The sequence below is a fragment of the Coffea arabica genome, chromosome 2e (assembly GCF_036785885.1).
Source record: "Coffea arabica cultivar ET-39 chromosome 2e, Coffea Arabica ET-39 HiFi, whole genome shotgun sequence".
Classification (NCBI taxonomy): Eukaryota; Viridiplantae; Streptophyta; class Magnoliopsida; order Gentianales; family Rubiaceae; genus Coffea; species Coffea arabica.
The window spans coordinates 56364246-56436334 of record NC_092313.1 but is presented as its reverse complement, the minus strand read 5'-3'; the positions used below and the strand labels follow the sequence as shown (position 1 = coordinate 56436334).

Below are 72089 nucleotides of genomic sequence, written 5' to 3'. Positions count from 1 at the left end.
TTTTACCTCCGAAATTTCAAGGAGGGCCTGATCCGGATATAGCTGAACAATGGTTGGAGGCAATGATTAATATCTTCGGAGCTTTGAATTACACGGAGCAAAGACAAGTAAATTTTGCTGTATTTCAATTCGAAGGACCAGGCCGAGCGTGGTGGAATGTAATTAAGGCCAAGTGGGAAAGAGAACAGACGGTATGGACATGGGCGAACTTTGTAAGGGAATTTAACGAAAAGTATCTCCCACCTTTGGTCCAAGAAAGGAGAGAGGACGAATTTATTGGGTTGCGTCAGGGAACCCTGAGTGTGGCCGAATATGAGACCAAATTTACTAGACTGTCTAAATTCGCTTCTGAATTGGTGGTTAAGGAGCGAAGGAGAATAAGATGATTTATCCAAGGACTAAATTTGGAAATCCAGGAGGCATTAGCGGCGGTTCAAGTTAATACTTTTACAGAGGCTCTTGAGAAGGCTCAAAGAATTGAGGATGCGAAAGCCCAAGTAAAAGCCTTTCAAACACGGAAAAAAGATACATCTAGCAGCATACCTGAGGAATCCGGAGAAAAGATAATGCTCTCCAAAGTGCAAAAAGTGAACCATTCACTTCGCCCACCTTCGACATTAAGAGCATTAGATGAAAGGTCTACGAAAGGAAGTCAGATCGGATCAAATGACATTTCTCGAGAAGGTCAAACAGTAGCTCCTCAATTGGCCTGTGGATACTGTGAAAAGGCAAATCACACTGAGAATGATTGCTGGCGGAAAGGGGGAAAATGTTTGATTTGTGGGAGTAACAATCATCAACATAGCAATTGCCCGAAGAAACAGTCACGAGAGGGTAGTACTCAACATGTGGAAGGAACAAAACCGAAACAAACTAATGAAAGAGGAAACTGAACAAAAGTATCATCACAAGTTTATGCCGTAGACCAGCAACAAGTTCCGGGGTCATCTGAGGCAACGGAAGGTAAAAATTTAGAGGATGAAATTTCTTAAGGGGGAGAGAGTGTGAGAACCCAAAAATTTTCACATTTTCTCAGCATTATTTTATTTCTTTGCCTACATTTTATACTTTCCTTGGAAATATTAATATTTTTATGCATTTTTACAAGCAAGTACAGTTTTAAATTCATTTTCCTAGTATGAGTTAGTGTACGTTAAATTTGAAACGCATTATCGATGTGGGACCCGCTAGTGCGATAAATATGGTGAGTAAAAGTGAGTTTTAGATGATATTAAGTGTGGGATTAGAGGTGATAATAATAAGTTAGTGAATTCTAAGTTCAAACCTTAGTATACGCGATTTAAGAAAAATCGGCTCGAACCGGCGGGTATCGCTCACTACCACTTGAACACACCACTTGACTACCACTTCCCTACCACCACATATCCTTGATATTGTTGCAAAATATCTCCCTCATCCTCAGCCCTTATAGCCGAAATATTTGACCCAAAATGCAAGGAAAAGAAAACAAAATTTTAGTTGGTTTTGGTGGTGACAAGTGTTGGCCACCTATGGTTCCTTGACCAAGCCAATGTCTTACCTTCTTATCTTTCATTTGAGTTCATTCTTCACCATTTTTTTTCTGTTTTGGCCGAGAGCAAGGAGAGGCAAAAGAGTGAAGAGAGTTTTCAATTTTCAACCTTGAATCCAACCTTTTGAGTGCAAACAAGAAAAACTAAACCGATTAATCACTAGTTTAGAAGTTTGGGAAGCTTGAGGAACCAAAAAATTTCAAGGAGAAGTGGAGGATCCTTCTTGCAAGCTCTTGTTGTGACAGCCCCACCTCACCCTAAGGCGAACCAAAGGGTTTGGCGGACCGCCTGCCCAGTTCTCGCCGGGACTACGGATCCGGAACAAACATAAACCCTTCCAAACGCTCAAAAGAACTTCAAAAGGTTACATTCAGAACCAAATGAGCCAAAGTAAAAGATACAATCAATCTTTGGTACAACATTCCCACGAAAATCAAAATGAAATGGAAGAGCCGCTGCTACGTCACAGTCCATCCCCGTACCAGTACACTTTGTTTAACATGAGAGAATGTACATGCCCAAATATATGTCACATAAACATGAGGAAACACTTCAAAATATACATAGTAGTAGGTTTACAAACCAAAAGGAAACATTGTATTAAGATACATTTAGGGTTTCCAACTTCCATGGAGCTATACAAAAGGGTGTTTATACAGGCTCAATTCATTCTTCAAAATGATCATTGGTCCAAAAGATGGTTCCCTGTAAGGAAAACAAGGATAACGGGACGGGGTGAGCTAAAAGCTCAATGAGGTACCAAAAGTATAAACGGTAGGAACAGTAGAACTCATGAAAAATCACTTTTAAGGCACATATTCACATCAAATACAAGAGATGAAAGAACACCACAATGTAAAGGATACAGGGGGCTCTCAGGAGCCAAATCCCCGTTGCAATACTTGATCCAGCCTCGTTGACCCTCTGTCAACGTTCAAATGAAGGAACCAGTCCCGTAGAACACCACTTTAACGCTAAAATCCCGTTCACCAAACATACCCCTTACCGGGTCCGAACGCTAAACAGGAACAGGAATGGTAATACTCGAGTATACCGGAATCAAGAGTCTCAATACTCAAGGATTCCATAAGAACAGGCACCCATGGATTGTCAATTTCCTCGACCAAGCCCTTGCATGGCTCGATTTAATTAACTCCCCATGAGATTGAGCTCAGGTTTAACCAGAAAGTCGCAGGACTCACTTCCAAACGACATCATAACAAGTGCAAGTACCAGGTTCAAGTTCATAACAGGTACAAGTAATTGATTTCAGTTTATACAGGACAGGCAAGAGAATGAGTGTGATAAAGTACACCCTCGTTCATTCAAAATAACAGAGTTCACAGTTATCCATGTCACAAATTTCAAGTATAGAGAAACCAATTAAACAACAATCCAGGGGAGTGGTACACTCACCTATTAAGGTGAAATAACGTCCAGAATATCTTTTCGAGTAACCCTCTCAATCACCGATAAACCCTAAGGTTAATCAAGAGAACATATTACAGTTCCTCCAGCAAAAGTTAGGTGAATCGAAGACAATTCAAATACTACTAGTACAAAGTATAAATATGATTTTGAAAGTGAAAAGAGTATATTTAAACCAAAGGATATGAGTAAAATATTTGGAAAACTCATGCTCGCTCGTAAAACTTTGAAATATCCATTTGAGTCGAAGAAATGAAGAAAACGTATTTCTATTAGTCGTAAATTTCATTTTTTCCAAGTGTACAAGTTTCGGCCAGATTCAACCTTATATACCTCGATAAAAGAGGACGTAAATATCCTAGATGGTTCATATGGTATTTGCCCTCAAATCGTTACCTAATCCTCGAGTGTAAAGTTGGGCAGCACGCCCTTTGTATTTACCTATTTTCCAGCCACTTATGCCTTCATTATTTTCCTCAATCAATTCCAAAGTCATACACAATATAAATTCATCACAACAGCCATTCAATAGGCTCAAAGTCATCCAAGTACAAGATTTAGCTAGGAAAATGACCGGAAATAAGCTTTAAGCTAAGGAACCAAAAAGGCAGATTCACCGCTACTTAGCGTATCGGACATAACCGAAACTATGCTTATTGGATTGAAGTGAAAGTTATACCGTTTCGAAACTAAGACATAGGGCTATAACTTTGATGAAGACTACTTAGTCCATTTCTCATCCTAACTAGGTCAAAGTTACCAAAACAACCCCAGATTTTCCAGTTCGAAGCTCACTGTGAAATTCAACTAGCAGTCCTGATTCATTCAATCATATTTCAGCACACACAACTCTGATTCAGGTAATTCCAAAGCCATTTGAAATCTAAGATACAAGGTTATAATTCTTAAGAAGACATCGACAACCAAATCAGTAGTATTCCCGGCCAAACTAACCAATTACAGAAGCTGATTATCAGTTTCGGACAGAAACAGGGAAGCAGGGGTATTTTGATCTTTTCATAGGCTACGTTACTCCGATTGGGCTGAAATTTTTCAGTCAACTATAAAACATCATTCTCTAAAACTTTCATGTTTTATGCTAAGGCCAATTCGGCCTCTAACTAGGGGTAATAGTACCGGGCAGAATAGGGAAAAATTGAAACCCTAATCTGGAATTTTCCGCACAACATGGAAATTTTCCGCAATTAACTACAATTTACGCACTATGGCTTCATTCTAGACTATCCCAAGCCATCATCCATAGCCACACCATACTAAACATATAAAAATACAAAAAAATCAAGAATAAATATAAAATTCACCAATCTCTACCAAAAGTCAAGAATTCTTCCACAAAATCACTTATTCAACTACTATCAATCACTAATTGAACATTATCAAGATCAAAGGAAAGATTCCTTAACCACTCACCTTGTAAACTCAAGAAAGGAAGCAACTTAGCACCTTTGCTCCTCAAACCACTTCACCACTCACCTTAATCCTACCAAGGGAAAGGTTTTTATGGAGCAAATCAAAGTTTTAACGGTTGGTTTGTGAGATCAAGGCAAGAAATTGAAGAAAGAAATTGGAAGTTTTCTCTTCTTTTTCCTCCAAGAAAGTCGGCCAAGAGAGGGAGAAATAAGATGAGTTTTTGGTCAATTTTTGGTTAATTAGTAAAGGTAAGTAAGATGTCAAAGTCAAGAATTAATCACAAGGTGACACTTGTCACCCTTATTTAATGCAACTCTATCCTTTTGTCTCTCCAATGATAATCCATCTAGGTAACTTCTAATTATCTCTTAACACGTGATAAATTAAACTCGGTATACACAACTTAACCTAATTGGCCGAATTTTATCGAACTTACCGCACTAGCGAGTCCCACATCCGGTATACGCTCTGAATTTCTCAAAAACTAACCGATACTAGAAAAATCATTTAAAATCTATATTTACTCATAAAACTTATCTAGAAATTTTTTCTAATAAAGAAAATGCAGAAAAGCATGCAATTAAATAGAATAAAACCTAAAAAATAAGAAAATTTACGGGGTCTAACACTTGTCTTGAGGTATAATGGCTGATCAACCTTTCTTTCTCCATGAATCATGATTAAGTTGGGTATTAATGTTAGAATTGTTCTTGTGATGCTTGTTTCAAATGGTTTTGATGATTGGAGTGATGAATTTTGAGTTAGGGTTTCGATTGATTCACTTATATTTCTTGTGGGTTAGGTATTATATGTTGTATATATTTGGTATATCATCTTGTAAAGGATAAAGTAGTGGTAGTTTTAAGGTAAAAATATGAATTATAGCTTGAATATAACAAAATTCCAGATTTCTGGAAATTGTAGCTTCAATTCTGTCCGATTCCAGTTCATTATGTTAGAGGATGAATTAGGCTTACCATAAAACATGAAAGTTATAGAGAATGATGTTTTATAGTTTTCTGAAAAATTTCATCTCAACCGGAGCAACGTAACCTATGAAAAGACAAAAATACCCCTGACTCTCATAGGTTTAGTCCAATGGACAATTTTGATATTTCACAACACTAACCGTGTCTGTTCACCCTGATGTGTACTGAATTAGCATTTAGCCAAAATAGAAAGTTGCAGTGCTATGTCTTAGATTTCCAACGCCCCTGGAATCACCTCGTTTGGACTTCGGTAGCCTGAGTTATGGTTGTTCACGCATAGTGCGGTTAACTAGCCCGAATGTGAGATTCCGGTTCTGTAAATGGCAATTTTGACTTAGATACACTACAAACTGGACTGAGTGGTCTTCATCAAAGTTGTAGGCCTTTATCTTAGCTTCTAAATGGTATAAATTTCACCCCAATCCGATAAGCGTAACCCCAGTTGTGTCCGTTACGCAAAACAACGTCAAATCTGTTTTTTGTTTCTTAACTCAACCTTCACTTCCGCACATGCTCCTAACTTAATTTTGTACTTGTATGACTTGGAGCCTATGGAATGGCTATTGAAATGAGATGATGTTGTGTATGACTTTGGGATTAATTGAGGAAAAGAATGAAGCCATAAATGGCTGGAAAATGGGTAAATACAAAGGGCGTGCTGCCCAAATTTACGCTCAAGAACTAGGTAGATATACTTGTGACTTGAGTGAGGCTTGAGAGCGAATACCACGTGAACCATCTAGGGTATTTGCGTCTTCTTTTATCGAGGTACATAAGTTAGAATTCGGCCGAAACTTGTACCCTTGGAAAAATGAAATTTTCGACTAATAGAAATGCGTTTTCTTTGTCACTTCGACTCAAATGGAGATTTTAAAGTTTTATGAGTGAGCATAAGTTTTACAAATATTTTACTTATGTCCTTTGGTTTAAATGTACTCTTTTCACTACCAAAATCATATTTATACCTTGTACTAGTACGTATTCAAATTTTCTTTGAATCACTTACATCTTTGATGGTTGAAACATAATGTGTTCTTTTGATTATATTAGGGTTCCTTGGTGATTGAGGGTGTTATCCGAAAGGATACTTTGGACGTTATTTTGCGTAAATAGGTGAGTGTTCCTTGTTTGTTATATTTTCATTGACTATGTGGCTTGTTCTTGATTATATGACTTGTTATGAACGAATGATAACATGTTAAATATTTTCAATGATTGCTTAAAATGAGTTTTCTAGGCGAGTGTGTACTTAATCGCACTCGACCTAAATGATGTGAAATTTTCAATGATTAAATAATTAAATGCTAGTTGCGCATGAATGTAAGCCGTTTGGCTGAACTGGGCTCTTGCCCTTCGTTACTGATCGACTCGAGCTAGAAGTGGACTCGGTCGGGCGATTTAGTGACCCTGGGTGAATGTTTGGTATACTCGAGTATTACCTTGTAGTCTGGTGGAGCCTGGCCAACGTCCAGGAGAGGGGTGAATGAAATGAATGAACGAATGTCAATGCAAATGAGGGATTTTACTTATCGAAATGCATTTTCAAATGATTGGAGGAATAAGGGAATGAAAGGAGAATGAACGAATGGCTCCCTGTGAGCCCGTATCCTTTTAATGAATGTTATTATCGCTTTATATTGTCATGTTTCTTGAATTACTTGCTATCTATGGTTATTGTATTGAACTGTTTGTTTGTTTGTGTGTTTGGAACCTCACTGAGCTTCTAACTCATTCCGTTAGTTTTGTTTTCCTTAACAGGGGATGCGAGCAAGGACGAGAGTTCTGTATAGACTAGCCTAGTCTAGTTCTTTTGATCCTTTTGTAATGGTTCTCGCCCTAGCATTTGGCAAGGGTTGGATGTATGAAGAATTGAGAACTTTTGTACATTTGATTTTGTAATTCCTTTTGAGATAGAAATGTCTAAGTATATGTTCTAAGCTTGGAATCATTATTATACTTTGCCTTGTGGTTTTGTTTCAATTTTATCTGAGGTGAATGACTGAGTCCTGGCGAAAGTTGGCAGGCGGTCCGCCGAACCCTTTGGTTCGCCTTAGGGGAAGGTGACGCTGTCACACCTCATATGAGTCTAGTATTAATTTCTCAAATCTCCAATTAATTTGTACCAGCGCGTCTTTTGGAAAACTTTCGACGCGCGCACAGTATATGCTTAATTTTAACTTACTTACATCTAATTTCTTAATCTATTATTGATTATTCTTAATTCTCCAAGACTAATGTACTCTCGGATCGAACATAGTCTCGAAAAACGTGTACTCCTTATTTCTCGCTAAACGAGCCCTTGAAAAATTAATTTTACTAACGAGACGTGTTAAAAATATAATTGAGACATTATTCCATGTAAATAAATTATTCAGAGAAAACGGATGAGTGAATAATTAATTAAACCAGAAAAATAAAATAAAAATAAGAAAATACGGGTCTTTACAGTTCCCTTTGTGTCTGCATAACTATAAAAATCATTTAAAAGAGGCAGTACAACATTTAACTCTTCTGAAATTTGCTTCAGATTAACAAAGTATTCAGTTACTGCCTTGCTATCTTGTTGCAACTAAAAATACTTCAAAGAAATATTATACATCCATGAAAGATTACTACAATATAGATCTTGATATAATCCCAAACTTCTTTTGTTGTCTCACAGTGAGAACACAGGTAAACAATTCGTGGGTCCATAGAATTCCATTGTGCTCCAAGAGTTTGAGCATTCTTTTGAGTCCACACCATTCTCTTGTTATCCTTAGTAGGAGAGTCAGCTGTGAGATGTCTTTGCTTATCAAATCAATCTTAATAACTTTTTATCACTGTTGATAATTAAAGTCATTCAACTTCCAATTTATAATTTGCAGCTTCATCATTGTCATGATATTAGTGGACAACACGATGCTTTTTGATGAACTTTCAATCATAACACAAATAGTGTGACGACCCCATCTCCCCCTAAGGCATACCCCAGGGTTTAACGACCCGCCTGCCCAACTTTCGCCAGGACTCACTCACTCATGTCAAGAAAATAAGTTGCAACTTCAAAAGAAAAGGAAACAACAGTTCCCAAGCTTAGAAATTACATGTATATTTATTTCTATCTTAACCATTCATACATATCCAAATATAACAAGAGGTTCAAATTCTAGTTGCACTTCTAACCCTAATCGAGCACTAGCGCTAGTAGAACTACAAACGTTAAAAATCTAGACAAAACTAGTCTTTCCAGCATCACGCCTATGCTCGTATCCCTTGTAAGGAAAACAAAAGAAACTAATAGAGTGAGTCAAAGCTTAATGAGGTTCCAAAACTTCATGCAGACCCAAGTAGCAAGTTGTTCATATGAAAAAAAAACTTGGAATATTCAAGTAGCGAGCATAAGAGTTCATATAAATGAGCAATAACACTTCACATAGATATCCAACATTTTCAAGTAAAAGGATACAGTCTGCTCTCGGGAGCAGGTTCCGTGACCACTTGTTCAACATCTATTGACACTCCGTCAACCATGGAATTATAACAAGTCCAGTAGAGTATCACTTAACTCCAATCTCCGTCCACCATTCAAACCCTTTACCGGGCCGGAACTCCAAGATAAACGCTGGTGGTAATACTCGAGCATACCGATTAGTCGAGAAGATAACACTCCACTCGACAAACTAGAGACCCATGGTTCGTTATCTAATCGCCCAAGCCCTTGCCGGCTCGACTCGATTAACTAGCCAGTGGGGTTTGGGTTTCCAAGTAGTCAGTATAATCGATGACCAATCGACTTAATCAAGAGAAAAGTACGGAGACGGAATGAGAGGCACCTCCCACTCGGATTGAGTGTGGTACATGCTGCAGCTCAGCACTTATAAGTCAAGCACAAGTACAAATACAAGTACAAGTCAATCAGATTCGAACAAGTACAAGATCATTCAAGAAGGGGAGGACGAGTATGAATAAGGGCACACTCGCCTATGAAATGTCAAATCACGTGTTTAGTAAATTTCTAGCAACAATGAGCAAGTAACATGCAGTTGGAACACTTATCAATATGAGCAAAAGATATGTCAAAAGTTTCCTTCCGAATTGTACTCCGGATCACCAAAGAAACCTAGATCAGTCAAAATAAGGTATTATGGTTCAACTAATCAAAATCTAGATGAATCATCAAAAATCTAGAAATTACTAGTGCAAATATGAAAATACAGTTTTAGAGTGAATAATAACATTTGAACTTCCAAGTCATGAAAATCTTGAGTCATTTCTCAAATTCAAACATAACGAAAAAAAATTCCAAAAATCAGTAGTTGAAAGAACAACCAATCTCAAATTGAAGTGAGCAAATATAATTCAAAGTTTTCGAGATAAAACTAACACTTTTCATTTTAATTGATACCAAATCTTGGTCAAAAATAACTCATATACTACTATTGAAGTGCATTCATTGATACATATGTAACTTAAGATCCAACTAACGCAAAATCAAACCTTGTATCTCACTAATATTCATAGGAACAAGTAATAGAAATTTGGGCAACATTTCCCCTATTTCTTACTTTTCCCATCCAAGTACAACTTGGATTCACAAGCCAACAAACCTCCAATCCAACCACAAGTGATAACCAACAACATACATCTATTCAAGGTCTCAACCAACCAAACAAACCAAATAATAAACTTATCACTATGGATATCAAAGCTGGAAACCAGTTTAAAGAAGAAATTATAAGTGACAGATTTGTCATCCTTCGGTGTTTTGGTCATAACTGTAGCTAGGTATATCGGATCGAGGTAAATTTTATGGCGTTTCTAAGCTAAGACATAGACCTACATTTCCTATGTGGACATCGACACCCAGTTTTCGCATTTTCAGGGTCAAAAATGGACGGTCAGAAGCACATGAAAAACAGTTCAGGAAAATTAGAGTGTTTGCGTAGTCCGGAGTACTCTGGCCAAATCATAAGCTAAAATGATCCAATTTATCTGAAATTTTGCAGGTAGAAAGTTAACTTAAATCCCTATAACTTTAATGTTTTGTCCAAAAGCTGATTCATTCTAAAACATGGAAAAATTCGCAGCCCAAGTTGATTCCAAAAACAGGGCAGAACTGAAATTCACCACCAAATACTGAAAATTCAACTTTTAAGGTTAAAAATCACAATCAAGCCACTAATCATCTCACAAATTCCATATCCAAACTCAATACCAACATTGGCTAGTTAAACAACATAATCATGGCTAGAAAATATAAAACCCTAGCTGAAATTTTCACTACACCACCAAAAACTAGAAAATCATCCATCATATGCCAAGATTACAAGCTTCTATACCATATTTAGTAAGATTAAGAAAGAGAAAGGGAGTGGATCATCTTATACCTTCCAATACTTGTTACTAAGTGAAGAACCAACCACTTTCTCCCAAGAGTTCCACCACTCCTAGCTTCCTCAGCACCAAGATGAAACTTTAATCGGTTTATTTTTGTTGATTTCACTCAAACAAGGCTTGATTCAAGGTTGGAAATGGAAAGTTTTCTTCACTCTTTTTTTTCTCTCTTGTTCTCGGCCAACCAAGAAGAAATGGAGAAGAAAGTGAGCCAAATTGAAGATAAGAAGGAAAGAAAATTTGCTTGGTCAAAACTAGTTGATTTCCGCCAAGTGTCACACTATGGTTCCATCTCTTTTTTTTTCTTTTCTCTCTTTTCTTGGGTCAATAATTTCGGCTGCTAGGGGGATATTTTGAGGCTGATTTTTCTGAAATAAAACTAAGGAAATCAGGGTAATAAAGTAGTGTTCAAGTGGTGCTCTCAATCGGTAACAAACGATGCACGTCGGTTCAAGCCGATTTTCCTTAACTCTCACGTACTTGTGTTTTAACTTATGATTCACTAACTTATTAATAACACTTCTAATCACACACTTCCTCTTATCTAGAACTCACTCTTAACCACCAAATTTAGTACACACACCTCACCAATTAATCACACTACCAAAATACGCAAAAACCCTATTTTACCCTAACTATAAAACTAAAGGTAAAACTTTTAATTCTATTATTTATTACAACTATGGAGGGAGTAAATGAGTAGTAAAAGGAATTTATAAATTAATTTATTCAAAATAAGAGAATTATAAGAAAAATATAGGTGAATTTCCAAGTACTTACAAATAGGACTTAAAGCCAAAAATAAACCCAAGTCAATGATGAACAATACTATTGAATAGCAGTTGGTGAATAGTGATCGCGTGAACAATAGCGTGATGTACAGTACTCTGTGAATAGGAATTGCATGAACAGTAATCGCATGAATAGCAATGAATAGTAATCACATGAATAGGACTTGTTAGATATGTAACCCTAAACCTAGGATAAACTTTCTTCTTGGTATAGCTCTGATGCCATGATAATATGTGTTTGAGAGAAAACATATCATTGGAGTGACCTACTGGTATTTATAAGAGTATCACAAATCTATAAATATATTATTTACAGGAATACGCTTACTAACCTATTATCTATAAGAATACTCTTACTCTCTTAAAAAAAAATTTTTTTTTTTCAAGAGTCAAAACGTGATTTAAATAAAGGATTTCATACACTACTGTCAGGATCAAGCACTTACCATTGCACCAAAAGCTATAGCTTTTAGCGAAGGCACAACTTTATTTCCTTAACCACAATGGCAATGCAAAACACCGTACCACGCTCAGCCAGCATGAGGGGCTACACCCTGGGTGCCAAGGGTTGGGCGGTTAGTCCTTTCGAGTCGGGATCTAAGGGATGTTGCTGATTAGGCCAACAATTCCTCCCCCAACAACAGCCAGGGAGACTCGAACCCGCGACCTCGCTCTGATACCACTTGTCAGGATCAAGCGCTTACCATTGCACCAAAAGCTATAGCTTTTAACGAAGGCGCAACTTTATTTCCTTAACCACAATGGCAGCGCAAAGCACCGTACCACGCTCGACCAGTATGAGGGGCTGCACCCCTGGGTTCCATGGGTTGGGCGATTAGTCCCTTCGAGTCGGAATCTGAGGGATGTTGCTGATTAGGCCAACAACTACAAGGCTCAATAGTTGAAGTTTCTCCAATTTCCAAAAGAGTTCACCTACAAAAAAAAAAAAAAAAACTATTGAAATTCACAACATATTTAAACAATGAATACAAACATAAAAATTTCTGAAATAAAAAAGGTGGGTCATCATTTAGTTTGCGTCTATCATAAAAGTCGTATGTCGCTTAGAATAGTATTTCCACTGTCTCTATATATAGGATTCAATACTTCTCCGAGCAAAACACCTCCTTGCTATTATTGTTAATTATTCACATGAATATCACCTACTTTAGTGTATTTGTCATATAAGTCGTATATCATATAGAATAGTATTTACAATATCTCGATACATGGAATTTGATGGTTCTCCGTATAAAACACCTCCTTGCTACTACCGTTAATTATTCACATTAATATCACCTGCTTTGGTGTACAGACTATACATTTGCTACATTACGTATTACAACCAAGAGCAATTGCAAGTACTTTTGCAACTAGATTCATATGTTTCTTCCTTGTATTGGGTTTTGCTGCGAATTGTTTCGTAACTTGAGTTTACTGGAATAGTTTGAGTGACCCTTCTATTTGGACTCTTGAGGTTAAAAAATTTAGAATTGCCACCCTCAACTTTTGGAATGTCAAAGAAACAACAAAAAATTCGTAAATTTGCTCAACTTATAGTACAATATTTGCCCCCCAATACAATTAGTGAAAACATTAAACAATTAAAAAAGGTATTGGATTTAATCAATTTAGAAGTCTATGCCACTTAGAGGAGAAATCCTCCCAATTTTTGAAGCTAAAAACGTAAAACTAAAGATAACATCAATGACCATACAAAAACCTCTGTTTTCAAACTCGGACCGGACCGGCCGGTCAAACCGGGAACCGGCCAGGTAGCCGGTCCGAGTCACATTAAAAAACCGGAAATTTCAAAACCCGGTCAAAGCCGGTCAAAAACCGGGTTTGACCGGGAAAAACCGATTTTTCCGGTTCAACAGTAATTTTTTTAAAAAAAAATTCAAACTTTTTAATATTATGTTTTGACCCCCTAAATTGTTCAAACTTATTGATATACCTCAAATATTTGATACTTTATAAATATTGTCCTAAAATTTGATGTTATTGTTCAATTAAATTCATAATTTTAATTCTAAACTTGTTAATATTTATTAAATAATATAAATTGCTACTTGATTGTTCTAATTTCTTTGTATTTTCTTGTTAAATATATTTGAAACATCAAATATATATGGATATACCTTTATTAATATCAATATATTATTAGATATTATATATATAATATTTTAATTTTTAAATAATTTTTATTTATGACGTCATCCGGTTCGACCCCTATCGACCCCCGGTCGAACCCATTGACCCCTGACCCTTGACCTCGGCCGAGTCGCTATCCGGTCCGGTTCTGAAAACATAGACAAAAATTTGCTCATGTTCATACAGCGTCCATATTGTAGGCAACAACAAAAACTCACAAAAAAAAAAACCCTTACCAAACTAAACATATGTATTCGATCGGCCACAACAGATGACCTGCTTTTTCTCCAATACACGGATTGAAAAGGGAGCAAAGAGGAGACACAAACTTGATTGGTAGCTGAAGCCTAACTGATTGGACAAAAATACTTAACATACTAACATACAGACACACATACATACATATATATTTTATTTACATATATTTACATGTGTTTTATTTTGGTAATTCATTGTTATACAAAGTTAATTACAACAAAGTGTTATATCTTCATATGCATGTCCTATATCTATATCTGACCTGTAAACTGAAACTTTGCATTTTCGAAATGCTAATGGCTTCCAAGTGATGAATGACCTTATGACAATGATTCCCCTCCCAACAACGGCAGCAATTACCTTCTCTCTACCAGTTAGTATGAGCATTCTGATTCTGGTGCCACCAGATTCAGCACCAACTACTGTGCAAAAGAATCATGCTTAATATGCGCTTTGATTCATTGCATTATGGAAGTTCAACTGAATCATGACTTTCAATTCTGCGACTCATATTGACTCCAGTCAGCTAAAAATGGTTTGAAGGTCATCAATACTCCGATTGCCTCAATTACATTCAAGATGAAGAAGACTAAGTGTACACCTGCATTGAAGACAACAAAATTGGTGAACAGAGGCTTTTATACACAAATAAAAATTGGTGAACAGAGGCTTTTATACAAATAAAATGTTCATGCATATATTACTATGTTGAAAAGTTCAAGGGATAACAGTAGCAAAGCCAATAGTAAGCAGCTGCTAAGACTTTCTAGGAAGAACAAAGGCATAGCCAAATAGAGTTTACACTGCAATAAGCAGCTGCTAAGTCAATGGTAAGCCTTCTAGAATTTACATTGCAATAATAAATATCTAGAACAATACAATTCCAAACCTTGCTTGTTGTCTGGCTTTCTTTTTTGGGTGGGAAAATACAAAAGAAACGAGTAAAATGAGGTTGAGAATGCAGCATCATTACACAGTAGACAAAGTATAATTGATACTCGCAGGCAAATAATGTGACTCCTTTTTTTATCCCATCATTATGAAGAGAGAATACTAGCACCCATAAGGCTGCTGCTTCTGATTGAGAAGATTCCTGAAATCTGCAAACAGAATGATCAGATGTCCATTGTTCCATATGAATTAGTCCTTTCAACTAGGGGTTTTCCCATAGAGATAGAGAGAACTAATGATTTCGGCCAATATCTAACTAGCCACCAGGTAAATAATCAAACTAATGACATTCAAAACTCTGGTGAACATTTCCTTCATCTGGTGCATTCAAGGTCCTGTTGCTGCAAAACACTCATGGAGAACTTCTCCTTAACATTCATCGTATCTTCTAAGGAAGCTTTATAACAGAACCAGATCTAGCAGCCATACTTTCTTTTCTTTACTTTTTTTTAATAATCTTGTTAAGATGAGAATTTCAATAGTAACAATAGTTTCAGCTTGCATCCAAGATTATGATTCCAAATGGCTTTGCCAGAAGGAGCAAACAGAGTTTGAGCCTAAATTTCAATTGGAACTAAACATTCCAAGCATACTCAAATCAAAGCATTCCAAGATTATCTGTTTTAGTGGAAAACAATGAATTGCAACATGTGAGTCCAAAGATTATGCATAGAGATGGAGATGCCCATTTGTCCTCTACAAACAAGAGGACATTGTCTCAGACAACTAGAAAACTGAATTTTCTTGTATTAGATCAAACAATACAAAACCAGCAAAATTTGCAAATGTCCTACCTGGAAAGAAGGCAGCATGCTGACGCTTTTGTGCCCAAGAAAGGCTGCATAAATTGAGAGAACAAGATTGACTCAAATGTCAAAGGATGCTGAAATTCATTACTTTGTGCAGAAAACAACTATTATCAAGGGCAGACCAAGTGCAGAGGAATATAATAGTGCTAATAACTACTAACAGTACACAGATTTATTTTCTTGAGCAGTTGTTTCTGTTTATAAAATTAATTAAGTCCAACAGAAAACAGAGTGACTTTACCACCGCACTTAGGTCTAACCCTTAGATGGTATATATTTGTATTTGAATTATTCTCTGGCACCCAATGAAAGTAAAGAATAAGTAGGTAATGGAGTATAAGTTGTCAGAGGTAATGGGTGCACCATTTGATTCCATTCTGTTTTGGGAGGACATGGTAGAGAGGGGTCTGAGATGGAAACTGAATCTTGATATGGCTTGAGTAACAACTTCATGTCATTCAGAAAGTAACTGACAGTCATGATATTCACTGACTTTGGATTCAATATGAAAACAAGGAGATTATTTGTATGGCTAAATATCTTTTATTTAGTTTTGCATGGTTCAGTAAGAAATGCTGATTATTCTACTAGAAAATATTTTATGCTCAGCTGACTGGAGCCTTTTGACATGATTGACAGTTCAGATCAGACAAACTGGCAGAAGCTGATGCACCATGAAAATGTTTTTTATATCAGATAAAACAATAACTGAAAAATTGATCTTAAATAAGAGACACTTACATTGCACCTCCACCAGCTGGACCTACAGCTTTGAACAATGACATTGCTGTCATGGCAATGCCATTAGCAGCACCTCTTTGGTGTTGTTCCTGTGATGATAGTATCAGGCATAAGTTAATAAAAGTCTGAATAAGCATGCTTCTTTCCTGATACACAATGAAGTATCAGAATAATAGAAATCTGAGACCAAGTGAAAAAGAAATTACCACAGCATTATTCTGAAGTATGAACAAACCAGTGATAATGGAGGTCTGTAACAGTGATATTTTACCAGAAAATGTTAGGACATGAATAGCAAGAACAGTGAAATTCAATATTTTGAATTTGATCAAATATTTTTGTCAAAAGAAATGAATCACACAAATACATGTGAATTTGTTGGCCATTTTCTAAATTAATGTACTATTATCTTCTGACATATTAATCAGTAAATTAGTAGGTTCGCATAAGTATCTAAATTGGTCCTGAAAGAAATTTAACATGTGAGATACTAGCAATCACATCAATCTATCCTGTTGTCCCTTCCATATCATCTCTATGATGAATGATTGGGTAATCTTGTTTCCCTGTACATGTCATCCTAGGTGTGAACTTGATGGCCATTTTCTAAATTAATGTATTATGGTCTTCTGATATATTAATCAGTAAATTAGTGGGTTCACATAAGCATCTAAATTGGTCCTGAAAGATACTTAACATGTGAGATACTAGCAATCACATCAATCTAACCCATCATCACTTCTATATCATATTTATGATGAATGATTGGATAATCCTGGTTCTCTGTACGAGTCATTGTAACACTCCCTGCTAGATCTTCATATCATCAAAAATCTACATTTGCCCATCATGGAACCTTACTTCCTTGAATGACCATTTTCATGCAGTAGCATATCAATGGATGGAAGCCTATAAATGCATCCTAAACTTAATTGTATTATTAGCTCGTATTAGTATTTGACATCATCTGTTCCACAAAGGACTTAGGTTTATGATTTACCTACAGGTAAGCATGTTCAGATATATGTATCAATCATACAGAAAGCATTTGATTAACGGATAGAATTTCGTGTCTCTTCCCTTTGAGTTGATTGCTGGAGGATTATCTATTTAAGTCTGTTTCTTAAGAAAGCTAACATCTCTTCTAGAAAAAACACAGAGTTTTCATTCTTTTACTGATTCTTGACTATGTATCCTACAATTCCCAAATTCATCTTCGCAGAAAGACTTTTCTTTCGTGGATGCTGCTGCAGCCCCCCATCCTTCTACTGGAGGAAAACAGCACACCATGCTCCAAATTAACCAACCTTCTTGCTGCTCCATCCTATGGAGCCTGGAGTACTAAATTCTTTGCTACTATAGTGTCTGATACGCATTTTAAAGCTAAAGTCTCCTGGTCATTAGCTAATGTATCTTGTCACCATCAGTCAAGCCTCTCTCCATGCACCGAGGGGAGACTCCAAACCTTTCTTTACTTCTTTTTTTTTCCCTAAAATTCTGAGATGAGTCACTCCCTTTGCCTCCAAATTTGCTTTAGTAGGGAAGTAACAATAGAAGACTAAATCTCACCAAGAAGAAGGATCCCACATTGTTTTGGTGAAAGGAGTTTATAACATGCAGGAATTTAAATGGTCACCAGGCTTCCACAACAATGTCAAGACTGCTAAAGACAACTGTCTGGGTGAATATATGTAGACTTTACCAATCCTTTCTTTGAAAATCATGTATTTTCTCTGACATGCTCTATAGTGGCCACCAAAAGTGGATGCAGCTCCCTAATTCCTAACCCTAGCCCTTGTGACAAGAGTCTGTATTGAGGTAGATTTTATCCCCTTTGCCTGAATCTACAATGGTTCATTTGGATGTCACGAAAAATTTCTTAGAGAGTGAAGATTTCAGGTAAAATGTGTCCTATGAAAGTGACATATCCTACAGTCCACAAAAAATTTGGCAACATTGAAATGCAAGCCAAGACTCAAAAAATTGCTCTACTAAACAGCCAGATTGTTGACACTCCTGATACAGCTCCAACACATGACCTGATCATGGATATGATGGAGGCCCTTCAAACCCAAAATGACCCTACAAACCACACGATTTTCTTTGACAGAAACATGCCAGGAAATTACCCAGCAGTGAGAATAATATAGAAGACCAGAAACTACAGGGATCACTTAACAAAGGAAGCTTTCAAACCTTAGTTCTTTAAGTGATACAATAGCATAAAGCTTTCTTTTCCTATAATTGAATAAAAAAATGCACTTTCAAACTCAAGGTATGGAGTTTGACTATGTAAAAGTTTGGCCCAATTCTCTAATTGTAGAGATGATGATGGTGCCTTCTAAATCATTAACAGGAAAAAAATGAGGCTGATTCTAATAATACTGCCACAATAAGATGTAATACATTATAGAAGTCTCCTCAAAATTCTCTGAAGACTTTCATATGGATTGCAAGGTGAATCATATAGTCCCCTCCGGTGGTGGTTGTCATTCATAGCTATGAGAGGTAGCACTATATATCCCTCTGACTTATAGTTATTTTGAAGTTTGTTGATGGAACAGATGGTGTATGCCAAAGGCCCCATCATGAACAAAAAATAGAACATTTAATGAGAAAGTTCTTGATCTTTTAAAATTAGCACAGAGATGTGTGCTTATTATTGCAACTCTTTCAGTACAAAACCTAACTAAGCTGTTGAAAAACTAGCAGAAATGACCTTTGCAAATCATGAGTGCTGCAATTTGTAAAGTGGACGGGAGTGTGAGATTCTTGACCATCAAAAAAGTTCTGAAATTATTATTTTCATAAGTCATCTTTGTTAGGAGAATATAAGTATTCTTGTATATAATAAATTAGTAAGGGTATTCTTGTAAACAGTTTGTTAGATTTTTACTCCTATAAATATTAGTTGGTCACTCATAATACAGTGACTAGATGTTTTCCCTCCAAGATACCTGTTCTCATGGTATCAGAGCTAAAGTCCTAGGGTTAGAGTTAAACATCTAGCAAGAGTCTTGTTCACGCGATATTGTTCATCGCGTTATTGTTCAAGCGACTGTTCAAAAAAGGTACTGTTCACAGATAATGTTCATCAAGTACTGTTCACTCATACTGTTCAAAAGTACTGTTCGCACACACTGTTCACGAGACACTGTTCATCACGACTGTTCACGGGCACTGTTCATCTCAAGTTTTGACTCTTTTTTTGGGTTTGAAGTGTTATTCGCTATGGCTGAAAGTTTTACTCATGCGGTTACCACTGACCAAGTTGAATCAAGTTCTTCAGCACATGGGTCCCAGAAGATTTTTACTATATCCGAGGAAGATTATGTTAAATTCCTACAATACCAAATTACAAATCACGCATCTTTTCCCTCTGCTTCTTTAGCACAAAAAGGTAATGACTCATGGATTATTGAATTCGGGACTACTGATCATATGTCAGGTACCTCTAAAAATTTTGATAATTTTCAAGAGTCTACTTCCTTTACTCATGTTACTTTAGCTGATGGATCTACCACTAAAGTTAAAGGACTAGGCACTGTAGAAGTTAACCCATCTCTTCCGCTGTCTTCTATTCTTTACGTACCCAATTTGCCCCTTTAATCTAATGTTTGTTAGTAATCTCACTAAATCTCTACAGTGTTCAGTTACTTTTTCTCCTGATTTTGTTGTCATTCAGGATTTGAAAACAAAGGACGATTGGTGGAGGGCATGAACATAATGGTCTTTATTTTCTCAACTTCAATGATCCGATTGCATGTCCTGCTACTGTTTCTCCTCTTGAAATTCACTGTCGTTTGGGTCATCCGTCTTTACAAAATTTGAAAAAGTTGGTTCCTACTTTGAGTCAGTTGTCTTCGTTAGAATGCGAGTCTTGTCAGTTAGGAAAGCATCATCGTATTTCTTTTGCTCCTAGAGTCAATAAACGGCTTTCTGAACCCTTTATGCTAGATCATTCTGATGTTTGGGGTCCTAGTCGAGTCGCTTCAAAGTTAGGTTTTAAATATTTTGTAATCTTTGTTGATGATTTTTCAAGAGTTACATGATTTTATTTAATGAAAGATTGTTCAGAACTATATTCCATTTTTTGTGCATTTGTTACAGAAATAAAAAATCAATTTGGTGTGCCTGTACGTATATTTCGCAGTGATAATGCGAAAGAATATTTTTTCACTCCTTTTAATACCTTTATGACTAAGTTCGGTATTATTCATCAGTTCTCTTGTCCTCACACTCCACAACAGAATGGAGTTGCTGAAAGAAAAATTGGCCATTTAATCGAGGTTGCTCGGACACTTTTGTTGCACATGAATGTGCCCAAACAATTTTGGAGTGATTCAGTTCTCACTGCATGTTATTTAATTAATCGCATGCCATCTAATATTCTTGGAGGCTAATTACCTCACTCCGTTCTTTTTTCTCATGAATCTGTGTTTAAATTACCTCCTCGTATTTTTGAATGTGTGTGTTTTGTTCATCAGCTTGCTCCCAGAGTGAATAAATTAGATCCTCGTGCTATTAAGTGTGTTTTCTTAGGATACGCACGAGCGCAAAAAGGGTACAGATGTTACAGTCCAGTTTTAAATCGATTTTTTACTTGTGCTAATGTTACTTTCTTTGAATCCACTCCATATTTTATGAAACACGGTATGCCTTGTGAGTTAGACCAGTGTCCCTCTTTTTCCTCTCCTGTTTTACCAGTCCCTTCCTCTTTATTACTTGAGTTATCTAGTCCACCAGATTCTATAGCTCGATTATCTCATCCTAATCTTCAAATTTATTCTCGTCGTTCCATGGTTGAGCAAGTTCCTGATATGCTACGCACTTCACCAATTAACTCTCAATTTTCAAATCCAGGTATGACGCCCTCCTCTGAATTAGATCTTCCTATTGTTTTACGCAAAGGTAAGAGGCATTGTACTTCTCATCCTATTTCTAATTTTGTTTCTTATTCTCGTCTCTCTATGTCTTATTCTTTTTTTGTTGCTTCCCTTGATTCTGTCTCCATTTCTAAGTCTATTACCCATGCTCTTAATCATCCTGGTTGGAGATTAGTTATGCAAGAAGAGATGTCTGCTTTGAAACAAAATGTTACTTGGGATCTTGTCCCTCTTCCTTCTGGTAAGCCTGTTGTTGGTTGTAAATGGGTGTGCACTATAAAAGTGCAGCCTAATGGTTCTATTGATAGATTGAAGGCTCGTCTGGTAGTTAGGAGATTTACTCAGATATATGGAATAGACTACTTAGAAACATTCTATCCCGTTGCAAAGATTATCTCGGTTCGTCTTCTTATCTCTTTGGCAGCAACTTATAATTGGTCATTGTATCAGTTGGATGTGAAAAATGCATTTCTACATGAAGATTTGGAAGAAGAGGTATATATGGAACAACCTCCTGGCTTTGTTGTTCAGAGGGAGAATTCGTGGTTGGTTTGTCGTTTGAAAAAATCTTTATATGGATTGAAACAGTCTCCGAGAGCTTGGTTCGGCCGGTTTAGTAGTGTTGTCATGGAATTCGATCTGACAAGATGTGGAGTAGATCACTCTGTATTTCATCGGCATTCTAATGCTGGTAAAATCTTATTAGTTTATGTGGATGATATTGTGATTACAAGTAATAATGTTGTGGGGATTCAGAAACTTAAATCCAATCTGCAGGCAAACTTTCAAACAAAAGATTTAGGTCATCTACAGTATTTTCTGGGTATTGAGCTAGCTCGGTCTAAATATGGGATTTATTTATGTCAAAGAAAATATGTACTCGATATGCTGAGTGAAGTTGGGATGTTAGGTTGCCGACCTATGGATACTCCTATGAATCCTAATGTGAAATTAGTAGGAGATCAAGATATATTACTAGATGATCCTAAGCAATATTGAAGACTTGTGGGTAAATTAAATTATCTCGCTATAACGAGACCTGATATTTCGTTTGCAGTGAGTATTGTGAGTCAATTTCTTGACATCCCTCGTACTAGTCATTGGGATGTTATACGGATTCTCAGGTATCTTAAGAGTGCTCCTGGAAAAGGATTGTTATATCAAAATCATGGACACACTGATGTTGAAGGATATAGTGATGCAGATTAGGCTGGTTCTGCTTCAGATCGAAAATCGACCACAGGATATTGTGTGTTTGTTGGTGGTAATTTAGTGTCGTGAAAGAATAAAAAACAAACAGTTGTCTCCAGATCAAGTGCAGAATCTGAATACCGTGCTATGGCTCACACTGTATGTGAGTTAGTTTAGTTGAAGAGCATGTCACTTGAAATTGGGTTTGAGCATAAACAGCCTATGAATTTAGTGTGTGATAATCAGGCGGCTATTCATATTGCGTCTAATCCAGTGTTTCATGAAAGAACAAAACATATTGAAATTGATTGTCATTTCATTCGAGAGAAATTGCTTGACGGAATTATCAAGATATCTCATGTACCGTCTGTAGATCAATTGGCTGATCTGTTTACCAAGATTTTAGGGGGTTCTAGGGTGAAATACATTTGTAACAAGTTGGGTGCTTGTGATATATATGTTTCAACTTGAGGGAGAGTGTTAGGAGAATATAAGTATTCTTGTAGATAATAAATTAGTAAGGGTATTCTTGTAAATAGTTTGTTAGATTTTTACTCCTATAAATACTAGTTGGTCACTCATAATATAGTGACTAGATGTTTTCCCTCCAAGATACCTGTTCTCAATCTTAAAAGAATGTCAAGCCATCCACTGAACAGCTAAGAAAGTTTATTAACATAAATTCAATGTGGGAGTACTTTGACATGAAGTATTCCCAATTTGCCAGGAACATAGAGTTCTCCAATTATAATGCATTTCATGAGTAAACAGGTTTGTAACCGTTTGTTTTTGGCCTTTCTATATTCCTGAGTTTTGATTTTGACTGAAAATGTTATGAAACCGAAATTCTCTGGTTTTCGTCTTTTAATTGACCTATCAAAACTTCTAGGCTTCAAGATGATATCAAAGACCAATTTTGGGGACAGAGTTTGCTGTATCTTTCCCAAACAAAACTAAGGGTACAGTCTAGGGGCTATATCTACAAATTCACCATTGCAATAGTCTCATCCAGGTTGAAAACTGTCTTTGTGGGACTGACTATTGCTCCAAATTGAACCAGAATATGATCAAGGCTTTCTTGATTCTGATCTCTCAGTTTCCAGAGTTTATCCATAATCAACTAAATATTGTTATTGAAGATATGTGATCTGATATTATAGAAATCATAGATATATGATTTGATTTGATATTGTAGATATTAAGAAAGATTAGATTTGATTAGCATTGATTATAGTATCAAATATTAAAAGATTTGATTAGGTTATAGATTGATTTAGATTAGCATGATTTTAGGATCTAAATTAGATTACACTTGTGTATATATATTTGTACATTGTGTAGTCTAAAGGAACAATGAAGAAGAATGTTCTCTCCCTTTTAGTTTTTATGGTATTAGCGCTTTAGGCTTTTTATCAGTTTGTCTTTTAACGTGACCCTATTGAGTCACTTTTAGTTCCTTCTTGTGTGAATTATAATGGCAGATATGAAAGGTAGTAGTAGAGAAATGATAACCGTAATTTCTGATATTATTCCTACAACATCAAAAATTACTAAACACAAATTGAGTGGAAAATTTTTTTTGAATTGGAGTAAAACTATTCGGATATATCTACGCAGCATCAATAGAGATGATCATCTCACTGATGACCCACCCGTTGATGGAGAAGAAAATAAGGTTTGGCTAAGAGAAGATGCAAAACTATTTTTGCAGATCTGAAACTTTATCGATAATGAGATAGTCAATCTGATCAATCACTATGAATTTGTTAAAGATCTTATGGATTATTTGGCTTTCTTGTATTCTGGTAAGGGTAATCTAAATCATATATATGATGTTTGCAAGGAATTTTAGCGTCAGGAAAAACAGCAGAGATCTCTTACAGAATATTTTATGGATTTTAAACGAGTATATGAGGAATTGAATTATCTCCTTCCTTTTAGTACTGATATAAAAACTCAGCAGTCTCAATGCGAACAAATGGCTGTAATGAATTTTCTTGTAGGATTACCAATTGAGTTTGATGCTACTTGAACACAAATTCTCTCTAACCTAGAGATTGTTTCCGTTCATGACACTTTCACACGAGTGTTGAGAACCGAGGAATCTTTGTCTACTTCCAATGTTACTAGTGCTCTCGCAAGACGAAGTGGAGCTGGTCGAGGAAATAATAGTAGAAACAGTGGCAAAAATGAAACTGGTGGGATTGCTGGTCATGGACAATTCAACTCAAATCAACGAGTCTTTTATCACTGTAAGAAATCAAACCATACCATACGTACGTGTTTGGACCTTCATCGTAGACCTCAACAGCATCTTTCATTTGCAAATTTCGCAATCCAGGAGAACAATTATGTGCCTTCTGACAAATTCATACTCATCTCTGCTGATGAGTTTGCCCGCTTAACTGAGTTCTAGGCCTCACAAAAATTTGCTAATCCTTCTTCTATTGATCACTCAGGTAAACCTACTACATGCATTGTGTCATCTTCTAACAAATGGGTCATCGATTCCGGTGCAACAGATCATATGACCGGCAATAAAGATATCTTCTCTTTTAATCCTAACAAAGATCATCCGAATGTTACTTTGGTTGATGGGTCGTGTGCTTCAGTTGTGGGTTCTGGTGTAGCAATCCCTATGTCATCTATCCCCTTATCTTCAATCTTATACTTACCTAATTTTTCTTTTAATCTACTCTCAATCAGTAAAATTACAAAAACTTTCAAGTGCTCTATCTCATTCTTTCTTAAATATTGTATTTTTCAGGATCTCATGATGGAGAAGATTATTGGTAAAGGACGTGAGTCTGGCAGCCTGTATACACCTGAAACCACTTCAATAAAAGTGTCGAAACCTGTTGCATGTTCATCCACCTTGAATCCGCTTGAAGTTCACTGTCGTTTCAGTCATCCATCTCTATCCACCTTGAAGAAGTTGTTTCCAAATTTTCAAAATTTATCCCATTTAGATTATGAGTTATGTCAATTTGCCAAGCATCATCGTTTGCCTTACTTGCCTAGAGTCAATAAACGGGTTGCATCCAACTTTGAATTAGTGCACTCTGATATATGGGGCCCTTGTCCAATAGCATCTAAGTCTGGTTTTAAATATTTTGTCACCTTTGTTGATAACTACTCTCGTGTTACTTGGTTATATTTAATGAGAAGTCATTCAGATTTATTTAATATCTTTTGTTCCCTTTGCACTGAAATTTAGTATCTTTTGTTCCTTTTGTACTGAAATCAAAACACAATTCAACGTGTCTGTCTGCATTTTGCGAACTGATAATGCAAAAGAGTACTTTTCTAAACCCTTTAATTCATTAATGTCAAAAAAATGAAATCCTTCACCAATCTTCATGTCCTGACACACCACCACAAAATGGTGTTACTGAAAGAAAAAATACACACTTATTAGAAGTTGCTAGAGCCCTCCTATTTCACATGAAGGTTCCTAAGCAATTTTGGGCAGATGCTGTTTCAACAGCCTGTTTCTTAATTAATCGCATGCCATCTTCTGTACTTGCTGGTGAGATTCCTTATTCAATTTTGTTTCCAACCCAATCTTTATTTCCCATTGAGCCACGTATATTTGGGTGTACTTGTTTTGTTCGTGATACCCGTACCCACGTGTCTAAATTAGATACCAAATCTCTCAAGTGTGTTTTTGAATTATTCACGTCTTCAGAAAGGGTATAGATGTTATTCTCCAATTTTAGATTGTTATTTAGTCTCTGCTGATGTTACATTTTTTGAGACACATCCATTTTTTCTTGAGTCTAATGTCTACAGTAGTAAGGGGGAGAAAGATGATATTCTAGTCTACACTGTTATAACAACTATTCCTACAAGACCACCAATTATTCAAGTGTATTCTCGTCGTTCTCAACACAGACTCACATCCTCCACCACCTTCTCCATCTACATATTTGAGTCTTGATCCACCGCTTCCTCAGTCTTCAGATTCCAATCTTGATTTGCCCATTGCTTTAAGAAAAGGTAAAAGACAGTGCACTTACCCAGTTTCATCATTTGCTTCATATGATCATTTGTCTCCTTCCTTGCGTTGTTTTACTGCTTCTTTCGATTCAATATCTCTTCCTCAACACTTATCTGAGGCTTTGGAACATCCTAGTTGGCGGACTGCTATGGAGGAAGAAATGATGACTCTAGACAATAATGGTACCTAGGACTTGGTTCATCTACCAACAGGTAAGAAACCTATTGGTTGTAAATGGGTGTTTGCTGTTAAAGTCAATTCTGATGGTTCTGTTGCTCGCCTCAATGCTCGTCTTGTTGCAAAAGGATATGCTCAGACATATGATGTGGATTACTCAAACACATTTTCTCCCATAGCCAAACTCACCTTTGTTCGATTATTTATTTCCCTTGCTGCTACTTATAATTGGCCTTTGTACCAGTTAGATGTTAAGAATGCATTCCTTCATGGAGATTTGCAAGAGGAGATTTATATGAAGCAACCACGGGGGTTTGTTGATCAGGGGGAGTCTGGTAAGGTTTGTAGACTCCGAAAGTCATTATATGGCTTAAAATAGAGTCCTCGTGCTTGGTTTGGGAGATTCAGTGAGGTGGTTCAAGCGTTTGGCATGAAGAAGTGTAATTCTGATCATTCTGTCTTTTATCACAATTTGAAGTTGGTCTTATCCTATTTGTTGTTTATGTTGATGATATTGTTATTATTAGTAGTAACACTGCAGGTATTGCAGCTCTTAAAAATTTTCTTCAATCGCGCTTCCAGACAAAGGATTTGGGTATGCTGAAATATTTTTTAGGCATTGAGGTTATAAGATGTAAACAAGGTATCTTCTTATGCCAAAAGAAGTATGTCCTTGATCTTTTGAAAGCAACAGGAAGGCTAGGTGCTAAGCCATGTAGTGCACCAATGATCCCCAACATGCAACTTACAACAGATGATGGGGAGTTATTCTCAGATCCTGAAATGTACCGGAGATTAGTGAGGAAGTTAAATTATCTTACTGTGACTCATCCGAACATTGCATATCCGGTTAGTATTGTGAGTCAATTTATGTTCTCAGCAAGAACCACCTATTGGGCAATTTTAGAGCAAATCTTATGTTACCTTAAAGGAGCTCCAGGACGTTGTATACTATATGGTAATCATGGCAATTCTCATGTTAAATGCATCTTAGATGCGGATTGGGCAGGTTCTAAAATTGATCGAAGATCTACAACTAGATATTGTGTCTTCGTTGGAGGTAATTTGGTATCATGAAAAGTAAGAAACAAAATGTAGTATCCTGCTCTAGTGCAGAGTTTGAATACCGGTCTATGGCACAGTCCACTTGTGAACTTATATGGATACATCAATTATTGTGTGAGGTATGGAATCAATAATTCACTTCCAATGAAGTTATGGTGTGACAATCAAGCTGCCCTTCATATAGCATCAAATCCAGTTTTTCATGACAGAACAAAGCATATCGAAGTTGATTGCCACTTTATTCGTGAAAAAAATTCAGCAAAACCTGATCTCAACCAGTCATGTGAGAACTGGAGAGCAGTTAGCTGATATTTTCACTAACCCTCTAAATGGTCCGAGAATTGATTATATTTGTGGCAAGATGGACATGTTTAACATCTATGCTCCATCTTGAGGGGAAGTGTTGAACATATGTGATCCGATATTGTAGAAATCATAAATATATGATTTGATTTGATATTGTAAATATTAGGAAAGATTAGATTTGATTTTATTTGATTTGCTTTATTATAGTATCAGCTATTAGAAGATTTGATTAGGTTATAGAGTGATTTAGATTTGCATGATTCTAGGATCTAAATTAGGTTACACTTGTGTATATATATTTGTACATTGTGTAGTCTAAAGGGACAATGAAGAAGAATGTTTTCTCCCCCTTTTTAGTTTTCAATTGTCAAGCAGATGAATACATGGTTTACCTCATAAAGGTACCAAACACGTACACACAGCTCAAAGGATGTGGAAACCTTTTCCACTCTGTCAATACTATGAATAACATTGATTAAATGTTAGCTTCTGCTAAAGGGAAACTGGACATTGAATGTATAATCTGTATAGTGTTTTTCCCAAACAAGCTCTAAAAGTTCCCACTGAGAAAGCTCAAGCCAGTGGAAGCTTAACTAAAGGCCTTATCAATCTGCTCCTATATGATCAATAAAATACTTAGGTCTGGAATCAATCTAACATCTATATTACATAAGAAATGGTGATAGAGGTTATTTATATGGGAAACTGAAGCCGAAGAAGGAAAATAAAAATGAGTTAGAGATCAAATCACCATACTTTTAATCATATTTAAGACCAATTCTAGAAAGATACTTTCAACTCCAATCTACTGTGGAGATTAACCAATAGCATGTCCCTTCATGTAAAATCCTTTAACTTTAGTTAAGGAAAAAAGAGCATCGAGTACAGGAAATCAGGTCTTTTTAACATAATAAAATTCAATGTCCATCTCAGCTATAAGCAACATGCAATCTGATGGAAACAATTGAATTTAGCGTCAGGAAATAGGACATTAAAGTAGAAGTTGTTAAGACAGTAACAACCATTTCCTAAGGTATTACTTCAAATCATAATTGTCTAAAATTTTTTCATTGTTACTGAGTCACCTAAGAAGTGGAAGAAACAAATCAAGCAAGTTGAGAAAGCTCTTCTTTGTGTTGCATATGGATTTATTTTATGTTAACACCAACATATTCTGGAATTTATTGTATAATTACTGACAGAATTCAATAGCCAAAGACCACTTATGAATTGTTGAAATAAGAAAAGAACTTACAGATAAGACGCTTTTCAACAGTATTGCACAATTGAGGACAACTGCAAGGGCAATTCCAGATAGCATCGCTATATAGGGGTAGCTTGTCAGCAGAGGTATTGACAATATCTACAAACGGAAGGTTCCATGTATTATTAGATGCCATTAGCTAAATTTTATTGAAACCTTATTTTAAATCAATGTGATTATAATCAATATGCATTTTAGTGCTTACTCCTGAAATTCGAGCAATGTTAATTGGGCCGAGCATCTTCTCCACAAATGGATACAAAAATAGTTGGAAAACTAAAAGTCCACATCCTGAAAATTTGGAATAGTTGTTTTAAGTATGACGCTGAAGTATCCCACCACAAAAAAGAAATAAAAAGAAGAAAAAGCATATGCAAAGCAAAATAAGACCATTACATTCTCATTAGTTTGAGCTTAATCAGAAATTTACCTATACCATTTGGTCTTTTTAAGCACACCTAAATGATTCTCCAAAACCACTCGCCTCATGAAAGACATGAAGAGAAAATGAAAAACCAAAAGAAAATCTAACCAAACAACCAACATTTTAAAGTATTTCTTGTGATTAAAGACACTAACAAAATGCTCAATGTGAAACGCATTTGATTAAGGTTCCAACCAGTAGTTCAGAGGATATAAAAAATGGTAACACATACATCAGTTAAAACTTCAAGAGAAGAGACAATTATGCTGCTAGAGAAAATAGTTCATGGACATGGATCATATCATTTGTACAAGAAGATCACGCCAGCACGAAAACAACTTCATGACTCGACATGATTTTACATAGAACCAAGAAACAAAAGACAAAAGAAAAAAAACAGAAAGCTAAGTGGAAGATCACATAGATAATTTGCAACACTGAGATTCACTAGCTATAATATTTGCCTTCATTAAGTAGTCAGCAATAACTGTTGAAACAGGGAAGTAAAAACAATTTCTACAGCTTCCAGTTAGAAATAAAAGCGCAACTAGAAGTAGGTTTAGAAAAGATTCAAGAAGTAGGTCTATGTAGGCCATATCTGCTTCAGAAAAAATATAATGGCAGGATCATATGTGCACAGCCATCTACTGTGCTAAAGGAGGTAATATAACAGATATTACAAGTCCAATAATGACAAATTTTTATTTCAGTATTTCCAAGAAGCATCTTATCTTAGATTACTCTCAAACTGAGAGATATACTGCAAAAAAATTGCTTCTTATAGATTTATTTAAGTATTTCCCAAAAAGATTATTGCTTTTGGAAAACAGAAGAAACCACCTTGAAAACCACATTTAATAAGCCCCAACACATGACACCAAAATATTGCCAAAAAATGATTTTTTTTTTTTTCTCAGTCAGCAAAGAGTAATGCCCTAAATTTAACAATACATCAACTCTGTTTCTAATTTACTGGATTTCACAAAACTGGCTATAATGACAAAAGGTGGAACACTGATATGACATCATATATTGAGATGCTTATTATATCTACAGTACACATTGAGTTTCCATCTCGCTTGTTGAATTGATAAATATGAGCGTCATTGATAAAACCATTTGTTTAACTTAGTTAATATCTATTTCTGACAGCAAACCACACATGGAGCTACATAGAAAGAAAAGTTCCACGATAGATGATAATTTTAATCATAGAAGAAAAACTGATAAAATACATCCTTTGTTCTACAACAATCAGCTGTACCAGAAAGGAGGAAAGAGAAAACATGTAATAACAGACATTAATAAAACAAAACCTCTTTGTGGTAGAGGTCAGAAAATATTGATAATCAAACCTACCTGTAATTGTTAGAATTTCACCAACACTTTGAGTTGAATAACTTAAACCTCCAAACTTCCTGGGGCTTTCTGCCCATAATGAACATATCTGTGGAAATAACAATTGTAATATAATGTGCATGCTTAACTGGACAAGAGCAGCAACAAAAGAAACAAAGTCCCGGAATAAAACAATGACTAAAAAATAACTTGCCAGATGATCAAAGTTTCAGCAACAAAAATATCAAATAAGAGACTGAAAGAACCTACAGAAATTCCTACCTTCATCTCTGTGTAAACTGATACTAAAATGCTGGAAGAAACAATGTTTAAATGATTAAAATGATGAGAAGACAGATATCAACTATACCTCTGAATAAGCCATATCATGAAGGGAGAAAATGCAATATACTATTATGGATGACATTAATGGCCAATTCTTCAAGAGACTTTTTGCAGAAGCAGTTTCTCTTCCATCTTTTGTTTCTGTTTTCCAGTTGAATTTTGGTAGTGCAGCCTCCAAAGCATCATATGATTCAGAAGGTGAACTATTACAAGGGTGCATATGCAACGTCTCCTGCAGTCATACGATTTACCATTAATCCCAACAATGCATCCCCTAAGTGCACGACTAAGTTAACAAATAACAACAGAATACTACAATTTTCATGACCAGGAGGGAAAGGATGCGAAAGCAAAAGAGAACTGGAGGATCTACATGTTATCGTAGGCATAGGATGCACAAGAGGAAGTTTTTGCATAGTACATCAAAAATTTAGAAAAGATTGTTACGTTAAAAATATATAAATATTAACTGTTCATCAGCATTATTTACGTGGCACTGTTCATTGCAGCATGGTCCACATTAGTGCTCATTGGCATTGCTCATCCTGTATTGGTGGTCGCATGACACTACTAGTGCATGGCACTTCTCATTGGGTGTCTCAATTACTCACCTTCTATGTAGATATCATGCTTGATATGCGCACTCAGAGTTATGCCATAATCATGATTTTCATGGTACTAAAAGTAAAATTGGTCAACGGTGGAGTTGGCTGCAGTTGTCAAATTCTCATTATATTTAAGGAATCATGTTCATCATTATTCTTTTGATATAATTGGCAGACCTCTTTTCTGTTCTTTGGCACATCTCTTCCCAGTGCTTCATTTCCTCAATTAGATAATTTGATGACATCTTTCTACATCACATGGCAGGTACTCCAACTCATTTTCGCTCTCATATGTTCTCAATATTCCTGATTTCGCTTAATCTTGTCTCTGTTAGTAAACTCACAAATCAATTAGTGTTTAGGAAATAACTCCTGTGGAAAGTTAACATCTGGGAACAAATAGGATCACTAGTAGAAGGCACAAGCTACGTCTCTACTACTCTGTTCAATTATTCAGTTGCATATCTCCCTGGTGTTTCTCCACTTGAAGTCCCCTGTCACTTGGGTCATCCATTCTTGCAAAATTTAAAGAAACTATTCCCTGATCTGTGTCTTCTTTTAAATGAGTCATCTCAAATTACACAAAGCTTTGTTGTCTTTCATTTGCTCCAAGACTGAAGAAATAAGCACCTGCAGGCTGCACCACTAATGTTAGTTTATTTCAAAGTTAGCAGTGGAACTCTGTCACTTCAAATTTGGTTCCAAATACTTTGTAATAATTGTTGATGACTTTTCTAGAGTTTCTTATTTTTATCTTATGAAATAATATTGTAATTTGCATTTTGTGTTTTGTTCATTTCTATTCTGCAATGGGAACAAATTCAACCTACTCGTCTTCATCCATCATCATGATAATGCAGAAGAATCCTTTTTCAGCCCATTCAATTCTTTCATGGCCAAGTCGAACATTCTTGTCCATCCATTGGACACCAAAATGGAGTTACTAGGAGGAAAAATGAGCAACTTGTTCTATTGCATGGAGCTCTGACACTGATTTATCAGTTGCCTTATTGACATCAAATCAGACAGTTACACCTCCATCTGATTTAGATCTTCCTGTTGCTTAACAGAAACATAGGAGGTCTTCCCTTTGTATCCCATTGCTAACTTAGTAGCTTATGTTCCTTTATTTCTTTTCAATCGTATTTTTGTTGTCTAACTTGAAACTCATTCAATTCCATTGCTGAAAATATATTCCATCCTGGTTGGACAAAAGCTATGGAAGAAGATGTTGCATTATTGGTATTCCTTAATTAAAGCTATTGTTGGTTGTGATGGGTATATACAGGAAAAGCACATCCTAATAATTCCTTTGATACGTTAGAAGTCCATCTTGTCACAAAAGTGACAAGATGAGGAGGTTTACATAAAATGATGAGGAGGTTTACATGAAGTGACCTCCTATGTTGATGCTCAGGGGGAGGATTCCAAGCTGGTGAGTTGACTAAAGCAGTCTCCCAGAGCTTGCTTTATTCATTTTATCAGCAATTCTGCATAAGTTTGGGCTCAAGAGATGCTGAGTGAACCACTCAGTATGTTTCCAACAAGTTCCAGACAAAGTTGAATAGTTGTTTTAGTAGATCATAGGATAACCACAGGTGATAATTATAAGATAATTCAACATTAAACTCTCTCTTTAGGCATTGTTAACAAACTAGGTATGTAAGAAAAGTTGGAAAGCTCAATTATCACTCTATGAGTAGACTAGATATCTCCTTTCCAGTGGGATGTAGTTCCATGTACTGATAGCTAGGTATAGTTATGTTGTATCGGAGCCATACTTATACACAAATCAAATGGTATGCAGATTGGGCTGTTCCTCAAGATCAAAAGTCAACTGCAGAGTATTAAGTTTGTATTAAATGGTACACAAAGGTTGTTTCAAATTCGAGTGCAATATCCTAGAACCTGTGAGACATTGACTTTAATTGTCATTTTTTTCCAAAAGAAGTTGTTAGAAATGGTGACTAAATTATTTCATGCAAGATCAGTATGTCCATGCGGCTAATTTTTGTTTATGAAGTGTTGAGGGTTCACATGTGGCAATATACCACAACAAGTTATAGTGATTAAAGGATGCAGATTTTAGGTCATTCAAAAAATCAAGCAGGAATGTAGACTAATGCAAAGACGATTCTTAGTGCTTTCACTAGAGGGCGAAGCATTAAAAAGGGCTCAGCAATATCAATAACTAAATTTTCTAGAGTAAACTGCTGCAACAAGTAGGAGAGAGCTAAGAATTATATTGAAAAATAATTATCAGCTCTGCGATGTGATGGCAAAATAGTGTTCCAAATAAAGACACGTCTCAAAATGATCAACAATATGGATGACAGAAAATCTAATTGGAATTCAACGTATATACTGGAGACTTACCGGTAGCCAAAAACAACAAATTGCCCCAATTAATGCAAAGAGCGATATGCAAAGGCACGGCAGGAAGTATGGAAATCTGAAAAATAATATTTGGAGCATTATGGATAAGAAAGTATTAGCCCAAAAACATTATGAAAATATTAATACAGAACCAGAGCATTTTTTACCTGCCAAAGATAGAATTTGGAGAAAATGTGGCAGGATATTTTTCTGCGGGCTTGGCACATGAAATAAAAATTAGAACACATTAATGACACTGAAAAGATGTGGGGCAAAATAAACCAGTCTCTACTTATACATGCTTCACAAGTTCAAGAATTTGAAAGTTTTTTGCACATATAGAATGTGGAAGCTCTAGTTGTAGGCATTTAGCTCATTATGCGTGAATGTTCACTAAACTAAGTCCAATCTTGTACTGTAGTTACTTATGTCAAACTAAATCCCAACCCGGTTTTCATACAGTACTGCTCTACAAATCAAGAAACGAGAATAAAAGCAAGAAACTTTTCTTGATGAAAGAAATTCAAAGAATAAAAAATCAGTGGCAGCAAAACTTGATACTTTAGCAATGGGGATTTGGTCAATACGTGTCTCCAAATCTTCAGTAGTATTTGAGTCAAGGCTGCTTCCAATAGTTAATATGCATATGATAAGGGATAAATTAGCAGCAGAAAAGTAAATGGGGGTTCATAAACAACAAATTAGAGTACCTGTGCAAGAAAACCTCCCAAAGCTGGGCCAGTGATCAAACCTATGGCCCACGATGCACTGATCTGCAAAATATATATATATATATATATATATATATATATATATATTGTCAGTATTTTAGCATATTCTAGTTTAAACATGAAGGCTAGACCATTGGTGTGGCTCAATCGAACATCCCAGTATGGTTCAAAGATACAGTTGGGCAGGTCAAGACTCACCCTGTCTGAAGTTCCAGCCTTTCAGTCCAAAGTCATCGTTTAATTGCTATTTTGCTTCCAGTATATTGTATTTGACTTTCAAATAGTGCATTTTTTAGTTCTACATATGTTGTTTTGACAAAGTTATATTACTCGATAGATAACTATCTTGTCAATGATAGCTCACACCATAATTATGTTAGTAAACTGACATATCGCATAATACAAATTTTGCTAGTTAGGTAGCTAGTAATAAATCTGAAGTATACAGTGATCCGAGGTGCTTACAGAGGAGAGTGCCACAGCTTGATACTTGTGATGGCAAATCTCACTTGCATATGCCTGGAAATTGCAGCATATCAGTCATTGCTGTCTTTAGATTTTATGTAAATGCAAATGCAGGGAACAGGAGAAGAAAGACAGTTGCATCCATATAAACTTAGGATAACGGCTTCATTGTTCAGCTGTGAACTTCCAAGAGTAAAGGACCCCATGAATTTTGTAATACCTTCATTGGTCCGAGTAAACCGTTCAATGCACCAAGCAGAAACCTTGTACCAATTGCCATCCAGAAGTTCAAACTAAGACCGAATAGAGTATTGAAAACAAATCTGAAACCAAGATTTACCAAGGCTTATTGAACTATTCACAGTTAGAATAGAAAACTTAATTTGAAACAGATTAAGTGGACATACATAGCGATAACCCCTGTGAATATGACAGGTTTTCGACCATATCGATCAGCCACTACTCCCCAAAATATGGAAGTCAGAGTTCTTCCAAGCATATATGAGGCACCTTCATGATTATAGGCAACGTATGACTATTTATCAAGGACAAGTATGCAATACTTGGTGGAAAAATATCACTGAAGTAGAGGGAAATAAACTCACCAACATAGCCTGCATAAAAATTGATATCTTCCTCCCTCTTTGCAATATGGAAATCTCTTATCTGCAAGTTACATTGTAAAATTAAAGACTGAAACATCTGTAACTGAAATCTCTTTTCGAGAGTAAAAATACAGATGCATCCATGACATTAGGGAAAATAAGAAGTAGAAGAAATTTCTTCATGAAAGATAAATGCGTGAGCTGTAGAATCAGTAAGGGATTAATTTCTAACAGTCAAAAGCCTATATTAAACAAGTTCCATATCCAATAATCTGTGGGATTCATATATAAAATCAATTACAAAGTAATGTCATGTAATCCCATTTTAGTCTGAATTGCAAAAGCAGATAAAAGTTTCTATGTTCAGAGTTCCATGTTTTTATAGCAAAATCAATGCTAAAGGGACACAAAAGTGAGTGCAGACTCCCAGTGTCTAACAACATGGTATCTGTTTCCAAGTAAACATTATAATTTGGTTCAGATTCGATAATTCCTTCCATAGACTGCAAAATTTGTGGAAAAGTAAAAAATGCAAAGCATTGCCAACATATGTGTCTTTTTACACTACAATGACTGGCCAATTTCTTACAGGTCAAGTTTTAAAATGAAATTTCAGTAAAGCAGATCTGCCATTTGGTAAGGGAAAAGAAGGTAGATGCAAATAGTTTTTCAAGTCTAGTTATCTCCAGATCATGTTTTTGTAGTAAAGGCCACCAGCCTGAAACCACTAGCTTCTTGTAGGTCTATTAGAATTCTAAAAGAATAAGCTTATTTTATAGGTCAGGAGATCTAAAGGAGAAAATGAATTTATTTCTCCAGAGGCAGAAATAGTAAAATATCGGTATTTCAACACTGAAAGTTTGAAAGACTAACAAGATATCTGACATGAAACAGTAAGGAATCCCATGCCAAATCCTTATAAGAAGTAAATCAAAAGACTCTTAAACTAAGCTACTCAGGACAATTAAATAGAAGGGCATATACAGAAATTGAACAGAAGTTCAGTGCAACCAAATTTGGCTCAAATATACTTACCATAAAATAAAGAAATGGATAAAGAGATGCAATTGGTAGTGCTGAGGAAGCAACCAAAGACAGAGAAAAAGATGTCAGAGCACGACCTTGCAATAAAACTGAAATTGTCAATAAAACAATAACCAATCCTCATGTAAGTGCTAAAAACATTTGTAAATAACTACGAAGCTATACACATAAAGGTTTTGTAAAAATGCCAAACATTTAACTTGAAAAAGGAAAACTAAGCAATAAGAGGCAATAATATAGAGATATCCAGAGGTATTTGTTTGTGTCACAAATCCCAGATGAACCATTTACTCATCTAGGATAAAAAATATGTCCCCAAACGGGAGTAAGTAAAGAATATTGTTGCAACCAAGAAAAGACATGATGTACACACAAACTATTTGCTGTAAACTATTATGTCTCATTTCCTCTGTTCAAATTCAATCTCTTATAAAATTTGGTGTGACCAAAAACAGTAGTCATAAACCAGAGTCTGAACTTTAAATAAATATTTCGTTTAAATACTGAATGCATGAAAATTGGCAGTAGCAACACATCTTTCTCTGTTCCTCCAATTTGAATAAACTAATGTGGTGAACTCACATGGTTTAAATTTCCCTTCAATCTCATATAGAGTTCAACCTCTTGATATTTGTGCTTAGTCAAACCAAGTCACTTGACTTGATAGTTCAGTTCTATCTGTTGAGATCTAGAATATCTTTTTCTATGTATATCCCATGATTTCTGCTATATCCCATGATTTCTGCTCTATTTTAGGATAGAATAATTTACTCCTAATGTATTTTAGGATAGAATAAATTAGCTCCTAATTTTTAGGAAATTACAGATTTCATGGAATTGACAAAAGTCAAATTCCATTTGTATAAATGTTGTACAGAGTCTGGAACAAAAGATATGACAGAACAATTCAGTTCTTCTTTTTGTTCATGGTATCAGAGCTTTTGCTCTTGGGACCTCTTCTTGTCAGCCTTCATTGCTGAGAACTTTCCTTTTTTTCAAGTCTTATTGCCAAGTGCAATTTCCAGCCTTCATTGCTGATTTTTTCCATTAGGCCTTCATTGCCAATTTTTCTTTGAAACCTCCACCATGTCTGAAACTGAAACATCAGAAATCCACTCCAATACCAAATCAGAGGAGACCTCAAATATTCCACAAACAGGGGATTTGCAGAGTATCCAGGCAGCCTACAGGCTCAACGGGAAAAACTATTTGAAGTGGTCACAATTTGTTCAAACATTTCTCAAAGGAAAGGGCAAAATCAGCCACTTGCTTGGAACTGGACCGAAAAAGGGAGATCCTAAATTCGCTGCTTGGGATGAAGAGGATTCTATGGTCATGTCATGGCTGTGGAATTCCATGTTACCTGAAATAAGCGATACTTGCATGTTCCTACCAACAGCTCAAGATATATGGACTACTATTCGACAGACCTATTCAAAGGCAGGAGATGCTGCCCTAATCTATGAGATCAAAACAAAGATCTCAGCCACTAAACAGGGCAACCTTTTTGTTACTCAATATGCCAACCTTCTGCAAAATCTATGGCAGGAACTGGACCAATATCGGTGTGTTCAGATGGTGTGTAGTGAAGATGCAGCCACCTTGAAAAGCTTTATCGAAAAGGATAGAGTTTATGACTTCCTTGCAGGTCTGAATGTGGAATTTGATCAGGTCAGAATCCAGATATTGGGGAAGGAAAGATTATCATCTCTGAATGAGACAATATCATTGATTCGAGCTGAAGAGAACAGGCGAGAAGTCATGTTAGAGCCTAAAACATTAGAAGGCTCTGCAATGATTTCTACAAAGTCAAATAAAGACACAATTTGGTGCACGTACTGCAAAAAATCAAGCCATACGCGAGATGATTGCTTCAAACTCCATGGGAAGGAACAAGTCCTTAGTCGTAAAGGAGGATTCAAAGGGCGAAAAGCCCACTTAACTGCTGGAGAAGACCAAACACAAGAAAAATCCAACCAGGCTGGTATGGGAGAATTCAAGAAAGAAGAAATCGAAAAGCTAAGAAACCTCCTAAATTCCCTTGAAAAGTCCTCTAGTACGTGTTCATTGGCTCAATCAGGTAAGTACCTTAACTCTTATGCTTTAAGTGCCTCAAGCATGTCTTCTCTAGGCTCTTGGGTCATCGACTCAGGAGCTACTGATCATATGACTCACAGCCCAATCAGATTTAGAACATACAACCCATGTCCTGGAAATAGAAAAATTACTGTTGCGGATGGATCTCCTATAACTGTTGCAGGCCAAGGGACAGTAAATCTATCAAATTCTTTGTCCCTAAATAATGTGTTGCATGTCCCAAAATTGTCCTCCAATCTCATATCCATCCATCAAATTACCAAAGATCTGAACTGTAGAGTAATTTTCTATACTACTCACTGTGTTTTTCAGGATTTGGTTACGGGGAGGACGATTGGACTTGCTAAGGTGAATGATGGGCTTTATTACCTTGAGGAGATGAGTGGCAACAAGAAGAACAAAAATCAGTTATCCCTCACCTGCTCCTCAAATAATAAATCTGAAATTTGGCTTCATCATTTCCGTCTTGGTCATCCATCTTTTATTCTACTTAAAAGCATGTTTCCTTCACTTTTCAAGAATGAAGATGTTAGTAGTTTTCATTGTGATACATGTGAAATTGCTAAACATCATAGACTATCATTTTCATTGAGTAATACAAGATCTACGAGACCTTTCTCTTTGATACATACTGATATTTGGGGGCCTTGTAGAATTTCTAGTATTTCTGGAGCAAAATGGTTTGTCACATTCATTGATGATTGTACTAGAACTACTTGGTTATTTCTTATGAAAGAAAAATCAGAAGTAAGCAGTATTTTTCCAATGTTTCATAAAATGATTTGTACACAATTTGGAAGTCTGATTAAAAGAGTAAGATCTGATAATGCAAGAGACTATTTTAATCAAATTCTCTCATCTTTTTTCCAAAAAGAGGGTATAATACATGAGTCATCTTGTGTAGATACACCCCAACAAAATGGGATTGCTGAACGAAAAAATAGACATTTACTCAATGTGACTCGAGCAATTTTGTTTCAACATAAAGTTCCAAAAACTTTTTGGGGGGAGGCTGTTTTAACTGCTGCACATTTGATAAATAGAGTACCTTCAAAAGTACTAAATAATCAAAGTCCCATTGCTGCTCTTTCTGTTTTTTACCCTGATTTTAATGTCTCTTGCACATTGTCACCAAAAGTGTTTGGTTGTATTGCTTTTGTACATGTTCATGCACACCAAAGAGGGAAACTTGATCCAAGAGCTTTAAAATGTATTTTTGTGGGATACTCAAACACAAAGAAAGGATATAAGTGTTATCATCCTCCTTCAAAAAAATTTTTTACCTCCATGGATGTCACATTTGTTGAAAATGAACCTTATTCTCAAAGTAACAATCCTCATCCCCAGGGGGAGAGTTCTTGGGAAGATAAGGAATTTCTCCTTGATCTTCAAAGTCCTACACTAAACTTAAAGTCTTTCAAGCCTGACCATACACCAAATTCTAAAGGAGAACATACTAGCAGTGAACCTGAACCTGAATTTGAAGTTGAACATGCCAGTAAAGAAATTGAACCTGATCTTGCAGCTGAGGGAAAATCTGGTTTAAATCCAACTACACCACTCAAGGTCTACTCAAGGAAGAAAGTTCATATTTCTGAACCTGTGCAAATCCAAGAATCTGAACCACAATCAGGTACTGAAAATTCTGTTCCTTTGTGTGTTCAATCTGACTCTGCTCCTTGTGAATTTATTGATTTAGACCTGCCTATTGCTGTTCGAAAAGGAACACGAGAATGCACTAAGCACCCAATCTCAAATTTCGTGTCTTTCCATAGACTCTCTCCACAACATAAAACTTTCCTTACCACCATCAACTCCATTTCAATCCCACAAACACTACAAGAGGCACTTAGAAATAAGAACTGGTTACATGCTATGAAAGAGGAAATGAATGCCCTAGAGAGAAATAAGACTTGGGAAATTGTAAACCTGCCCAAAGGAAAGAAAACAGTGGGGTGTAAATGGGTGTTTACTTTGAAATATAGAGCTGATGGTTCATTAGAAAGGCATAAAGCTCGGTTGGTTGCAAAAGGATATACACAGACATATGGGATAGATTACCAAGAGACCTTTGCACCCGTTGCAAAAATGAATACTGTGCGTGTTCTTTTGTCTTTAGCCGCTAACTTTGGTTGGTGTTTACAGCAATTTGATGTTAAGAATGCATTCTTACATGGGGATTTAGAAGAAGAGGTGTACATGGAACCCCCACCGGGTTTCAATGAAATGTTTTTTAAAAAGAAAGTGTGCAGGTTAAAGAAAGCATTATATGGATTAAAACAATCGCCAAGGGCTTGGTTCGGAAGATTTACTAAAGTGATGCTAGCAATGCAATACAAACAAAGTCAAGGAGATCATACTTTGTTCATAAAATATTCAAAAGGAGGTGTTACAGCTCTACTTGTATATGTAGATGACATCATCATTACCGGGGATGATCCAATTGAAAGAGAAACACTCAAAAAGTGCTTAGCAAAGGAGTTTGAAATTAAAGAACTAGGGAGGCTGAAGTATTTTTTAGGCATTGAGGTGGCATACTCAAGTAAAGGCATCTTTGTTTCCCAACAAAAGTATGTCTTAGACTTGCTTAAAGAAACAGGCAATCTTGGATGCAAGGCAGCAAGTACACCCATTGAGCCTAACTTGAGATTGAATGAAGAGAAGGATGATAGCACAGTAGATAAGGGAAGATATCAGCGGTTGGTTGGGAAACTGATATACTTGTCCCATACAAGGCCGGACATAGCATTTGCTGTAAGTGTAGTAAGCCAATTTATGCATGATCCAAGAGAGAAACACTTGCAGGCTGTCAATAGAATTCTATCCTACCTCAAAGGGACACCAGGTAGAGGAATTTTGTTCAAGAAAAATGAAGGATTGCTCATAGAGGCATATACTGATGCTGATTATGCAGGTTCTGTTGTAGATCGTAGATCAACTTCAAGATATTGTACATTTCTTGGTGGGAACCTAGTGACATGGCGGAGTAAGAAGCAATCGGTTGTTGCAAGATCAAGTGCGGAAGCAGAGTTTAGAGCTATGGCTCATGGAGTTTGTGAATTGCTATGGCTCAAAATAATACTTGATGATCTTAAAATCAAGTGGGAAGGACCTATGAAACTCTATTGCGACAACAAGTCTGCCATCAACATTGCACACAATCCAGTGCAACATGATCGCACAAAGCACATCGAAGTTGATAGACATTTTATTAAAGAAAAGCTGGACAGTGGCATGATTTGCACTCCATATGTAGCATCAAATAATCAATTGGCAGATGTCTTAACTAAGGGAATGCCAACTTCCAACTTTGAAGACATTACATGCAAGATGGGAATGGAAAATATCTATTCACCATCTTGAGGGGGAGTGTTGAGATCTAGAATATCTTTTTCTATGTATATCCCATGATTTCTGCTATATCCCATGATTTCTGCTCTATTTTAGGATAGAATAATTTACTCCTAATGTATTTTAGGATAGAATAAATTAGCTCCTAATTTTTAGGAAATTACAGATTTCATGGAATTGACAAAAGTCAAATTCCATTTGTATAAATGTTGTACAGAGTCTGGAACAAAAGATATGACAGAACAATTCAGTTCTTCTTTTTGTTCACTATCATCTAATCTCAGTTTCTGCTTCCATGTGAGGTAGCGAACCACATTTTGCTTGTTCATATGTTCAGGCAAAAACATGCCAGCTGTTCATCTTTTATACCTTTTTTGTTGGATCTTTTCAAAAATAACCCATAACGTACAAAGAAAAGTTATTGCAATATAACTGAATTAAATGAAAGTAGTTCCCACTTTATACCTAAGGTAATAAGAAACCATTACAGGATAAAATAGAGAAAATAACCCGCTTCTGTCTAACACTCCCAATGGCAGAACTAATATCATCCAAACCAAACTCTATGAAGAAGAAGATCTCTTAATTTCAGGCAGAAGTTATTCCTAAAAGTGTAGATTTCCTTCAGAATCCACATGAATCTGCAATGGGAATCAATTTCTCGACACTTGTATTGGATTGAGACGTTCTTATTAGCATTCTTAGCTGTCCAACAGCACAACCTAAGAACAAATGTTTACTACCATGCAGAATTCAGAATCTCCATCTGGTCAATTAAAATACCAGTCCACTCTTCTGTTTTACCCACTACAGAGAAATGTCACCAGATCAATACAAATTTGGTATATGCCTGCCTGAAAAATTCAGATATGCATGGTCCCACAAAGCACAAAGAGAACCATATGAAAACAATGCTTCCTTTCTCTTGAAAGGGTCAATGTCATTCATTGGCTGTAATAATCACTCACATTCATCCTGCCCCGGCGATATTTTTGTTCAGTCAATACCATTGACTGCCTTTAATTCAGTGGGCCAAATTGAAAGGATCAAATATTATGTCTTTCCAGCCATTGTCTATAAGATTCATCTGCTAGTTATTAAAAATCTCTAAAGATCCTTGGATGAAAAAATTAAGGCCCTTAGGACCTTTTTCTTGACATTTTATAGCCAGTTAATAGAAAAGCATGAGTTAATAGGAAACATACCAGTTAATATAAAAGCACGAGTCATCCAATATGCCACAGAGATGTTTCAAAAGAACAGTAGAATTTTAAATAATAACAAGCTTTCTCTCTTCTACAATTTCAGCATGTTCTACGGAAGCTTGCTCAAAGTAAGTGATAGTAAAGATAGAGTTTTCGTTTCCGTTTCTTTTCTGCGATAACAAGAATTCAGGGAAACTAAACACACATCTTCTAGACTATATTATTGCAGCCAGAGAAGGGAGAAATCAAAATATTAAACCACTTGAGGGTCAATACGAGAGATGAAGGAATTATCTTTGATTAAAACTCTCAGATTCATGAGTTGAAATTGCTTTCTCTAGTTCTATTTCTCCACTTCTCGAACTCATGAACCAAAATTAAATCCTAAATGCAACAGGGCAGATCAGATCACTAGTCTCACCCTGAACAATTTTCATACATTTGCTCCCGCTCCCAATATCCAATAAGACTAGCTGGCCAACTACCAGACCAACAAACCAAAACCAAACTCCAGTAATCACATTTGCTTAGTTCACATTCAATCCAGCAAGAGAAGAGCAAAATTTAAAGAAACTTCAGTTACCTGCAGATAGCACAATGGTCCCCATGGTTAAAAGCTTCTTGATGGGCACACCTTCCTGCCTCTCCTTCATCTCATCCACCACACAACCAGGGCAGTTCTCATGGTACTGTTTCTTCAGCAGTGTTTCTTGGAGCCCATTGTTTGCCATTTTCTTACCAAATTCTCTGCACCACCGCCACTACCACACCGCCTGTCTGTAATCAAACAAATGAAATAACTAGACGCAAATATAGGAACCAATAAAGGGCTTAGCCATGGATGGTCTGTGGATCAAAATTATTTATCAGAACTCTCATTTTCAAGTCAGTCATTCTCATGTTGTCTGTCAATGGAAAAAACGTGGAACTCGAAAAAGGAAGTGTCTGGTATAGATTCAACTTGGATAAATGGCCAATTTCGTCCCTAAATTTTTTATGAGTGCCGATTTAGTTCCTAACTTTTATTTCTGACTAATTTGATATTTGAATTTATTTTGTAGTTCCAATTAAGAACCTCCATGATGGCACCACGGCCTAAAACTAATCTGACTCCTAATTGACTAATTAAACAGAGGTATTATCACGAGACTGTAATAAAACAAGTAAATCTTATAAAAAATCACTGAATAAAACTTTTAAATTGTGTAAAAAATACCAAGTAAAACTTTTTTAAAGCTTAATTTTGTGATTTTTTATACAATTTATTTGATTTATTAGAGCCCCATAAGTGATGTTTCTAAAATATCTTTGTTTAGTTTGTCAATTAAGAGTCAAATTAGTTTTAGGTGACGAAGCCATCACGGAAGTTCTTAATTGAAACTGCAAAATAAGTTCATATATCAAATTGATTAGGAATAAAAATTAGGGACTAAATCAATACTAGTGAAAAATTTAGGGATGAAATTGGCTATTTTCCCTTCAACTTGTGAAGAATTAGATAAATTCTGCCAATGGACATGATAGTGGTGACATTTGTACGACTGATTAGATGCATGTGCAACTTTCCAGTAATTTGAATTGGGATTTGTTTTGTTTTCAATTATGTCTATATGTACACTTGGACATTATTTCTAACGTCGCGGGGATTATGATAACATACCAATAGTCAGGATTAGGATTGGGTTGGGAATATGATAGGATTGCAGTAGTCAACATAAAGGTCAGGACAACCAATGTACAGGACACTGCCGGCCACCCATAATTCAATATACAAAAATCTTACTTACAGCTCCATTTTTAATCTTCCTTGTAAAGTTATTGCTGTAAAACAACGTATATAGTTGGTAGGTCGCAATCGGGTCGCTGACTCAAACACAACCTAACAACTCGAAATGAGTTAGGGTACCTGATCCGAATCCAAAAAATTCAAGTTAATGAGTTGGCAGGCCAATCTGAATGATCTGAAACATCATTTCTAACTTCACACAAGGCTAATTACATAATCAAGTAATAAAATTTTGATAAAATAATTTCAAACCAGATCTGAAATAAATTAAAACACTATAAAAGTGTTTTATCCCAAACTATAGCTAAAATAAATTAAAATATAATAAAAATAGAAAATAATGTAATATATCATTTATCCAAACTTAATAATTCGAACTTCACACAAATTAAACAAATTCATTTAGGATTAAGTGATTAATACCTTTGGCGAAAAAAGAATAACTTAGAAAATAATGTAATATATCATTTATCCACACTTAATACTAAGGCCTTGTTTGGCAGCCAATTTTTTGCCAAGTTTGTCTGGTACAAGTTTTTTAAAAACTTTAAGTACAGTAATCTCAAAAAACTTTTCAAAGTTTTTAAACTATACAATTCAAAATATTAAAAAAACACACACTTCAAAAAAAAATTTAAAAACTTCTACAGTAAGCTACAGTAAAATTTTAGATAAATATTCAAAAAACTTACTTGCTAAACAGGGCCTTAGTTTAGTTAGATAAAAAGAATAACTTCATTCAGGTCACCTACTTATGAATAAGGTAGGTTATAACAAAATACATTAAATAAGAGTATTTTAAAGAAGATACAAGTTAACTAAATTTTCAATTGAAAAGTAAATTTGATACAGATGAATGAAAAAAATAAAACTATCAAAGTGAAATAGATGTAATATAATCACACGCAAATGTATCATGGCAAAATAGAACAAAAATTACAATTTAGCTTGGACTGCCAATTGTGTGCTTTGAATCAATCATTTTTCCTACAATTATTCAATTGTATATTTTTCATACAATAATTCAATCATCTGTGTAATCATGGCTCGGAGGGCAACGAACTTAGGGCCAAAATGAGGTTCATCTCTGGTAGACAACTTCTCCTATTGACAGGAAAAATGACAACACATCACGTTGAATTGGAGAACAATTAATTGGAGAGAGAGAAGGCACCGGCTAGTAACCCACTAACCGAGAGGGAGATATTCAAATCTAAAAAGTCACATCACAGTGAGAAAAGCTGACAGCGGTTAGTATCTGTGAACAGATGTCAAGATTGAGGGAGGAATAAAAAAAGGAAGTGGCCAGGGATGGTTGGTGTAAATTTTTGAACAATGCAATATTTTTTTAAATGTTTTATAATTTTATGTAAATTTTTTATACATTTTTATAATATGTAATATTTTATTACTATTCATATGAATCTCATATATATTAATTGCGTCTCTATTATTAACTTTTATAAATAGTTTAAATAAAATTATGTCTTATTTAAAAATTATTATATCGTTTACAACGGCTATTACTGACAACTATTCGTAACCTTAATCAAAGAGACTGAGGAATCATTTTGACGGTTAAAGAAGTCCAATTAGATTAGGCTCTCCTATTGTTGTATCCCCAATTCCCTTCTGTTGTACCCCCTATCTCAGATATGCCCAAATAAACATGAATCCTATCCAAAAACTATTTAAAGTTTTATTTTTTGGGTTAATGAAATTTTACCCTTTTGAATGTAGGGGGTAATGACACTTTACCCTCTTCAATGAAAATAATGTGTTTGGATTAGGAAGATTTGAAATAAAAAAATTTACTTCACAAATTTCAATCACCTTTTTATCTTTCCAATCACCTTTTTATCTCATATACATTACATCACAAAAAATGCTACAGTAATTATCTCAAATATATCATCCAAATAAACTCCTATCCAAAATTGTGACAAATATTCCTTTTGAAAAAAGCAGGAAAATGAACTGCTTAAATATGTTGACAATTTTGCCCTTGTGTTTTTAATCAATTGCAATAATATATAAAAGACATTTATTGAGAAATAGAAGTCATATTTAGCATCAGAGGCTTTCTTTAAAAAAAAAAACACATATTTAGAGGTTTCACTTCGAAAAAAATTGAAAAAAGGGCCAATCCTATGTAGATCGGATACAAACGAAATTTGGAAAAACCAATTGATATCAAACCTTTAAGGCTTGGTAAAACAGTTTGAGAATATAAAATTTGATTACCAATTAATTAACGACCAATTTATCGAATTTCATATGTTAATAAATATTACATATATTACATAGGATCAAGCTGATTGAAGATAAAATTACAACATAATGATAAAATTGTCAACATATTTAAGCAGTCCATTTTTCTGCCTTTTCAAGTGGAATACTTGACACAAATAACAAACAGAATATTCTCAAGTAGGTAAAGTGCTTATTGTTTTCATTGAGGAGGGCATAGTGTTATTGACCTTTTATTTTTTTTGGTTGATGAAAACCTTTTACTAAATTCCTTCATTTAAGAAGTAATTTGTTTTAAAATTGCAAAGAGATCGAGTGTGCCCTCAACGCTTAGTACATACAATACATGAATCTTGAGTTTAGGTGCTAAAATTTGTGTCATTATTTATTATTTCAAATTTTCTATTTCAAGATTCATCAATCGACAGCTTATTTGTCAAACTTTCCACTCCTACGTAACTGTTGCCACGATACTCTTCGTATAATTGCTATGGCTACACTAATAAGCTACTAATTAACAAAAACCATCCGTAGTGTCCTTTCTTTGTATATATACATCCATACTAGTACGGGAACTACAAACGATTTAAAATAATTTAAAGTTTAGAATAATGCATGGATTTGGACATTTGAACTTATGTCCCGTACTAGCTAGGGATTAAAACATTTAAATTAAACCAACATATAACTATTGGATAACATGAATCAAATTTACTAAAAAAATAAAATAATTTAATAATATTAGGATTTGATACATGTTATGGAAACCTTCTAGAATCTCTCAACTAGTAAATAGGTATGTGTGTGTGCGTGAGGATGTGTGTGTATATATATATATATATATAATAAAATTTTTAATAATCACCAAGAAATTATCTTTTTCTTTAATGTGCACACACAGAGTATGTGCCCTTCCTATTAGTCTATAGTCTATAGTCTATGCACACACAGAAATTCTAATACTTTATATTCTTGCCAAACTATCCTTGATAACTATCCATTATCAACAGGAGTGGCAATCGAGTCAGAAACGAATTGGCGGGTCGGATTGACGCGCAGATACAACAAAAAATTCGTTGACTCGAACACTACCCGCCAACCCAAGACGGGTCAGGATACCTGACCCAAATCCGAAAATTTCGAGTTGGCGGGTCAACCCGAATAATCTTAAACATAATTTCAACTTATTAATTTACCATTCTAGTTTCTAGCAGAACCAATTTCACAAAAGGCTAATTACATAATCAAGTAATAAAATTTTTGATAAAATAATTCCAAAACAGATCTGAAATAAATTAAAACACAATAAAAGTGTTTTATCCCAAACTAGATCTAAAATAAATTAAGATACTATAAAAATAGAAAATAATGTAATATATCATTTATCCAAACTTAATAATTCCAACTTCACACAAGTTAAACAAATTCATTTGAGATTAAGTGGTTAATGCCTTTGGGGAAAAAAGAATAACTTAGTTTAGTTGGATAAAATATTTTTATATTTATTAAATTATTTTTAATTTATAAACAAGTTATCGGGTCAACCCGTAGGTGACCTGAATTCGACCTACTTTTTTTCGAGTTCATTGAGTTCAAACCGATTTTTATCCTAACCTGCGAAACCTCAACCCAAACCCATTAATTTTGTATTACATCCATGTCATGTTTTCAGGTCGTGTCGAAAATTGCCACCCCTAATTATCAATCTGTTCTTTTATCAAGTAACATGTATTGCTTATTATTATATTTTTTGAGCTTATTTAGGAAACTTTAATTTTTATTAACAACTATCAATTGTTGTTATGAATTACTACCAAAATAATTATCTGTTTATAGATTTTATTTTTAGTGAATTTTCTCCATAGTTATTGTCAACCTAAAACAAAAATTTTCCTTAAAATGATTTCAACAAATATGCTCAAAATTTTTTTTACTAATTCCTTGAGTTGCGCACACATTGGTTTGTGCCTTTAACAGTATCTTTCTTTATATCTCTATATATATAATGAGTGAGCACCCTTTGGTGTTAAAATTTTCTATCATTTAATAGATTATCTAATATATCCTTTATTTTTACAATTTTTACAGCCCACTTCCCCTTTTTCTCTTATCCATTCTCTTTTTTCCTTCTCAGTAATATTTAGTATAATGACAGGTTGTCGAAGCCTGTGCAATAATAAAACCTGCTCAAACTAAAAGTAATTTCTGTAGATAGCGGTAAGCAGGGTCGAATCCACAGAGACTGGGAGTAATTGTTTCTTTTCAAATTCACAGTGACAAATGGGGGTGTTTTTGTGTAGAAGGTGACACTCAAAGAAATCCAAATAAAATCTAAGAAACTACTAAAAATTAAATAACAAATTACTAAAATCAAACGAGTGATAATTAAGGATCTAGCCAAGGAAAAACTTCAGCAATGGTTCACCTAATTGATCATCGATGCAAAGCCAATTCCAATTATTTATCAATAAATAGGTTATAACTACCAAACAAGCGATGGCAGTCAACCCCTCCTTACTGTGTCGGTGATCAAGGTACGCCCGTTAATCACTGCTCTAATTGAGAAATAATCCTAGGTACGCCCATAGAATTTAATTCCCCAATTGCCTTACGTATTAGAGGAGCCCTATTCTAACCAAATAACGCACTACCAGGGTTATTTTAGATTAGCCCGCGTATTCCCCTGACACAAACCCAATCATGCCAGTAATCACTATTTTGAGACAATTAAACAATTACGGATTTAACGTCCCAATTGACAATAGATTATCAAATTAATTAATTATCCGGATCCAAGACAATCAATCAATTAAACAATCATAAGCACTGTAACCAGGGAATATGCGAATACCAATAAATAAAAAGAAAAGATAAAATTAAATCGATCTCACAATTTTAGATGACCCAAAGCATCCGTTGTCCCTTGACTAGAGTGAGAGAATTAGTTCATATTTGATGAACTAAACCCACAAGAAATTGTAAAGAGAGCCGCGGCCGTCGTCCAACTCAATGAGAAAAAGCAAGCTATAGAAAAGTAATTGCTAGTCTTCCTATGGCTCACGGAGAAGAACTACTACCAAAAAGCAAAAGAAGGAAAAGTCAAACTCTATGCTACCAAGTGTCTTCACTCCAAATGAAGAAGAAAGGTCAAAAGCTAAAAACTCCAAAGTATTGCCTCCTCTCCTGTGCGGCAGCCTCCCCTCAAGGGGAAGAAGAAGCTCTCTTTTTCCTGCGCAATTTTCCTATATAAAGTAGTGCTCCTTGCGGCGGCTCCTGTGCGCAAAAATGAAGACTTCGGCCCAATTTGCCCAACAAGGGCTCACGTTTTGTTGTTCCAAAAATGCCCCTAGGACAAGCTCTATCATCTGGACTCTTTTTCTGTCAAATTAGAACCTGTTATTATATTTTCGTTCTACTCCCTGAAATAAATGCAAAATACTAAAAGTGAGTAGAATCCCGCAATTAATCCACATCAGGTCAGGTAATAAGGAAAATTAATAATAAAATAAATGATAAAATTGCACCCTATCAATTCCCCCCACACCTAAACCATGCTTGTCCTCAAGCATAAGAACAGTAAACAAACACCAATATTTGACAATGGCTATTGCTCTATCCAACAAATTGCCAAGATACCAAGAAAAATAATAATCAAACATCAATGGTCAAGTCCAAGAAACATCACTCCGGTTAGCTTCTAAACCACAAGACCCTCTAATTTCATGTTAACTAATCTAAGAAGAAGGAATAACGCATAACATTTATCAGCAAATGGTCCAACTATTAACCAAAATCTCAACATTAAATCCATAATTCGGCAAGCTGACTTTCATTACACACTAACACAACCTTCACTTTTTTTTTCACACATGTTTTTTTCTACTTTTCCCTTTTTTTTTTTTTTTGATTCTTTTTTCAATAGTAACAAAAGACTTAGTCGCTAGCCATTTGAGCCTTTTGACGCGAAATCCAACATTGGCCAGATGAAGGAGCCCGGTTACTCAGCTTCTATCGCCACGTGACCACGTACTCATAGGAACTACTACCTTTTGACGCGAGAATCAACACTTTTAGGTGCAGATCCCCGGTTACTCAGTAGTAACTAATAGCGGAGTACAGTCAAGTTTATTCATAGCTAAAAATCACAAAAACTCAATATAACACAAGAACCAAAAGAAAACTTGCATCAGCTAACCTCATTTTCAAACATGGAGAACTAAAGTTAATAACCGGACCAATTCACATGAAAATGCCAATAATCATTCCCTATACCTAGGAGAGTTAACCAAAAAAAAATTAGAAGAGTAAAACAATTATCGATATTCACCAAAGAGATGTTCTTGGATTCAACCACATTAACTTGACACCCTTTTATTATTAAAACTTGGCAAAAGTAGAAATAGATGCAATAATCCAACATCAAACTTTGGCATCACTTATGAGCTAATCATTAAAAAGGAAGAAAGAAATTGAACGAGAGGTGGACAAATAGCAAATTAAAAAAAAAGAAAGCAAAAACATCTAAGAAAAACTAAAAAGTAGAAAAACTAGCACAGCTGCCCCCCCACACCTAGATCCTACATTGCCCTCAATGGAGGAAATAAAGCAGTTAAAGTGAAAAGGACAACGAAACTTCCCTCTCAAGTGGCTACGGGGTAGGCGGGGACGATGGAGGGAAACCGATGTGGTGGAAGTACGCGCCCAACTTCTGAGTCATCATAACTCAATTCAACCAGCAAATGCAAAACTCTGTCCACCCAAAATCTCAACAAAGCTTCCAAATAGACAGTTAATTTCTCAACTCAAAAGCAGCAATTCCAGTAATAGCAGTATAGAAATTGGAGAATAACCACACAAACACAATCAGGTAGCCAACCAATTGGAAATAACAAATGCTAGTCAAAATACCCCAACCAGTACCACTGGTGCAAAACGTAGTCCAAAATCAATGAAATAGCTATAACAGAGCAGAGTAAACGCTTCCTATGGCCACCAATGCATCAGCCAACAGTAGAAGCTATACAATGCCACACTCGCAACAGATGCTCCAACAAAGGCAGCAAATGAACTCAATTGAAACGACTACAGAAGGCAAGTGAAATCAAGAGACTAAACACACCCAGTAAACCAAAATTAGCTAACCAACTTCAAGAAGCGATGCAGGGGTCACAATGCCCTTCCGGTTCAACAAACAACCCAAAAATTTGCGCTACTACAGTCCTAACAATTCAAGCAATAACCCCCAATATTTATCCAGTAACCAGTGAATAATTCCAAATCTCCAAAGAAAGTCAACAGAGGGCTAAAAGTATAATGGACAAAGCAAGCAGAGGAGCCTTAGGTGGAAACGCAGCTCATTGAAGTCAACAATCAATCCAGGGAACAAATCAATCCGGACAGGAAACAGAGACTCGCAAAAATGATTAGACCCAAAAGCACAGATAAAGTTCTTTCTAAACAGGCAATGGAAATAAACCCCCACGAAATCAGAACTGGGATCGATGGACAGAACACCCCAAACAATTGAAATAAATTTGCCCAGTTTTAACAAGCAAATCAAATGGCACAAATGCTACCCAATTCAACAGGCTGTTGCAAACTCAGAAAGGGTAGCTCAGAAATTTAAAAATTTAACACCGCAGTCACAGGGGACACCCCAAAATTAGCAGCAGTTCAACCAAAAAAAACCAATGACCACCAACACTAAGCTAGAGCATGATCAAGCCCAACAATTGTGCGACTCAAACAAGCAGGGGCAGGGCTGCTAGAAAGTGAGGGACAAAGTCCAGATACCTCCACCAGGACCACGTCGGGCGGCGGACAGAGCAGAGGGTAGCGGGCAGAGTGCTTCCGTGGCTTCGGGAGGCAGCAGCGGCGTGGGCTGGTCGTCGCTGGTAGATGAGAGGCCAGCGGATCGAGCTGGGTTGCTCTGCTTGGTGGGCGTGGGCTGTTCGAGAGGAACTGCGCAACAGCGCACGGTGGAGGGTTGCGCGCGATGGTGGTGGCGGGAGTCGCGCGGCCGTGGGACAGCCGCAAGGCTCGTAGCAGAGCTGACGGCGTGGGCGGCGTGCACTCTTGAGGCGAGAGGGAGGAACGCGCGGGACAACCCGCTGTGGTGGCGGCGCTGGACGCTCGGTTGCTGGTCGCGGTTGGCGGCGGTGGATCGAAGGGGGAGAGAGAAACAGCGGAGAAGGAAGAAAGAAAGGAGAAAGAAAGAAGAAGAGAAAGAAAGAAAAAAAAAGAAAAGAAAGAAAAAAAAAGTTTTTTTTTTTTTTTTAAATTGAGAAACCTAGATACGGTTGAAAAATTTTTCTTCTTCTTCTTTTTTTTTTTGTTTTTGTTTTTGTTTTGTGCTTTTTTTTTTTTTTGTTTTAAAATTTTTTTTTTTGCGTTGACAAGTCAAGAACTAGCTACGGTTAAGGAGAAAGAAAATTTTTTCCTTTTGATTCCGTATTACTTCCTCTTTTTTTCTTTTTTCTTTTTTTATTTCTTCAAAAATTTTTTATTTTTTTTCTTTTGTAACAAAAAAGAAAAGAGGTAGCTACGATTAAAAGAAATTTTTTTTTTTGAATCCTTACCTTTCCCGCGAACGTGACGCGGGCGCGTCATGAGGGCAAGAGAGCTCCCAGAAGTTTCAGAAGTTTCTGATCGTGAGCTTCCTGCACATTACCACGCGGGCACATCATGAGGGCAAGAGAGCTCCCAGAAGTTTCAGAAGTTTCTGATCGTGAGTTCCCTGCTGTCACCATGCGGGCGCGTCATGACTGAAGGACACCTATAAATCAGCAAAAACGAAAATTGAAACCCAAAATCAGTCGAATTCAAGGAGAATACATCTAAACTACCACACGAAAATGAACAAACAATTAAAAAGAACAATTGGGTTGCCTCCCAAGGAGCGCCTTTCTTTAATGTCTTTGGCTAGACATTATCATGTTTTGCTCATGGAGGATAAAATCTTGTGGCTCGTCTTACTGCTTCATCCTCTATATAGTCCTGATAACCCTCATAAATAGAATAATCCTTGAGCATACGAGCTACGGGCTTCCATGGACTAGTGAATGGCGCTAAACAAGTCAACAATGATCTGCATTCTCCACTCACTCCTCCATCACACGCATTCTTCGGTTCAAGATATTTTTCCATTGCCACTCTTAACTTATTCCTGTCATGAAATTTCAAATTGTCTGGTATAATAAAATCAATTTCAGTAACAGGAATTGAAGAATAGGAGTCAGGAAAATATTGATTAAGGAGTGGAGAAGATGTCACCGCATTTGGAGATTGTTCACTGGATTCATTAACTTGAATGGGTTGCGGTTGGGGTTCCATTTCTTCCTTTTCGGCTTCTTTTTCAACTGCATCTGTAGATTTCTCATTTTGACACTCTTGCATCTCCTCATCACTAGTCAAGCAAATTGCACTCTCATTTTCTTCTAGATCAACAATGGTTTTCGAGGGCCATTCTTCCCTTTGAGAAGCCAATCGATTTATTCTGGATGTCAATAGACATAGTTGATCTGCCAGGTCGCGAAGGCTCGCTTGTGTCTCCTGCTGAAATCGATTTAGGCTCTGTGTCTCCTGATGAAATCGATTTGTATTAGCAATTAGTAATTCCATCATTTCTTCAAGAGACATGCCTGACACGGAGGATGATTGCTGAGACACTTGCTGTTGAAAATCCATTGGCCCGGTCGCATAATCAAAATTGGAATTATCCCACCATCCTTGATCATACCCGTTTGAATAAGGGTCATGCTGCGTTTGATATTGGGGTGAAAAATCTCCAAAAGTATCAATTGGAGCACTTAGATTATCTTGAAATGCGGGGCATGTGTCAGTTGAATAACCTGAATCAAAATAAGTTCCACAATTTGCAACAGCCCATTGATCATTAGAGAAAACATGTGTCTCATAACCCCATTCAGGAACAAAGTCTAGTCTATCATCAAAATATGGAATGTTAGCAGCCATAAACTATATAAAAAAAAATAAGAGAAAAATAAATTAAAAATGAGAACAAGGTGAACTCAAAAAGAAACAAATTAATCTGACACCAGTCCCCGGCAACGGCGCCAAAAATTGACAGGTTGTCGAAGCCTGTTCAATAATAAAACCTGCTCAAACTAAAAGTAATTTCTGTAGATAGCGGTAAGCAGGGTCGAATCCACAGAGACTGGGAGTAATTGTTTCTTTTCAAATTCACAGTGACAAATGGGGGTGTTTTTGTGTAGAAGGTGACACTCAAAGAAATCCAAATAAAATCTAAGAAACTACTAAAAATTAAATAACAAATTACTAAAATCAAACGAGTGATAATTAAGGATCTAGCCAAGAAAAAACTTCAGCAATGGTTCACCTAATTGATCATCGATGCAAAGCCAATTCCAATTATTTATCAATAAATAGGTTATAACTACCAAACAAGCGATGTCAGTCAACCCCTCCTTACTGTGTCGGTGATCAAGGTACGCCCGTTAATCACTGCTCTAATTGAGAAATAATCCTAGGTACGCCCATAGAATTTAATTCCCCAATTGCCTTACGTATTAGAGGAGCCCTATTCTAACCAAATAACGCACTACCAGGGTTATTTTAGATTAGCCCGCGTATTCCCCTGACACAAACCCAATCATGCCAGTTATCACTATTTTGAGACAATTAAACAATTACGGATTTAACGTCCCAATTGACAATAGATTATCAAATTAATTAATTATCCGGATCCAAGACAATCAATCAATTAAACAATCATAAGCACTGTAACCAGGGAATATGCGAATACCAATAAATAAAAAGAAAAGATAAAATTAAATCGATCTCACAATTTTAGATGACCCAAAGCATCCGTTGTCCCTTGACTAGAGTGAGGGAATTAGTTCATATTTGATGAACTAAACCCACAAGAATTTGTAAAGAGAGCCGCGGCCGTCGTCCAACTCAATGAGAAAAAGCAAGCTATAGAAAAGTAATTGCTAGTCTTCCTATGGCTCACGGAGAAGAACTACTACCAAAAAGCAAAAGAAGGAAAAGTCAAACTCTATGCTACCAAGTGTCTTCACTCCAAATGAAGAAGAAAGGTCAAAAGCTAAAAACTCCAAAGTATTGCCTCCTCTCCTGTGCGGCAGCCTCCCCTCAAGGGGAAGAAGAAGCTCTCTTTTTCCTGCGCAATTTTCCTATATAAAGTAGTGCTCTTTGCGGCGGCTCCTGTGCGCAAAAATGAAGACTTCGGCCCAATTTGCCCAACAAGGGCTCACGTTTTGTTGTTCCAAAAATGCCCCTAGGACAAGCTCTATCATCTGGACTCTTTTTCTGTCAAATTAGAACCTGTTATTATATTTTCGTTCTACTCCCTGAAATAAATGCAAAATACTAAAAGTGAGTAGAATCCCGCAATTAATCCACATCAGGTCAGGTAATAGGGAAAATTAATAATAAAATAAATGATAAAATTGCACCCTATCATATAACTTCCTCTAAACTACCACTAACCCATGACACTCATATAATATTTTAAAAAAGGGTTATTATCAGTTTATCCCCTTAAACTATATCACTACTATCAGTTTACCCCTAAAGTTATCTTTTAGTCACTTTACCCTCATAAATAATTCAACTGAACATGTTAAGAAATTTTGGATAAAAATACCCTTTCATTTTATAGCATTACTACATTGTTATTATCTCTTTATTCATTTAGATTATAGTGATACAATCACTTTAGTTCCTAACATTATTTTCTAGGCATTTTACCTTATCGTTAATCTAACTAGTATGGTAAAAAAATTTTAAATATATTTACCCTTTTTTATATATAATTAAAAATAAAAAAGTTGGAATGGTAATTTTTTTTTTTTTGTACTTTAAGAGATCGAAAAACATAAAAATAAAGGATTTTCTCAAATTTCTTTTTTTTTTTTACATTTATTAATACTAGGAAAAGAAAAAGAGATAGCAAAGAAGGAGACAAAAAATTAGATTTTGCAAAAAAAAAGAAAATAAAGAAAAGTCTAACATTATTGTATTACTTTAAGATTGTCGATATTAGGATTGGAATTTGATGGTAAACAAAAAAGTGAAATAATTTTAAAATAATAAAGTATTTAATTCTTTTTTTTTTGTAATTTTTTTTTAAAAAAAAGAATTGAGCTCTCTCTCCCTCTCTCCCTCTCTCCCTCCCCCTCCCCCTCTCCATCTTTCTATTTTTTTCAATACTAATAAAATTGCCAAGAAAAAAGAAATTAATACGTTGACTTTTTTTCTTGATACTAAAAAGGAGAAGAGTCACTTTAAATTTTTTATTATTTTTATTATACAAAGAGAAGGGTATTTTCTTCTAAAATTTTTTAACTTGTTAAGTTGGTTTAATGGTAGGATATATTGCCTAAAAAATAACTCTAGGGGGTAAATTAATAATGAGACTATATTTTATGGGGTAAAGTGATAATAATTTTAAGGATTAAACATGTCTTTTGATTTTAATTAACAAACTCCGTTAAGTTTGACCGTTAGTGTTGGGGGTAAAGTGATTAAAAGATAACGTTAAGGGGGAAATTGATAGTAGCACCAAACGTTAAGGAGATAAAGTGATAATAACCCTTTAAAAAATGATAACGGTAGGTTTCATAAAGTTTTCTCACCCTTTATTCATCTAATTAATTCAATATTATTTGTCTTTTTAAAATTTATTTATTCATTGTTTTTTTCATAATATGCATAGACATAATGTGTGCCTCACCCACTAGTATATATAAAGCATGATGCACGGTTTTGGTGTTAAAATTTTTTTATCATCTTTTATCTTTTTTTCAATTTTACCCTAAGAAAAGTAAAATTTTAATAAAAAATAACTACTAAAGTTCAATAACTTCCACTATTTTAACTTCCAATGACTTCTTTTTTTTTTTTTTTGCAAAAGGGAAAAAATCATAACTTCTTTTTTTTCTTTGTAACAAACAAACAAAACTTCTAATAAGCATTGGTTTTTAATAAAAATAACTTTTTTTCCTTAATTTGCACTTTCAAAGGGTGTGCTTTTCCAACCAGTCCACGCACACACACAAAAACACATACATACAATACTAGTGCTAAAGGCACACGCACATATCTCTATACATAAAGCATGAGTACCCTTTATGTTAAAAAGTTCTGTCATTTAATAGATTTCCTAATATACCCTTCATCTTTTAGACTTTTACAATCCACCTCCCCTTCTTTCTCTTATGGGATAATATCAGAAACTGTCCTTGAGGTGTCTCTTAATATCACCTAGCACCTCTAAAGTTTTAAAAATATAACTTACCTCCCATACTTTTATTATTTGTGTAACAAAATTTTTAGAAACCCTAAACTACCCTTTCACTTACTAAATAAAATATTCCTAAACCACTTTGTTTACTTCAAGAAAACTATTACCTCAAAAACAATCTCTTGTAGTACTACCACATCACAATGTTATACCTCATTGTAAGCACAAATTTTGTTACCTAAAATAAAAACAAGAAAACTTACACAAATATCAAATATATTAAATCAAATAATAAAATGGTTACAATCTCTGAAAATTCTTGAATTAAAGAAATTAATCTCCTGATTCTTCTCTTCAAAAGACTTCAATCGAAGGGTCGAAAAGACTTGTTCTCCAATAAAAAAAAGGGCATTTCCTACTGTTTGGGCGTAGAAAACGGAAGATTTGATGATGGCGTTGAACACTTGAATCTTTAAGTTTTCAACACGAACGGAAGAGGGATTTGTTTGACATGATTTGGAGTTGAGTGAAAAAAGCTCGCTAGGCAATTTGACAGGGTTTCTTTGGAATTTAGAGATTTCAGTGTGTCTTTTGCTTTGAGCGAAAATATCTATTTATAGCCAAAATATGTAGGTTATATCTTCAAAAAAACCCTCCGGACCCTTCCTACATTTTAGGTGACTTATAGCTTAAGAAACCCATTTAACTTAGGTTTAAATAGTAGGTCGGCCCAAATAGTTCACTATGAATTAATAAATCAATTAATTCACTTCAGTTTAAATAGACATCATAAATTTAATTTAATTTAATAACCCACATAATATTGATCCAATTTGTCAGCCCAAAACATAATGGACTTTTATGATTTAATTTAATTTAATCAAGATCAATTTTATTTAAATAAATCTTGACTAAACAAATTAAATAAAATTTTTTTGTCTACAAATGCCCCCACTTCAAGATTTGGCAAGACATTGCTTGACAATTGCCAAAGACAAGGCTTGTAGTAAAATTTTCCTACCTTGTTGGTCAAATTTCATCCTTGTGAAGTTCATCAGCTGATAGGCCAAACCAATTAATCGGATTTATTAAAATGCCGAAGCGAATTAAGTAGGAAGTTGGAGCATGTGAGTAGCCCATTGACTCTAAGCCCTATTCCAACAAGACATGAAAAATTAAAACAAGGAAACTTCTTCAAAGCTCGACAACTTGGCTCAAAAAAACTTCAAGTATTATTGGACAGCATTGTTTAACATTTAGAATTCGCTAATATCATCTTGGTCTCGAAGCATATAAGGGAACATTGATATGATTCAACTTTGTAAAAGCTTCACATATGGTCATTGCCAAGTTTGAATATATAACAAATTACTAAACTACTTTCCTTTCCGAAACACAATTCGGAAGTTGTGGTTAAAGGTTGAACATCGTGAGAAGTCCAAGAGCTGCTTCCAAATTCATTCGGCCGTCAAGATCATTACGGTGTGAGCTTTTGACTCGATATAGCCAGTGGCTGCAAAAGACCATGCAAACACTAACACCTAGGAAAGCATGAATTTTGACAACTTCCAAATTGGTTTCAAATCATTTGCAACTTCATGGTCCATTGATTAGTCATGAACATTGATTTTTTTAATTCCAAATGTCTTGACCAGAGATTAGTCACCAACATTGGGAACTCAAGTTTCTGGACAACTGCCCAACTAAACATGTATTGCTCCTCTGTCCAAAATTTTTTTTTTATAGTATCTAGCAAAGTATTAATACTAGAAAGTACCAAAATCGGCAATATGGACTTTTTGAAATTTCAAAAGCTTCCTAAACAGCATACTACCAAAATCAGTGCTTACGATTTTGGAGTAAAAAAATTGTTTCCTTGGCTCTAGCCCATATTTTAGCTCCATATAAAGAGACAAAACTTGCTAGAATATGCCCCAACCACGCAGAAATTCTCCAACTTTCTTGAAGAATTACAACATTTGTTGCTGCTGAGCTTTTTTTCCTTGCATTTGCAGCTAAAAATTCAATTTTCTTGCACTTGTTGCTTGTCAAATTGATTCGACGAGACTTAGTGCACATAAGGACCGATTAACATTGTTTCATGATTGTTCCCTGTCCCAAGTCCACTTTCGACTCCAATTGTCATTTTGCATATTAAGTATGTTCATCTGCTTTTCTTGGCTTCAAACCATAACACCTGGATTCATGCAAAGTCCATAGTGCTTCCTCCTTTTTGTTAATTACACAACTTCTATTGAAATTGTTTGCATGTAATTACGTGGTGATGTTGGTTGGCCAAAGACCGTAACAAAACATGTTTCTCCAATGCATACTACACATCACTTCTTTTCTCTTTTTAAAATTTTCTCTTTTATGAAATGAGGACCATCACTAATTTGTCGTTGATGAAATTTTTTTTTTCCAGGTTTGACCTTGTGTTGGCACCCTTTATTTGAGGCAAAATTGATGTTGCAATCGTGTCATGATTTTAGAACCATATCTTTCGGCATTTAGAGTATTAAGGTAATTCACGTAATCCGTAGCATTTACTTCTTGTCAATGCCAATTTCTTTTTTTTTTTGCATGGCATAAAAGGAAGATCCCTCGCCACAACATATATGGTAGACACTTATCTTGAAACTACAAATTTTCACGAGAGCCTTATCATGGCTTGAGTAGTATAATGAAGAAAGTGCAGCTAAGAAGTTGAAATAACATGCAACCACAAACTCCTATGAGAGCCTTATCATGGCTTGGGGAGCACAATGAAGAAGACACAACCGCAAACTCCTACAAAAACCTTATCATGGCTTGAGAAGTACAATGAAAAAGGTGCATCCAAGAAGTTGAAGAAGGTGTAACTGCAAACTCCCACGAGAGTCATATCATAACTTAAAGAGTACAATGAAGATGGTGCAGCCAAGAAGTTGAAGAAGGCGCAACCGCAATCTCCCACGAGAGCCTTATCATGGCTTGAGAAGTACAATGAAGAAGGTGCAACCGCAAACTCCCATGAGAGCTTTATTATGGCTTGAGGACTACAATGAAGAAAGCACAACCACCCACTTCAATGAGAGCTTACTAATACTTGAGAAATCCATTGAAGAAAACGGAAACACCCATTTCAATGAGAGCTTATCCAAACTTGAGAAAGCCGTTCACCTATCTAATGATGATGGCAATGAAGAAGACTCCAAGTTGGAAGTACATCAAACTCATCAACTCTTATGGATAAATGATAGACACTTTCAAGATCAGACGTCGACAAGCAGTTCTACCAAGATAAAGATGTGACAAACCTGTCCAAAACTATGGTAATGGAGAGAAGTTCTACCTAGTTGGAGGAATGGTGCATACTTCACATTCATGTCAATGGAGAAATACTTCACCAAGGTAGAGGCATGATAGTTCCGTCCAAGACCATGACGATGGAAAGAAGCTCAAACAGGATGGAAGCATGATGAACCTATCAAAATTCTTGTAAAAGCAATAGCGTTCTTTTCAAGAAACAAAAGCAATCCAATGAATGGTCCACCACTTTGAAGTGAATGCCAATTAGCAAGGAGAGGATTTTTTTTGGGGATATGATTGGGCTTAGAAGTTGCCCCCTAAGTGGCCTACGTATCTCAAAAGAGAATCAAATCACACGTAGTTTCTACCATTCACAGTTTAAACTCATGTGGGCTAGGAGCAACATGTCATTAAGCTTTTGTGTCAAGGAGTAGTGGAGCAACTTTTGATTTGAAGATAGTTTTTTTTTACTTGTGTCAAGGAAATTTGATATGATTTGCAACATGGAGCAGTTTATACTCGTGTTGAGGAGGTTTCGAGTAACTTCAAATTTGAAGACAATTTATACTCGTGCCAGGGAGCATGTACAACTTAGAGATAGTTTATACTCATGTCGAGGAGATCTACAACTTGGAGATAGTTTAGACCCATGTCAGGGAGCACATACAACTTAGAGACCATTTATACTCGTGTCGAGGATATCTGCAATTTGAAGATAGTTTAGACTCATGTCAAGGAGATTTGGAGAGATATATGATTTGGAGACAGTTTAAACTTGTGTCAAGGAGATTTGAAGAGATTTACAATTTGGAGACAATTTATACTCATATCAAGGAGAGCACTTTAATTTGAAGCTATTCCAATTTGAAGACAATTTATACTCGTGCTAAGGAGATTTGCAGATAGTTTAGACTCGTGTCAGGAAGCATTTCAACTTGTAACTAGTTTAGACTCGTGTTGAGGAGAGCACTGCAATTTGGAGACAGTTTAGACTAGTGTCAAGGAGGTTGGAAGCAATCTCAAACTTAAAGATAGTTTATGCTCATGTCTAGGAGATTTGCAAATAGTTTAGACTCTTATCAAGGAGTGCTTCAACTTACAGACAGTTTAGACTAGTGTCGAGGGGAGCACTTCAATTTAGAGACAATTTAGACTTGTGTCAAGAAGGTTGGAAGCAAATCTCAAACTTGAAGATAGTTTATGCTCATGTCTAGGAGATTTGTAGATAGTTTAGACTCTTATCAAGGAGTGCTTGATATGTTTTTAGTTTGAGAGCCAACTCGTGTGACACACAAAGTTAATATGATTGGCACTTTCACTTTCATTTTCGAGTATAATTTGTCCTTGTTGAGACAACTGCATGACTTTATCTTGGAAGGCAAATCATCTCTTTATAGGATGACCAGCCAAGCAATGATATTTGTAGTAATTTAGATTATCGACTTGTTTAGAGTTTTCAGGGCGTCTTGACCGTGGTAACTCAATAAGTTTCGCTTGTAAGAGATCATCAAGTATTCTTGGAACATCAGAATCACTAAATGGACACCCTTTTTCTTGCATATCTTTGAAGATTTCTCTTTTTCCCCCCACCTTCTTGTAAATGACTGGACTTTAGAGTCACTTTTTTTTTTCTTTGAAGAGGCTTTGACCGGTGCAATACTTGCCATCATGGATTCTTCAAAATTTATAGAAGTCATGCCCCTATTCTTTGATTGTGACTTGTCCACGATTTTTCGAGGATTAGTAACAAATGGCTTTTGCCTTTCAAGATTAATTTCCATCTTGTGAGCTTTTATTGATAACTCATCAAAATTCTCAGGTTGTATCCCTTGTAAAATGTAGCAGAGTCCCCAGTGCGTGCCTTGGATACACATCTCGATCGCAGATGATTTAGAGATTTGATCTTTGCAATTTAGACTTATAGTCCTCCAATGCTCAATGAAATCGACAACTAGTTTGTCCTTCTATTGGCGTGCATTCGAGAGTTTGATCATGCAAACAGTCTGTCTCATACTATAAAAGTGATTTAAAAATTCTTGCTCTAACTGCTCTCAACTATCAATAGAACCAGGTTCAAAATCAGTGTACCAATCAAAGGCATTATCCTTTAATGAATGAACGAATTGCTTGACAAGCAAATCATCATCAGTGCCAGTATTATTACACGTCTCTACAAAGTGTGCAATGTATTGTTTAGGATTGCCCCTGCCATCAAATTGTTGGAACTTTGGAGTTAGTAACCGTCAGGCATCTTTAAACCATAAACTCTTGCAGTGTATGGTTTGGCATAAGTGTTAAATGTCTTAGTGGCTCCAATAATTTTGTTTTTTATTGTGCTTTCAATGAACTCCTTAAGAGTGTCAATATGAATTGTGCCATCAGGAGAGACTATTCTCCTTCATCAAGTGGGACTTTGAAACGTCTTTTTCCTCAGATTTTGAAGATGTTTTGACCTCATCATGCATCTTGAATTGCTGCTTAGGCATGTTTGGACTATTCTCACTTATGCGCTCCAACATGTCCATCAACTTGGCAATCTTGGCATCTTGGTTTTGCACATGAATTGCCAGCCTTTCAACAATCTTGGTCAAATTAGAAATTTAATCTTCAATAATTGTAGTGTTGGTCATCATCATAGGCATCACCACAAAACTTGTTGAGTCACTTGAATCATTGAATCTTGAGTCGTGGTCATCCTCATCACTAGGCAATACTTCAACATTCTCCTCTTGGATGGCAGTGACATCCTTCTTAGCTTTTTGTGCAAAAGCCTTCGTCTTGCTCCTTGTCATGGGACTAACATCTTGTGCCTTTTTATTTGTAGGAGTAGCAAAGGTTAAATCTTCAAGGCCAACACTTACCTTCTTTGAATCCATTAGTGATGTTTTGAAATAAAAACTTGTAGGAAGAGGAGATGAGAGGTAGAGATTGTCTCACCGGGCGTGCCAGAAATTTGTAAACATAAATTTTGTTGCCTAAAATAAAAAATAAGAAAACTTGCACAAATGTGAAATATATTAAATCAAATAATAAGAGGGTTACAATCTTTGAAAATTCTTGAATTAAAGAAATTAATACCCTGATTCTTCTCTTCATAAAACTTCAATCGAAGGGTTGAGAAGACTTGTTCTCCAATAAAAAATGGGTGTTTCCTACAATTTGGATGAAGAAAACGGAAGATTTGATAATGGCATTGAACACTTGAATCTTTAAGCCTTCAACACGAACAGAAGGAGGATTTGTTTGACTTGATTTGGATTTAAGGGAAAAAGGCTCTTTAGGCAATCTGACAGAGTTTCTCCAGAATTTAGAGATTTTAGTGTATCTTTTGCTTTGAAGGAAGACCTCTATTTATAGCTAAAATATGTAGGATATATCTTCAAGAAAATCCTCTAAAACCTTCCTGCATCTTGAGTGATTTGTAACTTAAGAAACCTATTTAACTTGAACTTAAATAGTAGGTCGGCCCAAATAGTCTATTGTAAATTAATAAATTAATTAATCCACTACAGTTTAAATGGATATCACAAATTTAATTTGATTTAATAACCTATATAATATTGGTCCAATTTGTCAGATCAAAACATAATGGACTTCTATGATTTAATTTAATTTAATCAAGATCAATTTAATTTAAATAAATATTGGCTAAATAAATTAAATAAATTTTATTTGTCCATACTCATAAAAATATAAATTTGAAAAATAAAAAAGATATTTGATATGAAATACACTTGCATCAATTTAATTTTATATGCTCAAAACTGATTTCTTATGAATTTATATTTTTTTTCAACATCTTCTCAACCCTTACTCAAACCATTAAAGTGTATCAATCATTATAAAAATCAATTCAAAATAAGAAAATAAATTATACCCCAGTTTATCACAATCATAAAAAGTAAAAGATAAACAAAATTCAATTTATCATAATTTGTAAGTAAAATATTCCTAGTCATCCAAAAAATAAGTAAGAGAGAATGATGGAGAAAAGGGAAAAAGAAGAAAGTGACTTTTGTTTCTTTATTTTTAATTTTTGAGCTCCATTTGTTTGATATGTTTGGAATTATGTATCAAGTGAAGGTTAATATAGTCTTTTTACAATTATTAGGGGAGGTGAGTGATATTTCTAAAACCTCAGGGGTGCCAAGTGATATTAAGAGAAACCTCAAGGGAGGTTTTGATATTATCCCTTCTTTTATCCACTATTCGTTCTTTCTCTTAATGATATTAGTATAACTTTCTCCAAACTATCACTAACTCATGACACTTATATAATATTTTAGAAAAATGATAACTCTAAGTTGCACAAAATTTTCTTACACTTTGTTCCTCTAATTAATTTGGTATTCTTTGTCATTTTAAAATTTATTTATTCATTATTTTCTTCTTAATATGTGTGCCTTACCCACTAGTGATATATAAAGCCAGAGTAGTGGTATTTGGTGTACAATTTTTTATGTCATTTTTTGATCTTCCAAATTTATCCTAAAAGAAAAAACTAATTTTTACCCTCATTACTTAATCACATTTATTGACACACTTATTCATATCTATATCTATATGTATATTTATGTTAAACAGAAAGTTTGTTTCCAAGATCCAGTTTAATTAGTAAAGACATTAGTTAAATTATTGAACATCCGTCAACTCTTTCTTTTCTTCACTGGGCAATTTCAAGTGTCCTTTTGCTAGTTTTTTTTTTCTGGTGGCTTTTGTACTGTTAAAATTTTGAGATAGGCCTCATACTAGATTAACGAAAGCAAAGTGGTTTTTGTAGATGCTTGTTAAGTGTTTGTAAAAATGCTTTAATGAAAAATTGCTTTAAATTGGGTTGTTTTTGAAACCTTAGCTGTGTTGTCTCCTGTGCATCAGAACTGCGATTGCCTTCGACCATCAGTCACGGCTGATGGCTGCGGTGGTTGCCCATCCCTCGCGTGAGGGTGGGCATCCTTCCACGTCTCCGACGTTTCGCTCCAAATCCTTCTCGGAGCTGTTCTCTTCATCGTCTTAGCAACGTGCGCAAGTTACAGCGACACACTCAACTCACCGTGGGGAACCAGCGGTCGCCTTCCCGCATGCTGCCATTGAAGCTGTCGTGCAACTGTTCTGTTTCGCACTGGTGGGTAAGTTCTCCTGAGCCCGACCGTGCATGGAGGATATCCGAAAGTTTTTCTGTTCTCTGGATTTGAAGGACACCTTCTATGTTGGCTTGATGGATGCACGGCATGTCCTCATTCGATTGAACAATGAGGCAGACTTTTTGCGTGTTTGGAAGCGGAACATCTGGTATGTGCTCGGAATTCCTATGCGAGTATTTAAATGGACATCCACCTTCCATGTTGATAGGGAGTCTTCTCTGGTACCCGTGTGGTTCAGCCTGCCTAAACTTTCAGTCCATTTGTTCGATAAGCAGTGCTTGTTTCAAATAGTATCTTGTCTAGGCCGGCCTTTGTTCATTGACTCTGCAACTACTGCGCTGTCCAGACCCAGCGTTGCTCGGGTTTGTGTTGAGATAGACCTTCTGAAGGACTTGCCATCACGTGTGTGGATCCAGCTAGGGGAAGGCCATAGCTTTTGGCAGCCTCTTAATCCTGAAAATTTGCCGCAATATTGTACCCATTGTTATCGTCAGGGTCATGAGCAGTCGGGATGCCGCATTAAATATCCTCAATTACGTGAGATGAAGGTGGTGCCAAGGATGGACACCCAACTAGCTGCGCGACCTTCGCGGGAGGGTAATGACCAGGCAGTAGGCTTGGAGGGTGGCGAAGCCGCTGCTCTCACGGGTGTTGCAGGGGCTGAACCAGTTCATGGTGGGTGGAGCAACCTAGTGCAGGTGGTGCTAGCAGGTTAGAGGCAGGGCACGTATCTGGTGACGCTGGTGTGGATTCTGGACAATTGGGGGCAGGAGTAGAGCATCTTGTTGTGGGCGAGGTGGACAACTTGGACGTCGCCAGGGGCGCTGGGCTTGTCACACAGCGCCAGGAGAAGGGGGAAGGGGTGCAGCAAGGAGCTGAAGTGAGGGTGGCAGCGTCCGCGGTGGTCGAGAGCGCAACTCATGTTGCAGCAAACCCAATCATCAACGAGTTGGCCGCGCGGGTTGCGGATGAAGATGTCTCCATGGCTGGTGATGAGGGTGATACGTTCCCAGGGGGAGGTCGTTCGGCAGCGATTGGGGAGGAGGAGGTTGATGAGGTACCAACTGGTTCATCTTCGAATAATATTACTTGTGCTGGCTCGTTATCGCCGCAAAGATACAGTGGGAGATTCAGCGGAGGGGAATGAGTGCATGGTGTTATGGAGACACTTCATCTTGATCAGGTTGCTCTCCTAGAGCAAGGTGGCCAGCGAGTTAGAGGGCGAGGTGTCCGAGCCAAATTCCCTTTGGACAGAGAACTCAGGTCGGTGTCCAACAAAACTTTAACTTCTTTCCAGATTTTACTTCATGATTAATGCATGTTTTTGGAATATTCGGGGGATCTCCAAGCCTCCAAACCTTAGGAGACTTAAGAAATTAGTTTGCATGCATAAGTTAGTAGTAGTGGGGATTTGCGAGCCCAAGTTACCTTTTGCTGAAGTTGAGTCGATTCGTATTTGGTTAAGTTTCAAGTCTGTAGTGTGCAATTCGTTAGGGGAGGTCTGGGTTTTCTTTTGGCCCCCTTTGCTGGTCGGGTTATTGGAGAATCGGATCAGCATATGTCCTTGCTCTTGGGACATCCTCGGTTTCCTACTGAGGTTCTTGTTTCCTTTGCTCATGTAAAATGCCAGTTGGCTGAACGAGAAAGGCTCTGGGAGGGTTTGTTGCCAGACAAGCCAAGGCAAGGGCCTTGGTATGTGGTGAGAGATTTTAATCTTATTTTATCGGCGAATGAAAAGAGAGGGGGACGGCATTTTCAGCCGGCAGAGGAGTTAAAGTTATCCCGCTTTATATACAATGGAGAGGTGTTTGATGCAGGTTTCACTAGTCCTACATTCACCTAGTGTAATAATAGGTTCGGGAGAGCACGAATTTGAAAACGTCTGGACAGAATGTTGATTAATCTGGCCTGCTTGGATTTTTCCTTGTCAGTCTCAGTCTCACATGTAGTTCGCGCACCGTCAGATCACGCCCCTCTCCTGATATCCTTCACCCCTACGACCAACATTACGAGTGACTCATTCCGCTTCTTGAATATTTGGCCTTCCAGAAGGGGTTTTCTTGATGTGGTCAGGTTGGCATGGCAAAAAGAGGCGACCAGGTCACTTTTCTATGTGGTGTGGACAAAATTAAGGAATGTATCTCGTGCACTTCATCTGTGGAATAAGGAGATGTTTGGAAATGTATTTGAGAATGTTATAAAGGGGGAAGCTGCGGTGGCGGCAGCTGAACTCAGGGTCCAATCTGATCTATCCGTCGAGACCCATACTGAGCTACAACGAGCTCAAAGCCACTTGAATAAGCAGTTAGCAATTGAAGAGATTTTTTGGAGACAAAAGGCTAGGATCAAGTGGCTCTAGCACGGTGAAGATAATTCGAGATCTTTTCCTTCGATAGTCAAACAGCGGCGGTTCCAAGCCTTTATTCACAGCATTCGGGATTCTCGGGGGGAATGGGTGACGGATGAGGCAGAGATAGAGAAGGAAGCTGTCGGGTACTTTAGTAACTTATTCACGACCGATCCTATAACCGATTATCAACTGCTCCATGTTATTCCTAATTTGAGTTCTGATATTGATAATACTAGATTGGAGGAGGTCCCTTCCTTCGAAGAGGTGCGAAAGGTGATCTTTGAGATGGATGATGATAGTGCGGCTGGACCAGATGGTTTCACTGGACAATTCTTTGTAGTTGCCTGGGAGGTAGTGGCTCAGCATGTTTATAGGGCAGTTGTGTGCTTCTTCTGTGGTGCGAAGTTATCTCGATTCGTCACAGCGACGTCTATTGTTCTTCTGCCCAAGACTATGAACCCTAATGACTTTACGCAGTTTCGGCCTATTAGTGTCTGTAACTTTCTTAATAAGGTGATCTCTTGTATTTTGGTGGGGCGACTCTCGGGTGTCTTGCCCCGTATCATCTCTCGAGCAGCAAAGTGGTTTTGTCCAAGGTTGGTTTATTTCAGATAACTATTTGCTTGCTCAGGAGCTAATGTCCGAAATGGGAAAGAAGTGTAGGGGTGGCAACCTAGCACTTAAGCTAGATATGGTTAAGACGTATGATAGGGTCTCTTAGGGATTTCTTATCGTCGTGTTGAGACGGTTTGACTTTGGCGAAAGGTTCATCGACATGGTGTGGAGGTTGATTTCCAACGTTTGATTTTTCGTGATTATCAATGGCGTGCCCTATGGTTTCTTTAAATCCTCTAGGGGCTTACGTCAGGGGGATCCATTATCGCCGATATTATTCATTATTGGGTCGGAGGTTTTTTCCCGAGGATTGAATTCTCTTGTCAATCAACCCAGTTTCACGGCGTTTAAGGTACCTAGGCACTGCTCCCTTATCACTCATTTGGCGTTTGCAGATGATGTCATCATTTTTGCTAATGGGGGTGCGGCCTCACTGAAGAGAGTCATGCAGATACTGGAGTGCTACCAGCATGATTCAGGACAACTGGTTAACGTGCAGAAAAGTGGATACTTAGTCCACCCTCGATTCTCCAACCCTAGGCAAGTGGTCATTGAACGGATCACCGGATTTCAGAAGAAAGAGTTCCCGATTCGTTATCTAGGAGCTCCGTTATTTGTTGGTCGCGCAAGGTGAGTTACTACTCTGACCTGTGAAGGTGCTTGACAAGGTACTGTCTTGGAAGTCATGGCTTTTATCGTTTAGGGGGAAGATTGTGCTGATTAAACATATTCTGTATAGCATCCCGATTCACCTCTTGGGGTTGGGCGTGATGCCAAAGGGAGTTTTCAAGTTGTTTGAGAGAGATTGTGCGAACTTCCTTTGGGGATCAAGCCGGGCTTCCAATAAATTTCACTGGCTTAAGTGGAAGGACTTATGTTATCCCACTGAGGAGGGTGGGGCGGGGTTTCGGTCGATTAGTGATACTTATAGAGCCTTCTCCTGCAAGCTCTGATGGAATTTCAAGTGTGGACTTTCCTTGTGGGCAAGATTCATGCATGTGAAATATTGTCAGGGGCTTCATCCTTGTCAAGTCTCCATATCTTCATTGGGATCAGCAACTTGGAGACGGATGCTGGACATTAGTGATACTTATAGAGCCTTGGGGCGGGGTTTCGGTCGATTAGTGATACTTATAGAGCCTTCTCCTGCAAGCTCTGATGGAATTTCAAGTGTGGACTTTCCTTGTGGGCAAGATTCATGCATGTGAAATATTGTCAGGGGCTTCATCCTTGTCAAGTCTCCATATCTTCATTGGGATCAGCAACTTGGAGACGGATGCTGGACATTAGGAGTTTGGCGGACCTGTTGATTGGTTGGAGACTCTCCGCGGGTCAATGCAACTTCTGGTGTGATAATTGGACGGGACACGGGGCCTTCCATCTCCACGTGTAGGTCCAGGAGGGAGTCTCATTTCAGCATGTTATGGAAAATGGGGAGTGGATCCCGGGGAGGCTTGCGGAGTTTCTGCCAGC

At 36.3% G+C, this 72089-nt stretch overlaps 2 protein-coding genes across 6 annotated transcripts; one reads left to right on the top strand and one right to left on the bottom strand.

The window, feature by feature from the left end:
• Positions 1 to 14070: 14070 nt before the first annotated feature.
• Positions 14071 to 44968, bottom strand: LOC113732579 (protein ZINC INDUCED FACILITATOR-LIKE 1-like). Of its 5 annotated transcripts, none has more exons than XM_027258456.2 (17): positions 44519 to 44961; positions 37274 to 37359; positions 36239 to 36299; positions 36041 to 36143; positions 35854 to 35956; positions 35634 to 35687; positions 35148 to 35210; positions 34605 to 34654; positions 34438 to 34513; positions 31482 to 31688; positions 31133 to 31220; positions 29555 to 29640; positions 29341 to 29448; positions 16667 to 16711; positions 16461 to 16549; positions 15705 to 15748; positions 14071 to 14560 (listed from the first exon to the last, which is right to left on the bottom strand). In XM_027258456.2, the coding sequence occupies exons 1-17, from the start codon at positions 44664 to 44666 to the stop codon at positions 14454 to 14456; spliced, it is 1518 nt and encodes a 505-aa protein (XP_027114257.1). In that variant the 5' UTR covers positions 44667 to 44961; the 3' UTR covers positions 14071 to 14453. The 5 variants fall into 5 exon arrangements, with proteins under 5 accessions (XP_027114257.1, XP_027114259.1, XP_071936698.1 ...); XM_027258458.2 differs by having other exon boundaries at positions 37274 to 37314; positions 44519 to 44958; XM_027258459.2 differs by having other exon boundaries at positions 14472 to 15059; positions 44519 to 44968.
• A 24241-nt stretch (positions 44969 to 69209) lies between these two features.
• Positions 69210 to 71926, top strand: LOC140036355 (uncharacterized). Its single transcript, XM_072077728.1, has 6 exons — positions 69210 to 69468; positions 69583 to 69955; positions 70238 to 70514; positions 70633 to 70703; positions 70857 to 71246; positions 71836 to 71926. Exons 1-6 carry the CDS (start codon positions 69210 to 69212, stop codon positions 71924 to 71926), a joined length of 1461 nt encoding a protein of 486 aa, XP_071933829.1.
• The last annotated feature ends 163 nt before the right edge of the window (positions 71927 to 72089 follow it).

Coding starts and splice junctions, on each gene's coding strand:
- LOC140036355 (XM_072077728.1), top strand. CDS start 69,210: ATGTCCTTGCTCTTGGGACATCCTCGGTTTCCTACTGAGGTTCTTGTT. Junction 69,469..69,582: donor TGGAGAGGTGTTTGATGCAG/GTTTCACTAGTC, acceptor TTTCCTTGTCAG/TCTCAGTCTCACATGTAGTT. Junction 70,515..70,632: donor TCTGTAACTTTCTTAATAAG/GTGATCTCTTGT, acceptor TTGCTTGCTCAG/GAGCTAATGTCCGAAATGGG.
- LOC113732579 (XM_027258456.2), bottom strand. CDS start 44,666: ATGGCAAACAATGGGCTCCAAGAAACACTGCTGAAGAAACAGTACCAT. Junction 37,360..44,518: donor GACCATTGTGCTATCTGCAG/GTAACTGAAGTT, acceptor TTTTATTGCAAG/GTCGTGCTCTGACATCTTTT. Junction 35,688..35,853: donor GTTTACTCGGACCAATGAAG/GTATTACAAAAT, acceptor TGCAATTTCCAG/GCATATGCAAGTGAGATTTG.